At 37.8% G+C, this 72,089-nt stretch overlaps 1 protein-coding gene and 1 long non-coding RNA gene across 7 annotated transcripts in view; both read left to right on the top strand.

Moving 5' to 3' along the window:
* Nucleotides 1-19,543, top strand: part of klhl4 (kelch-like family member 4) — a 24,801-nt gene extending 5,258 nt beyond the window's left edge. For 4 of the 6 annotated variants that reach the window (XM_026330656.2, XM_026330655.2, XM_026330658.2 and 1 more), the window contains 10 exons: nucleotides 7,013-7,180; nucleotides 8,226-8,362; nucleotides 8,773-8,969; nucleotides 11,036-11,248; nucleotides 12,725-12,911; nucleotides 12,994-13,218; nucleotides 14,811-14,973; nucleotides 16,124-16,336; nucleotides 17,544-17,715; nucleotides 18,143-18,202. In XM_026330656.2, coding sequence (XP_026186441.1) covers nucleotides 7,013-7,180; nucleotides 8,226-8,362; nucleotides 8,773-8,969; nucleotides 11,036-11,248; nucleotides 12,725-12,911; nucleotides 12,994-13,218; nucleotides 14,811-14,973; nucleotides 16,124-16,336; nucleotides 17,544-17,715; nucleotides 18,143-18,202 — 1,735 coding nt within the window. Of the gene's footprint in view, nucleotides 1-7,012; nucleotides 7,181-8,225; nucleotides 8,363-8,772; nucleotides 8,970-11,035; nucleotides 11,249-12,724; nucleotides 12,912-12,993; nucleotides 13,219-14,810; nucleotides 14,974-16,123; nucleotides 16,337-17,543; nucleotides 17,716-18,142 lie in introns of those variants that run through there. The other 2 variants (XM_026330653.2, XR_003297163.2) reach the window with 2 other exon arrangements.
* A 6,180-nt stretch (nucleotides 19,544-25,723) lies between these two features.
* LOC113144666 (uncharacterized) lies at nucleotides 25,724-33,957 on the top strand. Its single transcript, XR_003297180.1, has 3 exons — nucleotides 25,724-25,812; nucleotides 31,417-31,503; nucleotides 33,132-33,957. It is a non-coding gene; the product is annotated as an uncharacterized LOC113144666 (long non-coding RNA).
* The last annotated feature ends 38,132 nt before the right edge of the window (nucleotides 33,958-72,089 follow it).

Genomic DNA, 72,089 nt, shown 5'->3' with positions numbered 1-72,089 from the left:
ATGTAGATCCTTTAATTAAGCAAAGATTAATTCATCTGCACAGCTATCATTTTCTAATTTACTCAGCCTAGGCAGCTGCCACCATGGCTCACCTGGGGACAGCTCACTGTCATTGTCCACAGGATGTTTGGCAGGATAAACCAATAAAGAGTCTTTTTAATTATTCAGTGGACCAAAAGCCGAAGCTTTTTTTTTCCTATTCCCTTGCGTGTGTTGTGGTCCAGGTTACATGCACAGTATGCCTTTGCCTGATTCTTAAGAGCATTTAGGCATTTAGTCTTTTACACATCACATTAGTGCATCCTTTCATAGTTAAATGTGGACAGGAGGAAAGAGCCATTACATCACCTACTGCATCAATGAAAAGAGGAAGTGCAATCACATGCATGATCTCTAGACTGACACTACAGCTACTTTTTAAGCTGAAAGCTATCATACCTAGTGTTTGGTTAATTTATTTTCCAGCAAAATTCTTTTAACAAACCCCCAATTCAAAACATTTGGCATCAGACATTATTTATTTATTTTATTTATTTATTTATTGGTTTCACCAGCTCTAATCCCACCCCCTTCTTTTTCAGGTTGAATTTTTTTTCCCCCCTGTCTTGTTTGAGGAAGTAAACAGGTTAGAGGTGTGTGTGTGTGTGTGTGTGTGTGTGTGTGTGTGTGTGCTGTCTGGCAGAATACTGAAAGCACCTCACATCAAGCATGAAAAGACCAAGTCTCCTTTCATCTTGTCTGTGACATTCTGAGGTGATTGGTCCTTAAGCTTGTCTGATTCCTGTGTGCTTTTGTTCCATGCACCTGGCGAAGAAATGAACAACCAAAATTAACGGGTCCTCTTATTTTGCAATGGGCTGACGATGATTAAACTCATGATAGCAAATACATAGTTTACCTTTACAGCCAAAATGTGCCAATATGGATTAAATAATTGCCAGGTGCAGTGGACGGTTAGGTTCCTTGAACAGGACATGAATTATTCTGAGTTAAGGTTCAGTTTTTGGAATCAGCTCGATGTTCTCCTCTTCCTGTTGGTGCAATTGGCAGTTGATCATGTTTTGGGGTCCCTGTGTGTGAAAAAGGCATGCATAAAAGATGTTCCTCACAGTAAAAATATCTAACTCTCTGGCACTCACAGGGACCTTGAGTTCATCCTGGCCAAGTAGAATACACCACAGTCGTCATATTCTGACAATGATATTGAATTATTAAAATGATTCTGCACTGCTGGATCATAAAATATAACCCCGGCTCAGCTGAGCTTGATTGTAGTGATACCTGTATATTACTTTTGTAATCAGCAATGGAATATGATCAAAAAGTCATTTGAATGGGTTTTTTCCCCCACATAGACTATAATGAGTGTATATAATAAATAAATCTTCTAATCTAAATATCAGTGTGTCATTAACAATATTGGCAGACAGTTCCATCACTTTCTAATTTCATATAAACAAATTAATCACCATGTCAGCAGCTGTTTTACATAATTGCTGCATTAAGGAATCTGTGTTTTCTGGATGATCATTCTCTGTCTTAAACAGCAAGAAAAGCAGAAAAATCTGTTTGGCACAAGCACTTATCAGGTAAATACATAGTGGAATGGATAGGCATAATGCAAGGGCACTCACTCTGCTACTATTACTATTTACTGGAAATGACAAGCAGCACATCTGTAGACGCACAAAGTTGCACAGTGAATTAGGCCACTGGCTGTGTGACACATCATGGCTTGCATGTTCATCGGCAGCTAAGCAGATGTGTGGATTTCACTGAGATATGCACATTCATTTACTCCACCAGCTGGGTGGCCCTATTATGTCTCACATCATAAATCCTTGACATATAATTTGTCACAATCTCTCAGGCTGAATCTAGAAATGAGTGCTCCTAGCTGTGAGAAATACAAAAACTTTCCTCTGTAGTTAGAAAATATGTGTCAGTTATTCTGTGGAACAAAGATTAAATACACCCCATCACCTTCATTCAATTATTTCAGTGATTTTGTTTCTCATTTCTATTACTAATACTTCAAACTGATCTAACTATAAAAGTCACTGAGAAGCTTATCATTTTTTTGTATACCTTATTAGAATAAATGGTAAAGCAATATATTTATAATTTTACTAGACTGGAACATTTTATTTTTGATATTAATGTTGATAAATCCGAAATTATCCAATTCCATTTTATTGACAAGGTCTTGAACTGACAAAACAGATCTTTGTCTCTAACGTAGTCAGTTCATGTGGATGTCATTAATGGCCTACTGAAGATAATTCAAACAGTGACTCACGTATATTATGATTTACCCTGGTGTAATTATTCTTGCTGTGCTACCTTTCTCTTTAAATGTGTTGTCATCGTACTTTATTGACTGATATGTGCCTACACCATTGTTAAGTTAAATATAGTGGAGTAAGAATGATATGTTATTTCCTACCCTTGTTTCTAATGCCCCTGCTTATAAATATACTTTATAATTGTTCTGTCCTCATGACTCTCATCCAAATAACCTCTCCCTATCATTGGCAGAGAATAGATGACAGAAGTTAACCTGAAGGGAATGGAAACCCTGACCTCTCCCACATAAACACTAACAAAGGCTTGAGTCAGCAGGCTGTTAGTTTGAATGATATCTCAATTCCCTCTCCACCGCCTTGGAAAAAAAAAAATAAAAAAAATACCAGCACCTCTCCCTCTGTCAACAGCAGTAATTCAGATATTTGTCGGATGCCTCATAACACCACAAGGCTTATAAAGTCTTGTCTGTGTGTGACATATCCAACAGAGGCATCCTTAAGATGCTGTGAATTGCAAAATATAGTACATCTGTAATCTCACAATGACATCCTCAGGGATTAGGAGATTGTGTGATTGCATATAATTGATTCTGAATGTTCCTTAACCTCGCCAAATCAACATTCTGTACAGAATGAGGCCATCTCAGCTGGAAGGCAAACACTCAGCCCCTCTCTTTAGTTTTCCAAAAGTTTTTAAACAGCAGTGAGATACAGCAGCATTATATGCTGGTCACATTCTTTCATTTCTGTTCAAATGTGAATCACTCATGTATTTTCTACCAAAATGGACTTAATTCAATGAAAATAATCCCTGACACAGCTTTCCATGAATTTTACATGGGTGCTATTAGTAGGGGCCATGACCTAGTTCAACAGTGTCCTGAAGCTCTTTCATCTATTAATTTGCATTGAAAAGAATGATGGAGGCATGATCACAGTTTGATCAAGCTGAAAACGTGATAATGTAGACAGAAAAAAAAAAAGCAAAATTAAATTCAACTGCAGTAAAGTATTAGGAAGTAAAAGCAGGTTTGCTATAATATCCATGCTTTGAACATACAGTGATATTTAATAATCTGCAGTATGACCTTATATAACCTGTAATATCATGTACATACAGTTCACCACATGCAAGTCAATACTGTAGTAATGTTATTAATTGAATTACCTACTAACATCAAACACTATGCAAGGTAGCCTGCCATCAGCAGCGCAGTGAAGAGTTTTCTGCTAAGATCTGCACATTTTTCACTTACAGGATGCACCCAACACACACACACACACACACACACACACACACACCAAATCCCTTTGCATTAGAATGCACAGCTCAGCATTGTAATCAAAATCAATCTATGAACAAAGACTTAAAATGTCAATGAGCCATTAAAATTTACCAGCCTTTTTTTAAGATGCTGTACTCTGTATTAATATGATGAATTTAAAAACATAAAAAGTGAACTTTCAATTTTAATATCTTTTATTTTTATATTTTTATATCTTCTGGCATGCTATTATTCAGTGGCTTCAATCAGATATCTAAGTTAAATGTACAAGTCAGTTATGCAGAATATCATTATTAAACAAAATGATTTTCCCTGGTAACTTTTCTTTTTCACTGCTATTTATCAACACGATGTAGTTTCTTAATATGCAAAACGGAAGTCATAGCTGGTGGTAATCCACCTGAGATGCTCATTTGCTGTTTGCAGACATTGTGCCGATATGAACTTCTCCTCCACACTTCTTCTTTACTGCACATGCGGTTTTAGTGAAAGCTGAGGAAGGAAACTATATGAAGACAATATTTCACTTTGGTTAATAGCTGTGGCAATTTTCCACTGCACGCTTTAACATAAAGAGCACGCTGGCCACATTCAGAGCAGATTTCAAAAGACATGGTTTCTGCATTCAGCTACATTTCCATCCATTGTTATCAATATTAAGCAGGTATGTCCGGCATAACAATGGCATCAGAGGAAGAATGTATGTTGTGGTTCTCGACAAGATAGGAAAAGCACAGAGAGAATAATCTATTTCTGCTCAGAGTTATCATCTCAGGCTCACTGCTGGGATCATGCTGTTACAGTCAGTGTGTATATCTCGACAGAAAACTGAATGGCAGTTTACCGACTGTCAAAGTACAGAGAAATATATAGACTTGGCACATGCTCAGTGAGGCTTTGTCTGAATTGTTGGAGTCTCAGCCCAACCCAAGTTTCTCAGCAGCCTTCAGGGGCAAATGGTTGTTATAATCCATTTTGAAAGAGACATTTCCCATTTGGCCCAGACAGACACGAATTTCCTTCTTGTAGAAGGATGGAGTTGACACTAGTTAGAATGAGACTGAGATACTCAGCGACATGTCTGATTCATAGCTTATACAACTAGCGGCTAATCTGGGCAGACAAAAGCACATCCTTAATGTCACTTTCTCTCTTTCATCTGCTATAATCAAGTTATATGATTAAAAATGACTATTTTACTTTTTTTTTTTTAATTGATTGGATTGTTTTTATATTACTAATAATGATACTCAAAAACAGAAAAATGAGTTTCCATTTTAGTCTGAAAACAGTCTCTTATTCTTGGTACTATAGGAGAAAAGTTCATATCCTGTCTTTCACCTACACTGTAGTGTTTTTTTTTAATATGCATTGTCTTTTGTCAGATCCAATTACTAGCAGTGTGATGTGATACCTTAGGTGTGAAGAGCAAATGACAAGACTTCAGGTGATATGTGCTCACTGAAGGAAATCTGATGTGTAGAATATGTGAGGTAGCAAAATAGAGCCAAGATTTCTCTTCTTCTTCTTTTCTTCTTTTTTTTTTCAGTCTATTTTGTTAGCTAATTTACCTTCTCAGTGTCCTCCCAGGCACACTGCAATAGTTTGTAGCCCACAAAAGAAATCCATAGGCCCTGTTAGGCTCTCTGACTGCCTTTGAATTGCTTAGTAATATGCGACGTACAGCATTGTCCCTACAGCATTTTCCCTGAAGTAAGGTGTTCTGGGCCTTTACTGCTTCAATAAAATTGTGCTATACCTCTGATGATCCAACCCAGTACCGAAAGCAAAATATACACCTCAGAGAAATTTACTGCTCCCTAGAATGTGATACCAAAGCAATTAGTGTCGGAGAGATTGGTAGGCATGAAAAATCCTTACAGCATGCCTTGGAGCCAATACAAAGGCAATGCATCTCGGTTTTACGGCCCCATTGCTTATTCAGTCTTGTTTGGTGTTCCTCTCCAAGACTTCAGACTCAGTGGGGAATTATTGTGGCACGACAATAAATTACTCTTACATTTAGCATAAAGTCTCCCAATAAAGATTAGATTAGACTATAGGGTACTGCAATAACCGGGGTGCAATATAAACAATTCCTAGATAAAAAAAAAAAAAAGTGCTGTTGCTTTTGGTAATCAAAGAGGAGAAAAAGTCATGCACTCGGTAAAAAACCTTCTAATAGTGTGTTAATCAGGACATCAATAAGTGCCCCCACCCCCTCAGTCTTTCCTGTGTTATCAATCTTGTATGTGCCAATACACTGTGCTGCAAAGCATTACACGGTTTTCAATTCATTTGTATTGACATATCTGTAATTTTACTAGTTTATGCAGCTCTCATATCACTGGATGAGTGGTAATAAGTGGCGGCAAAAAGTGTTGCTTTAAATAGCAGTGACATTTTTTCTCGAGCACTATCATTCTTTATGCAGCACAAGTACCATGAGATGACAGTAAATTCCCTCTGAGTGACAGCTTGGGTCTGTTTATGGAGCGTAACAAATAACCCTAAATGTCAATGAGTGGACTTGCTCTGTGAAGGACACCAAAGTCACTGGGCTGCATTATTTGCCATGAATCTGAGGGATTACTCGAATGTCTGTAAAACAGCATGTAATCTAGCAGCCCGTGGGGACGGAGACAGCCTCACCACAACACTGTGAGGAACAGACTTGTTCGCTTGTTAAGTCCCTGTCTTTTAGAAAACACGTGTGCACACACAGATATGCAGATGCATACAGGAACAGACACAAAGCATGCCCACAGAAATTCTTTCTGAAAAGCTATTGTATAGATAGATTATAGTGCTTCTTGTCTCACTGGACTGAAACGCTTAGTTATCCACTTATGTATGGGTTTTAGTCCATAACAGTTTTAATTTCAGCTCAGGGTGGAAAGAAAGATGCAGATGCACTGCAGGGAATAGTGGATTCAGGAGTGCCATGTGTCCTAATAAGCCCTTTGGTGCTCTCGATAATTTGTTGCTTATCTTGTCCTGTACAGCTTTTTAATTTCTTTTCTTTAATCATACATGGACATGGGGAATAAACAGTGAGTGACATTAATTAATTTCTTTAATTAATTTGTATTCTCAAATTAAAATTGCCTTATTCCTTTCACCTGTTGTGTTCCCTTTTGTCTGTGCCTCTTGACGTGAAGTTGTTGCTCACGGTTCGCTATTTCTTGCAGCGTTTGAGTCTTAAAGGAAAAGTAAAATGGAGGTCTAATGCAACAGACCTAACTGAATTGAAATGTCCAATAAAGTGGAACGTGCAACGGTTTCCATGAAGAAACATCACATTATGCAAAGACGCTGTGGTTATAGAAATAGTTTAATCATTTTAGACAGTCTTTTAACCACTTTTTTTTTTTTAACCATCTCTTTTTTTCTTTCTCCCTTCACAATTGCACTCCACAGGTTAATTCTGAGCACCTTCTCCAGAATGAACACCAACTCCTCAGATGAGTTTTTCCAGGCCACAAATCATGCAGAACAGACTTTTCGTAAGATGGAGACCTACCTCCAGCACAAGCAGCTGTGCGACGTGCTCTTGATAGCAGGGGATCACAAAATACCAGCTCACAGGTTGGTGTTCATCCTTCTGTCCACTTTGATTTTATTAAATCTGCATCTGCCTTAGTGAAGAGCTAAACATAAGCTCATCTGAATTCAGTTCATTAAGTTGTAGATGCAGATATTCAGGCTTTTGTCTGAACCATGCATGTTGAATCACATTATGTCATACTGAGAAATAAATTAATTATCATTTAAATGCAAATGAAGACTTGTTTGATTTTCAGGTGACAGTTGACAGGAAAAGATGCAAACTCCATGTTCATTGGTTTGTCTCTAAATAATGCACACTGATCTAATTATACGTCTGCCCTTCCTCATTTCCACATTACATTTGATACATGGAAGAAGACAGTGATCTGCTATGTAGAGCTGTCAATATTTGGGTATCCAGCTGGATCTTCACTGGAATTGGACTGGTTGAATAGAACAGATCACATGATAGCCTGTGAATACTGAGAAGTAGTGTGTGCTCACACCTGCACCTCAATCTACTGCCATGTTTTGAGAGTTCATGAAACAGAAAACAGAATGCTCCACAGAAAGAGAGAAATAATCAGTGATTGACCAAGCTGGGTGAAATGAGCACATCTCCATCTGCCTGTTTCAAGGTGGCTTTAATCTCAGTCTCTTTGCAATAATTTCCCCTTTCTTTCACGAATCAACCAGTGTGCAGTGTGAGATGGATTTATGAGTTAATATAATTAGAAATCTGACCAGTGTAGCTATTAGCAGTGTGAATTATGAAGGATAATCTTAATCATCATGCTTTGATGAAGTGGAATGATACAGTATGTGGATGGAACAGTAAGTTACTCAATAATTCACAGTGACCTAGCATAATGTAAAAGCACACAAGTGATATGAATCACCTTATAAGATTTTCTAAATGAAATTATTACACCAATAATATAATGATGTGTTGCCATGTACTGCACACGTGCGTCCTTTCTTATAAAGGACAGGATTGAATATGGACTTAAAATGATCGGGATGTACAGTACAAGATCATTAGTTCATGTTTCTTTGGTTTGTTTTTTGCTTTTTTGAATGGCAGATTGGTTTTGAGTGCCGTGTCGGACTACTTTGCTGCTATGTTCACCAGCGACGTTAGAGAGGCAAAGCAGGAGGAAATCAAGATGGAAGGCGTGGATCCAGAGGCGCTCAGATCCCTGGTTCATTTTGCCTACACTGGTGAGTGCTCGTAAAAACGTTCACTAGCCCTTGTAAGTAGTTATGAGATGTCTGAAATCCAGCACAATTAAAATGGATCAATAAGGCAGTTCATCAATGGGCTGAAAGGCTGGGCAGAACATAAAATTCTACCAGGCAAATTACCTTTAATAAACCTGCTATCATGTCTTTGAACCAGAGTACTACTTACAAAAGTGGAAAAAAGAGCAAAAAAATATGACTATTTTGCTGCAGAAAGTACAAAAGCAGCCAAAATATTTTTATTGTTAATACTTTATCTAATGTTACTGCTGATAATTGCTGCCATTTACTTGATTAAAATGTTGAATGCAACACCACTGAGTTGGAGGCTATTGCTGCTACATTTGATCATGATGTAAAGATGCATTTTGCTTGTTCCTACATTACAGGTGTCCTTGAGCTGAAAGAGGAGACCATTGAGAGTTTATTGGCAGCGGCTTGCCTCCTTCAGCTTTCACAAGTCATCCAGGTCTGCTGTAACTTCCTGATGAAACAGCTTCATCCCTCCAATTGCCTGGGAATAAGATCTTTTGCAGACGCCCAAGGCTGTGTGGACCTGCTCAATGTTGCTCATAACTACACCATGGTAGGAGAACCACGGATACTGTGTGGGACAACCACGAATACTTGGTGGGACAAATTACTTATATGATAATACGGGATTGCATATATATATGAAATTAGATGTATCCAATATATATATATATAGTAAATCACATCTAATTTCAGCAGAGAAATGACTTGCACATTTGAAAAGAAATGGAACAGTTTTGTGCATTCACTTGGTTATCTAATTCTAATTTGGTTATGTAGCTGTCAGTACGAGAACCCACATTGATTTGACTTGTGAAATTTAATTTCTTTATATTTCTGTGAGGAATATTTCCATTGGATTAAGATTTATACACATATTTGTCAGATAACGTCTTGCTGGTCATGCAGGAGTGACAGCACGAGGGAGACGTTATCTCCTAAACGACATCTGCTCAGCCTGTTTACATAGGCCCCATCCAGGACCAGGAGGTTAATCTAATCATCAAACTGCACAAGAGGGCTAACTTCCTGTTCAATCACTTCAGTAATGAGCAGGGTGAGCTGTGGGCTTCCTGGAAGTCCATCCTCTGGGTTCTGAGTGGAGCGAGTTGTGTTGTGATAAGCTTGTTTTTCCTGGTTGAGAATGGCAGCTGAGATCTGCCTCTGACATCCTTTTCCTTTATAAAAGTGTTACCCTTTCATGGTCCTGTAGATAAAAATTTAATATTTTACTGTTTGGCAAGACACTATTTCCTTCCAGCAACAACACTATATTTCAGTTACATATCTAAATAAATATTATGGAACTTTGATTTAGTAAATGAATCCAAAATAACAAGATATAGCAGTCTCTCTTTACCAGCCCTTGCAAATTACATGGTAATTGAAACACTCTCACTCCGATTAAACATCAGCGTTCCTCCTCTTCAGAAAACACTGTTATTACACAATTACTCTTTTGCAGTAGTTAAATCAATTAGTATCCTCTCCCACTGATCTTGTTTTCCAAGCAGTTTGCTCACCAACGGGTTTTCCAGCATTTGAAAAAAGACTGTTTTTAACGGTTATGAAACAAATTCTGTTGAACTTTCAATTTTGTTGTCAGCTTCTCCGGGACTGGTAATTACAAAGAATTGGTCTAAAGCATTGTCAAAGAGTTGGATGGAGCTTCTCCCTCAGCATTACCACAACAGATCAATAGATATCTCTCATTTCATTAAGGCTGTCTGTGTTAAGCTCTTAAACCCTGCTCTCATAATAGATTAGACCAACACACTATAATTTGTTGCAAGTTGATGATCAATACCGGTTTTTTTTTAAATTGTTGAGCATTCACTTCACAGTGATTGCTTGATTTTTTTTGTCAAAGTTATTTGGCAGATTAATAATTAATGCTGCCTTATGAAAAAAAGTAAAGGATGCATGATTATGGTAAAGATTGCTCTGTATGTCTTTCATGTGCTTTAATGATGTTCCTAGTGTAGAAGCATAGGGGAGGGAGGATGTTTTATATAGCATCATCTCTAATGGTACTGCTCAGAGACAATGTCCTTGAAGAGGTAGCCATGCAGTGCTGTAATATTGCCTAGGCTTCTGGCCAGTAAATGGAAGATCAATCTTTAGGAAGGCAATCGAGAACAGCTTCCACAAAACTTAGATCTGGACACTGCACTGGTGTGATGATAATGTTGGTTCGCAGTGCCTTTTTGTTTCTCATTAAGAGGCTTATAAAGGCTTAATGGTCCCATGTATGATCAGCAGCAAAAAATGCTTTATAAGCATATGAAGAGGCTTTTTTTGGGGGGGATATTTTATGCCAGATTGATTTGTAGCCTGCTGTTGTATGGATCATTGTATTTAATGAGCTAACTGAAACAGATGACAGTTTCATCTATTCATTCAGACTTTTGAGAAATTGTATTTCACTCCGGATAGTTGTTATTATGGCATTTTTTCTCTCCTGGCATTTGTTTTTCTTCACCTCTCTGTCCTTGTGCCATGTGGTCCTCATACGTATAGAAACACAACCACGGACACACACAGTATGCTACACCAAGCATAGTCCTCGGCTAATGACTGATTGTTATCTGCCTCCTCCACATCTCCTCTGTGTTCTAGGAACACTTCCTGGAGGTCATTCAGAACCAGGAGTTCCTGCTGCTCCCCACGGCTGAGATTGTTAAGCTGCTCTCCAGTGATGACATCAATGTTCCTGATGAGGAAACCATCTTCCAGGCTTTGATGATGTGGGTGCGGTATGATGTCCAGCATCGACAGCAGGACCTCGGGGTGCTTCTGGCTTACATCCGTCTCCCTCTTCTTCCTCCACAGGTGAGATAATATGTAAAGGGACTGAAATGGTGGTTGCAGAAGTAATGTCAGGATCATTATGCTCCTACTGTGTCCTTATACTCAACAAAAGCTGCAGTTTTTTTTCTCTTTTGCCTCTATCGGTCTTTCCACAATCGAACTTGTTGGATCTGTAATGCACAGTTACACAATAATGACTCTCTTATATAGGATTTCTATTGTTTGGTCTATAAAATCTCAGGAGATGATAAAAATGCCAATAGAAATTTCCCAGAGCCTATATTTGAATTCCTTGGTGTCTGTGCAAATTTTATTATCATATAAAACAAACAGAAGTAGAGAATTGTCACAGCTAAACCAGGAAATATTTAGGGTTTTATATCATTTATCAAGTACCAAAAAAATCAATGCCAATTCTGAGAACTGCCCAGTATATCTACAACTGCTGTCATTAATCACTTTCTTTATGAAAGAATTCCATCTTATCAGTGATAAATCAAAGCACATTAGTTTTATATGCATTGTCAGGCTATAAATACCTTGCTTGTTTTTTCTTTCAGTTTTGTCAGGAGAAGCATTGTTTTTCAACTGTGTCACCAAATTTACATAAACTGTAATAATAAGAATAAACAATAAGAAGATCATGTGCATTTTATTTTTCCCTTTATGGGGAATAGATGCAATAGAAATAACCCATAGCATTGTTGTTTGCAATAAATAAATACATAAATAAATAAATAATACCTGAAGTGAATGTTGTTATGAATGAAAAATACATGGAAAAATATGATATATGAGTTACCTTATCTACTAGCTTGGAAAATGTTTGCTGTGAGGCAAGTTAACAAAAATGAAGCATTGTTCTGTTTTTTTGTTTTTTTGTCAAAACTGGTAAAGCATTTAGTAAAAGCTGAAAAGATGTGCAGAGCAGTGCAGCTGAAATGATCTGAAATGAAAAGAAACATATGGTGACAGATTCAATAATGTTCTCCAAGAAAAACAGCTACGTCATTTTTTAAGACAGGATGAGACATAAGATAAGTTTTTTTTTTCCAAGAGACTTTCAAAAGAAAAATTGTTTCTAGTCCAGTGATAACTACAAAGGCTTTTATGAAAGTGTAGGTTTACTGTATTGTAATAGTACAGTGATATTCTAGTAATGCTTATTATTTTTATCCAATGGGATTATTAGAATTTGCAGCATGTACAAAATCTCTTCACGTAAGAGAAGTCCTGAAATCAGGTGTTAAAATCATAGAGAGCTTGTGTGTTGTTTCAGAATGAACTCAAGGACTTGACTCCCCTGAGGGTCTTTAAACTGCTCTTCCTTTTGCTGTGCATTCTGTTAAATTAATTAGAACATTTTATACATCAACAGCTCAGCAGTAATTGTTCTTAGAATACTGGACATTTTTTTTGCATCCTTTGAAGTCCTATGAAGTCCTTTAAATTTTTTTCATCCTTTCTCATGACATAATGTGATTTCTTAAAATGTAGCTCCTTGCAGATCTTGAAAACAACAAGATGTTCTCTGATGATTTGGAATGCCAAAAGCTGCTGATGGAGGCCATGAAGTACCATCTTCTCCCTGAGCGACGTCCCATGTTTCAAAGTCCAAGAACCAAACCTAGAAAGTCTACTGTGGGAGCCCTTTATGCTGTAGGAGGGATGGATGCTACCAAAGGTGTGACTACATACAACTGTGGATAAATACACAGCAATACAGGGTATTTGAATTTTAATGCTTGGTGTGTCGCCGATTTTAGGGTCCACCACTATAGAGAAGTACGACCTGCGGACGAACACCTGGGTCCAGGTTGGAGTCATGAACGGGCGTCGGCTCCAGTTTGGTGTGGCGGTAATAGACAACAAGCTGTATGTGGTTGGAGGAAGGGATGGACTTAAGACTTCTAACATGGTGGAGTGCTACAATCCTATCAGCAAAGTGTGGTCCACCATGCCCCCCATGTCAACACACAGACATGGACTTGGTGAGTGTGTCTTGTCAGGTAACTGTTCCTCCATTTACTTCATCAAGAAGCAAGTGGGGCCTTAATACTATGATGAATGACCTAAACAAACTGGCATCACAGCCTGTTTGTTTAGGTCTGTGAATCTCAGGACATGCATCACAGAGTGAAATACAATGTAGACATTCTCTGCTTTATCTGTCATCAAGAATAGAATTTGTTATTATTCTCAAAGCTCCAGATGTGATATTTTGTGTATTTCTATATGTCTTTCTAACCCCATTATATTTTCTAAAGGTGAAGACAACAAAATCCAATTCTTTTGAAGGTTTGAGGATTAGCTCAGTGAGGTTACTACCTAGTGTTATGAAACACCAAAAGCTGCAGGATGCATGCTCAGAAGGGTCACAGCTAAGCACAGCTGGCATGCTGTAAAAAACACACATTTCTTTTTTTAGATAGACTTTTGATATTTTCCAATTCCCCTATCAAAGTTCTGCAGGTTGTGCTGGCGCTGCTCTTCCTTACCCTTCCCTGCCCAATAAATCTCATTTCAGAAGCGTTTCGATTCACAGTTGAAACAGGTCTGGGTAACAGTACAGGGAGATCTTGTCAAAGCATTCATCTCACTCACCCGGTGTAGTTGAAGGTACCAGCAAGGCCAGGAGATCATACTGTACAGATTACTTGTACTGTATTTTATCTTTCCTGTAACAAAAAAATCTTGCTGCTTTGGTCATGGTGTGCATATTTTAAATCAGAATATATTTGAACTTAGTATCTGCTGACATCCCTGCACTGATCATTCTGGATAAAAAACAGCAGAAAGCAAAGTATTTCTTTTTTATTCCAAAATCACTAGTCAGTAATAAAAGGGAGCTTCAGTTCAACAGTAGTTTCTGTCTGTCCGTGTTTATGTCATTCAGTGTTCTCTGAATGTGGTCTTGCTCTCATGTTCCCTCAAAATAATTGAACTCTCACCAAAGGAAATAAGGGTGGTAATATAAAATTCCATTGTGTTAAAACATCCTCTGCGCTGTTGCTGGTGAAAACCGCTTTCCTGTGTGACTTGGGATTGAGGAATAACAATGCAGTTTTATAGTCTTCCTGTTTTCTGAATAGATCTGGTCAGCTGTGTGACTCACTCAGCCTTGTTCTAAAATGAAAAATGTTCCTCTGCCTCAGCACTCTCCAGGAATTGTTGAAAGACTTAGATCTATCTATCTATCTATCTATCTATCTATCTATCTATCTATCTATCTATCTATCTATCTATCTATCTATCTATCTATCTATCTATCTATCTATCTATACAGTTATACACATACAGAATGGAAATATATGGTATAAAAATTTAATGAAATTTAATAAAATTTAAGTTTAATAAAAATTATATATATATATAATATAAATTCCCTCACTCATTTTTTGCTTTGATATTGATGTTGATATCGATAATGCTTACATGTACTTGATTTTGCTCTTTCACATATTAATAGGTAGTATTAGTATTAAAAGTATTAGTATTTAGTATTATTTCTAATCATCTAATGGGACAATTTTCTTTTCTTTTTTTTTACTAAATCAGTCTTCCCTTGCATGCGTTTGTGTAGGTATTGCTGTGCTGGAGGGCCCCATGTACGCTGTTGGAGGCCACGATGGCTGGAGCTATCTTAACACAGTGGAGCGCTGGGACCCACAGGCCAGACAGTGGAACTACGTGGCCAGTATGTCAACACCACGGAGCACCATGGGAGTCACAGCACTAAATGGAAAGTAAGTTGGAATGTCTTTTATCAAACCCACATAAAATCAAAACATAAATTATGCAACCTTAAACTTCAGAGCTAAGAATATTGCAGCGGTTCTGCTATTTTGAAACATAATGTGATCTGAGAAGCCACAACAAACACTGGGGAGGCAGACAAATCAAGGCAATTTACACTAAAAAAGGAATATCACAGCTAGTCTATGATTTTGAAATGGCCCAGAATTGTTATTAAATGTAATGATCATATAGCAGCAGTGTTCATGCTCATTTCTGCACATTGTATCCAGTTTTATCTCATCTTTATAGACTTGCTTGAAATTTAACAATGACCAACATGTGATTTTGCTTGTGCCAGGGGTAAGTTATTTTCTCTCTGCTTGGAACAATAATGTGATATTGACTAAAATGAAGAAAAGCACTTATGTTTATCTTGGATAGTTAATCATTTGGAAGAATGCAGTAGCATGGGCATGCTTGCATGACTCACAGTGCACTGGTCCAGTAAAAAGCTGAGGTGTGATATTAGTTCAGTAATAGTTGAGCAACATTATACTTCTTAAATGTAGATAAACTACAATGTGGCCTATGCAGTACTCAGTAGCTTAGAGGAGAGGCTGTTCTGATTAGTGTGGTAATTTATACAGTGTATTCTAGACTCTATAAAAGCAAAACACTTTATGTATTTGTATGTATTAAATGCTTTACAGCCCAATTTGAAAGTAAATTAAGCAATGAACAGACCAGCTCTCAGCCTAATTTAAATATGTTTGTGTGCCGAAGGAGAAAAGAGGCTGCTGCTACATCCAGTATTCAGTGTTAAAATCGACGCTGAGTTATTTCTGCATCTAGGTCAAAAATAGACAACAAGGAAACTGTTTCCCTAGTCTCTACTTTCTTGCTGTCAGGCCTGTGAGCTACAAGCACATAAAACCCTGGTGTGATCTTTCTGGGAGAGAACACTCTCAAGGAAAGGGCTTTTGAAAAATGTTATCCACTGCTCAGTGCTGTGTGTTATAAAATCTGTCACATTATCACTGTTCTGTCACAGTTTTATTTATCTGACAATTGATATAAGCTTTTCCTGCCAGACTTAGTCGTACTGTTGGTACAGGTTAAATATTTGAGATTTTGAACCCGTTTTACTTTATTTCTCAGACTGTTTGCAGTAGGTGGTCGAGACGGCAGCTCATGTCTGAGGTCGATGGAGTGCTTCGATCCGCACACCAACAAGTGGAGCATGTGTGCTCCCATGGCCAAGAGACGAGGGGGAGTGGGTGTTGCGACATACAACAACTTCTTGTATGCTGTAGGAGGACACGACGCCCCTGCCTCCAACCACTGTTCTAGACTCTCCGATTGTGTTGAGAGGTCAGTAAACGTCTCCACTAGAGAAAATACACAAAACAAAAATCTTGCGCAAGCAGCTTTTAATCGCAGTTGGGTGGGGATGAGGCGGCAGAATTTCTCACAGGAACAAAAAGGGAGTCGAAGAGCTTCTGATCCTCACCCTGTTCCTACATTTTAAGACACGTCCATGTTATATGACAAGATACTCAACTGAAGAGATCATAGTTTCCATGCATTTTATTTCGTAGTATCTGGCACCATCTGGTGGTCATAGTATCTTCCTGAAACTGAATCTCTGAATATATCTGTTCTATAAGTCACTGCTTAGAAAACCTTTTCTCTTTTTCAAATATGCAACAGGGGTCAAATGTATATTTTCATTACCTTATTGTTATAAATTACAAAGATAGAGACAGTAAACTGCAAACAATAATTAATGCCATCATCTGATAAATCTGATTAATTTGGCACATATATTTTCGCCATATGCTGTTTTATTTAATATTCAATGAACCTTTTAATAACCAATAGTATCTTGTCAGTGTGTTAGAGTTTATGGTCTCATGGTCTTTCTAGTTGTCTCCAAAGCCTGTTCTTAAAATTTGTAACTAAAAATGTTTCAAGAAAATCACAGAAGTTTTAATCAGTATTAACCCGTGCCTACACAGTCCTGTATCTGAGTCATTATGGATGTTTCACTTATTGCGCATAATAATGTATGATGCTTCACTTCTTATTTGCTATCCAGATGTATCCCATCACATGCATTTGATTTATTTTGCTTAAAAATGACTTAAAGCTGAATTAGACAGCTTTAAGTAGTTCCGTTAGTAGTTCCGAGGGTCAGTGATAAATGACTACGTTTGAATATGAATGATTTCCTTTCTTCAAAACAGTACAAAGTAAATCAACTGAAATGTTGAGAAGAAATCTCTGTGCAGGGACTTCTGCCCTCGCTGATGAGTGCAGCTCTCTTTGGACACAGGATCTGCCAGCTGCTGTGCAAGAGACAGCTTTGCTTTTAAGTTTAAATTTGGTTTTCTGTCTGGGCTGAAAAGCATTCCCTCTAGTGACCATTCAGACATCTGTGATTAAAGAGGGTGAACATAAGGGTATCTCAATTACTGGGGATGGGATGCTGTTTTCCTCTCATGTACTTAGGCTGACTGGAAAAAATTTTGTTTCATCATACCAAAATAATCATTTTGGCCAAATGTTGCATTAACAGGTATGACCCAAAGACGGACACTTGGACCACTGTGTCCTCCCTCAGTGTTCCCCGGGACGCTGTGGGTGTTTGCCTGCTTGGTGACAGGCTGTATGCTGTTGGTGGATATGATGGCCAGTCATATCTGAACACCGTTGAGTCCTACGATGCACAGAACAATGAGTGGACCGAGGTAATCACAACGACTTAAATGTATTTTTAGTTACAAGCGTTTTTGTTACAAAAACAGACTTTAGATTTTGCATTCCTATTGTTCCAGATCCAAGTTATGCAAATGTTCTTTTAGAAAACTTCTGACTTTTTAAATGGTTAAAATTTAAATGGAATTGTAGCTTGTTTTTGCCAGAAGTAGTTACATGTAACTTGAGGATTCCAGTTAACACCCACCAGGAGCATAAATCTGCTGAAGTCACTGAATCCTATCAATATTTTATAGCTTGCTTTTCTGTTTTTGTACTGTGCTTTTTTTTTGTTTTTTTTTTTGTTTTTTTTTACAGTATTGCCTCTGTAACCCTCTTATCTGCATGAAATAAAACAAGATTTTTTGGAAGACGGCCTTAGATGAGAGGCTGTATGTTAACCTCTCTGTCTTCCTGTAGGAGGTTCCTCTCAACATTGGAAGGGCAGGCGCCTGCGTGGTGGTGGTGAAATTGCCTTGAGCGTTTTGTCTCATGACAGCATGGGATACAAATGAGCGAGCAGCAAAGAAGAGTGGACAAACAAAACAACAGATCAAGGACACATCCTCAGAGAGTCATGTTTTTTTATTTTTTTCCCTTAACTCGGCTCTCAAGATATTTCAGAGGGATACACAGACAGAGCCTTGCCCATAAACCATTGTTTCTATCATTAGTGGACATGTCTGCCCGGTGGGGAGGACTTCTTCAGAAACTGGAATGCACATTCTTCACATTCTTAAGCGATCAAGAATTTTCACAGACTTGGCTAAGCTGTAGCAAATCAGTGCCAAGCCTTTGTTGTGCTGGTTTGTTATACTAGTTTTATGAAAAGTTCACTGTATGTCTTTAAGATGAAATGTAAAAATTAAAGTTGAACTAAATAGCCTAACTGCAGGTTAGTTTACATATATGCACAAACATTTCTTATCAGTGCCATCACATACACACAATATATATTTTTGGGTTTCTATTTCCCTTTATAGCCACTCAAATGAAAATTGTTACAATACACACGTATATGTACCAGTGTCTTTCCTTACTGGGTGGTCTGAAAAGATTATTTATCTTTACTGAAGAAGACCACTGTGAACACTTGGGTGGTGAGCCTATAGGCTGCTTGAAGTACAGGAGTGAAATCAAACCCTGGACATTTTCTTGAGTGACTTTTGACTTTTTTATTGAGCCTGTAGCTGCAGAACACCAAAGTCATTTGCTTGTCTTAGATGTTTTGTTACGCATTAAACACAGGTTTACAAAATTGTGAATTACAGAAAATATATCATATTGATATTTCACATAGCTGTACAGATTTTGTGAACTTTCTGAAATTACATTTGTGTTGATAGAATCACGCCTACAGCAGTGCACTCTGGTGACTACAGTTATTATTACTCTTTTGGTTTTATTTCTGGGCATGCTGGCTGAGTGAATGTTTTTACCTGATTTATATTTATATCTCAAGATCATTTTCACCTTCACACTTCAACCACTGGATTAGCCATGAAGAGACAGCAACCTATGGCACCAGGTGCACCTAAACCACCAGTCTGAGTAGACAGTGTTTTACATCTTCACGTGCAGCAGGCAGAAACCTGATTTCCACAGCATTCCTGTAATATGACTTTGATTAGAAGTTTTAGATTTATAGTCAGTTGTTCAGCTGCTCATAAAAGTTAAAAATAACTAACCTCTTCGCAATTAACAATTTGTAACTTTAATTAGAACACATCTTGGGGGGGCCAAATGTTACTTTTTATGTTTTTATCATAATTTTGTACAGCATGCAAACCTATAAATAAAATGACTTTAGTCTTCTCTGCATGTTGAAATCCATGTTTACAGCTGAATGTGGCCCCTCAGCGGGCAGATTTTAGGTTCTCTTGTTGTCTTGCTTTAAGTAAACTCCAATGATTCTTTCACTAAACAGACTTGGAAGCTGCTTTGATGTCAGCATTAACCTCAGTTTTGTTCTCTTTCAGCATCCACAAGCATGTTTGTTAATATCACTCTGTTCTTTCACTCTTTTATCAACAGACTGAGGACCAACTGCCATTGCTTGCCTTTCTATTTTTTCATTATGTACCCTCCAAATAGTTTCATAGTCCCACCATCCCACCCTCCTCCTGGTTGTTTGGCTAGATTTTGATGGTTTTACATACAAAATATGGCCTTATATGTCCACATATACAGCTCTTACTCACAAACCTGCAGATGTTTTTAAAAAACACAAAATATTAGATACACCTTCCAACCCTCCACCACCTTTTGCACAATCAATATCTCAGTTGATGTAAAGATTAATCTCCTCTAACTTTTTATTTCTGCTGCATCTCCTCCTGTCAGATCTTATAAAGGAAATCAATAAAGGATAATAGCTTTTTACCCAAGTTTACCTCCTCAGAATATATTACAACATGAAGAATATTTATCTCAATATATCTCTGTCCAATTAATTTGAGAAACGTAGTGTAATGTCTGCAGAAACATGAGACCATAATGATGAAAACAGCTTTATTCAATTTGTCCTTGTAGTGGTTATGACTGAGAGAAAAACTTTCTGTTCTTTTCCCTTTTTTCTGATGTTTTTCTCCTGTGTGTTAGCTCAGTATTGCCTAATCTTAAATTCCACATCTGTTAAGACTAAACTGCTTTGCCAATTCAGTCTAGGTGCCACCCATAGGTTAGCAACTGCAGCTATAAACAGTGAAAAACACAGTCAGCATCACGTGATGAGAGAATGATGCAATACACTGCCTCAAAGTTGTCAATTCTGATTCTGGTTACAAATATTAGCTTGGCACTAAAGTACAACATTACTATGTTATCAAAACTTTAATATGGCAGTGATCAGGCTAAGAGGAGAAATTTGACTGCTACATTTTAATAAGTGGTAAGATTCACTGATAATTTACGAGTAAGATGGAACAGCGCTGACTTAAGCAGAGCTGCTTCATCTGAATTATGAGATATCTGATATCATATCAGGAATCATTTCATGATTAACCTTAAAATGTAACGCAATGTAATCCTTTTAGGTTTTTAACATGACATCAATCACTTTATTTATTATTTACAGTAATTAAAATCATAAGATGTCAACGCAGTGCATCACATAGTAGTTCAGTCTTTGCTCAAATTTGTAAATTTATACCACAAAACAGGCAAGTCATCTCCAAAGACTTTGAGAAATAACTAATAGGTGACATGTGGGGTGTTACCAAATACCTTGAGTTTAAAACATGCATTTAATGATTTCCATGCCAAATGAAATTGTTTTGTGTTACAGGTGCTGAAGATTTTTTTAAAAAACCAAACACTTAATGACTTCCATTTTTAGAATATAAAAAAAAAAAAAAAAAAAGATGAAGACAATGAAAAACCAACAAGTTTGTGTGAGCTCCAGGCTTTGAGACAAATTACATGTGGGTGTTGTGTACTTAGAATATACATCCTTCTATTTTTTTTTTCTTTTGCTTGAATCATTTTAGTAGTTTGAATTTTAGTCTGAAAAACCTACTGTATGCTCCTTCATGGTGATGTAATCATATCATAAATTATCAAGAGAGGGTGCTGTTGCACTGCAGAGGAAGCACCTCACCACACTTACCGCCGCAAACGGCAAATCAAAGATCTCCAATACCATTACTGTTCATAATAAATGTCAACCTGCATTAAGAATGCCAAGGACAAATACTTGAGCTATAATAACCCTGCATAATTATTGAGACATGATGATGAAATGTTGGGAAATTGGATGTTAAGGCGTCTCCCTCTCTTACTTTCAAACGAGCATCTTGTTGAGTTTTAAGGGGACCATGAAGCCTACGAACAAGATGGGCACTGACTTGAAAAATGATTTGTCAAATTTTAAAGACATTTTGCCATCCCAAAAGTTTTAACAATCTCTCATAAATGTGTGACAAATGTAGACAGATTGTTCTATTTTTTGAGCTCTGCTTCTAGCCTCTTTTTGATATATTTTTTAGGAGTGAGGGAGCAGCTCTTCCTCGTATTTTAGTTTTTTTTTTTTTGTGACATCAACAGAGATAGAAAGTGATGAGAGAAAAAAGCAACAGCACAGCATGAGTCACAAACATTGTACTATATTGACAGAGGGCTGTGACTACATATATGTGCACCAGGTTATTTTCTTATATAATATATGTTTCTATGTTTAGGAAGAATAAAAGCTTACCTAAATTACAAAATTACAAAGATAACTTGTTAGAGCCACAGAATTTTGGATTCACCAACTACATTTTTCGTCTGCCAGATAAATGATAACGCTGCATAATTGTTTGCTGTCAAAATACAGTCAGTGGTTTAATGCTTACTGAAGAATGGCTGAAAAATGAATTTGGATGTTTTATTTGTCAAAAAAAAAAAAAAACCCAGTGTTCTGAGAAAGACTGTGAATAATAATAAAAAAACAGCATTCAAGGGATCATTTTCACCATGGGGACAAAAGACAAGATGGATCTCTCTACAAGTGCAACAACAAACTGTCAACTTAGAATAAGATTGTCTTGTCAAACCTGTTTAAATAAGCCTGTTAACATGGCACTTTTGACATTTTGCAATGGAGTGCCATGTCAGGAAAAATGTTGTGTCTTTTCTTCCCAGGTGATGGCAAATTGATTTTACACAGCAACATTTTTTTTGTGCAAGTGACTGAATTCAGCGAGAGACAAAGATTTAATATATCACACAGCCAGTTGGACAGCATCTAACCGCAGAGATGTGTGTTCCTGCACAATTCAGGTGAACCTCAGAAATCACCTGCTTGAGGAAGTACACTACAAACTAAGGCCATTTAGTGACAGTGACGGTGATAAAGTAGTTAGCTGAGCTTGCATGACTCCAGCACTAATACAAAGAATGACAGTTGCTTTTCTCATCTGATCAAAGGCAGCAGACAAGTGCTGCAGTATGTTTCTCCCTCTGTCCTCCCCCCAAAACCCTGTCTCTATCTAATGATAGTTGAATACATTGTCATCTCATTATCTTTGAAGAGGGGAAAGATCCCTCCCGTGTGAGTGGGCACTGTGTCTCTTGCCATCAGACAGGGCCTAAGATTGGTGAAGCGCATTCTTGTCTCATTATGATGAGTGAGGGTTATCAGACACAACCCATCTGCCTAACGCCTTCCACACACATGCTGCCATGCTTCCGCCATAAAGAAATACTGTGAGGAGTTTATCTCTAATACTATGACACTGGAATTAAAGCAGGTTCAGCTATGAACTTATTCATTGCATAATTAGATATGATTGCCGGTATTAAGAGAATCTGAGACTTACTTCTAATCATGAATACAAGCAGGGCTAGTTTACAGTGGTTACCAGTGAGGAGCCCCGTGAGCTCTTAGACACACGTCTAGTCTGCATCTCTTATCATCATTAATATTTCAGCATATCATGTAGTTTATTTCTTAATGGTTTTAAACTAGTACACAAAACTCATTTACCCCGAGGCAACTGGCTGTAAGGCTTTTACTGGTTCCCGCTGACAAATGAAAAGAGAACAAAATCTACAGTCCCTCCCAATTTTCCAATTTACCGACTCTCTCCAGGGTAAAGGGAAGAAAAAGCAGTAAAGATAGAGGCAACAAAAAAAAAAAAAAAGAAAAAAAAAAAAATGCCAATATTACAAAATCCCACAGTCTAATGCAGTCACACCACAGATTGCAACCTCAAAAATCAACACAGTAAGCTTTGTATACAGGATTTATGCTTTACATTTTTTTTTTTTCAAAATTCAATTTAAAAACTATTTGTACATTCTTTACAATACAGCCGCATTAAAGGATCATTTTGGTTCTTGTGTGCCTATTCTAATATGAATGAATAGTGCTCACAGCCAAAAGCCACCAATAACTTGTGACAGAAATGCCAAATTGGTCCCAGTTTCTCTTGACTGGCTCTAACAGATGTCATGGGCCAATTGCCAAAACATCTTATCGTGGACACACTACAGTGAAACCACAACACTGATCTACATGATGGATGTCAGATCAAAATGAATCCAGCCATGGTTTTACCAGCTTTGAATTCATGCATGGGGAAGCCTGTCAGGGGCGAGAGATGATGTGGACACTGGCTCTCACTGTTTGTCAAGATTTTACATCTCTCCCCCTCGCTACTCGTTTGAAGCCAGTCATCTGCTGTCTGGCAGCTTGCTGCCAGTACGCCTGAGAATCTAGATTCAACATTTGTGGGCTTCTCACAGGAATGAATGCAATTAGAATGTTTTGTGGGTGTAAAGCATCCCTTTGCATACACCATGCAATCTATCATTTTAATGGGCCTCAACTTTCCTGGGGAACATGCTTTAATTTGGTAACTACACTCGTCTATTCCTTATTTTATGTGTCTAATTCAGACAGTAAACCAGTGACCCATCAGTGGCATCATTTTTTTTCACAGCAGTTTTGCCTCTTTGGAAGGATGGGCGGAATAAAGAAATACAGAACTAAAAACAGACTTTTGAAAGTTGAGCATCAAATGATGTTTTGACATCAAATGGAATAATGAGGAAACATCAAAACCTGAAAAAGATCACATACGGAAACAGCCCAATTCTTTAAATGAGATGTGTTGTTTGTTTTCTGACTGATACAACTGTGGTGACAAAGTTCCTCTTGTCCAACTCACTTTCTAAGCCTCTGCAACATCCATAATTCAGAGAACATCATGTCCACTCCAATAACACAAGCTCTAGCTTCTTGAAGGACATGCACAGTATATATTTTACTGCTTCCTTTTTTTCAAATAAATCTTTGCTATAAAAGTAAAAAAAAAAAAAAAAATCAGCATTGCTTATGTCCTACTAATGTGTGTGCTATGCATTTTACCCCATGTGATCTTTCGCTTGGCACATTACTGCAGTTCCTACACCCTGCAACACCCGCTTACGAATTGCCTCCAGAACTAAATCACTTCCTTTGTCAGACACGACTGCCTTTCTTTCCCAGACCCATTGCTTACTGCTATTGTTAGTGAAGATGAACAGCCCACGACAATTAAAGGTGTGGACCATTACTTCTGCTGTAAGGAAGGTTAGGCCTCATGCTTTACAGCCCGGGGGAGAGCACTACCATATCTACATCTGTCATCCAGAGCCATAATGGAGGGCCTTGGAATGGATGAAGAGTCAACAAATGTTCCCTGTCTGCACGCACTGGATCAGGTTTATGCAGCCATGTTGGAGGTCTGCTGGATGCAGGCTTACAATATTATGTAACTGTAGCCTTCTACAAATACAGAAAACACAAGAAATACTGCAAGTGGGAATAGTCAGTGTATGCTAAAATGGATAAATATGTCTAATAATCATCAAAAGATTAAACAATAGCAGTAAATAGCTTTTATTTTTTCATTCATTTACATACTAGCTCTATATTAAGACCTGCCTGCTTCTCTGCTGTGTTTAACTTTGCTGTTCTGTAACTGTGACTCCACACTGCTGTGTATGTGTGATGAACATTACAGTGTAGTGTGACAAACTGGTTATGTGACAGGCTAAATTCATAAAAACTCCCTATGATATGATGCTATCATTGCACAGTATAAACTCTTGTGAACAGTAGCCTATAAATGTGTTTTGTTCTCAAATGCTACTGTGAATGTGGGAAAGCTGGGGGTTGGGATGTGTACACTCAGTTGGCAGTTTATTAGGTACACCCAGTTAAAACTAATGCAGCCTAATGCAACTGTCCTGCAAGAAATCCTCCCTTCATAAAGGTGATAAGGTTCAGTTGTTGTTTAAAGTGAAAAGTGCTGATTACAGTCAATTTAAAGGCTGTGGGTGGTGCTGCTGGTGTATCATGATAGAAAGGAGGAATAATAAAACAATAACTTCTGTAGCTGCCGTTTTATTATTTTGTTCGCGAAAATGACGTCATCCCGCAAAGCGTCCAGGTGGCCAATCACGTAACGCAACATGAAGCGCGATAAAACTGTCGTCAGTCCGCCGGTATAGCTTCCCAATAAGTTTCTGCCGGTACGTATCGCAAACCGCTGTGGTGTATTTTGGCGTAAAACAAGCGACACCGACCTTCCCGGATCCTCGTCACCATCGCAGGCCTTAAGGTAACGCTAAATACCGGTGTGAATCCACCCAGCCAGCAGGTAGCTAGCTAGGCCACCAAGTCCACCCAGGAAATGCAGTTAATGGTGTTTGCTAAATTGTGTTCTGTCATTGTGAACAAATGAAGAGTAGAACTGCGAGGTACTCAACTAAGACAGCATGACTCCAGTTTTATGATAATAACGCTAAGGTTACATAATTTGGCTGATTATTTTAGCCCTCAGCCTTCTAGAGCCTTCTTAGCTAGCTAACATTAGCTGTTAGCCTCCTCGGTGTAGGCTATTTGCTTGCTAAACCATAATGCCTTGTTTTATATTTTTACATATGCTAAATAACAAAGGTGAAGTAGACTAGTGATTAATATAAGAAGTCATGTTTGCAGTTGAGCAATAAGTATATCAGGCTACTTCTAATTATTTTCATTGTTGTGATTTGCAGTGTTTATTTGCAGTGTGTCTGTCTTGGCATAATGTTTTGTAAAATTAGTGAATGTATTTCATAATTTGCTTTTACTTTTGAGAAAGAAATTGTAAGGGCTCTCTCTGATGTCAAAACAATAATGATATAGGGAAACAGTTTCAAATCGTATGCATTTACAACACTATATTCACAATGTGTTATTGTCAAAAATTGGTTCTTTTGGTTTTTGACTTCAACTTGTTTATTCTGTCATCTGGTGCCAGTTTTCTGTAAAATGTGCATGACTGCATTAAGGCATGCACGCACACGCTAGATCCTCAAAAGAGGAGGAAATCTGTTGTAGTACTTGCTACTGAAAGATTTTTCTCTTCTCAGGATGTCAACATAGGATTTTTGAACATTGTCACAAATCAAAAATCAAAATGGGAGCTGGTCTTGTTGAAACCAAAACTATCACAGATTGGTTTATTCAAGTTTCAAACTAATGGGACCAAAGGATTTTCCCAAGAAAGTTCTGTCAGACACAAGTGATTTGAGTAATAAAAATTCATGTAAAAATGTAACAGATTATTTTTAAATCACTTTAAATCCTCCATATTCTTCTTAATTTTACTTGTTTTATTCAAAAGCTCATAGTGAAAGACATGTTATCTGAAACCTACTTTAAATCAGTACAGTCAAACACTGCACACATGCAGGGATGAAATGCCAGTTTATGTAAATGTGACAAGAAAATGGAAGTTTTAAAGTAATAATAATGTACAAGTACAATGAAGTGATATTGTAAAACTGAACACTTCTGCTACAGTGTTTCAGCTGTAGGCAATAGTCTGTAACTACCTACAGATGGGATCTGAACAGAGACACACCAGGGTTGATTTAATCAATTTTAGAACATTTTGTTTCTTGCTTAACCCCAGGCAATCAGCATCACACAGGCAAAACCCACATGGCAGCCATGTTGCCAGGAGGATTGCCCACGGTGGACAAAAGCTGAACCTTTCTTATCGTCCTGTAGGCTTGTGTCTGAATCTGATAGCATTTGCATGCAGATAATAACTTCAAAAGATTAATTCTCATCTCACTACATGTTTTTTTCAGGAAAAACTCTTGTACTCAGCCTACTTAGAGTAGTCTTTTGTTACATAGCCTTTAGCTTGGTAAAGAACTTTCCCTTCAGTTTCATCCTGAGGCTCATGCCTGATATCCCTGTTTGACGTGCAGTGGTGTTAAATTATTTAGAGGGAATCTGTATTTTGTTATAGACTGGAGATGGAAGGAATACTAAAATGTTTCAAGTTTCCAGCTATAAAAGCTGCTTTGGGTGAAATAAACAGAATATACATACCTTATAAATAGTGGGTTTATACATCTTATCATTACATAACAGTGTTTTCCCTGACTCCCCTCTACATCACATTTTAGCAAGTTTCAGTGCTCCAAAGAAGCACTTCTCTAGAGCTGTCTGTGTGAGCTGGCCTTTAATAATCTCAATAGTTCATGCATATGCCAATTTCTTACTGAAACTGCAAACTAATGTCAGCATCACATACCAGCTGTCAAAAAATTGTAAAAACAGAAAGCAAACATTTAAATAACAAATAAAAAAAAAAAAATAATTTCCAGGGTAAAATAGTGAATGACATTATTATAATATATTTAGTCACCCCTTCTTTTCTCTTGCACTTAACTGTATGCCTTATGTCCTTGACAGCATAGGAAACCATGCATAAAGACCAGGCTTCCCAGCATGCCTGAGGCTTTCAAACATAGTTGCCAGCAGGATGCAACACTGTGAAAAGTGCTGCCTCTTTAAGTCTCCTGTGTGGCATGTTAAGCAATGGTAATCTGCCGCAGTGCAGACAATAAATTCCACTGCATAACTAAGCGTCGCCATGACATCGTACCTGGATGGAATATCATATGGGCAGATGGAGAGATAGATGGATGCAGGCCGTGCCCCTTGCAGAATAAATATATGCCACCGGTGTTGACACAAACGGGACAAAATCTGACAACTATTTGCGGTGTCACCCCTTGTCCATGTGCTTTATTAGAGGAAAAAAAAAAGAAAGAGAGAACTGTACATTAATTATTACCCCTAGCTTAGTGCTGGTTTGGTCAGCATGCAATTCATCTGTTCAGTGCAACAATGGAGCTCAATGCTATGACAAATCTGAAGGCCTGGGCTGTCTTCCCAGTTCCCAAAAGCTTAATAGTGTGCCATGTTGAATGATGTAATGCTAAAACACTGCAAAACTTGAGTGCTCACCAGCTTTAGTGAGGGCAGGGGAAAGAGTGAGAGACAGACTGGAGAGAGAGAAAGAAGTGGGAAGAGAGACAGAAGGAGACTCAAAGGGCCTGATTACTGCATATCATCTAGAATACAACTTGTACCACACAAATCTCCAGTGAGATCCCCATACTGTTGGAGTATGATAACAGAAATGAAAAGCTAGTTTGTGTTGGGGATCTCTTAAAGCAGCCGCCTCACAGTGTTGAGGAAAGTGATCTTCAAATGTTCACTACATGACTTAGACAGCAATTCTGCAGTTATTTTACAAACTGAAAGCCATTTCAGACTGTCATAAGCAAAAATATTTGGAACACCCTGTAGCAAGGACCTATAATCCCCAACAAGCAAATGTTATTATTCACAGCAGTGTGAAAAGAGACACACCAAAGCTGCCCTCCACTAAGTGTGGGTATTGCTATGTGTTTTCATTTTTTTTTTTTTTTTTTAACAAAAGATATTAGACTGGCTTTTTATTCTTTTCACTTCCTTTGAGTACGGAAGATTAAAGGGTACCACTCTATAGAAAGCACAGTAACACTTGATAAAACAGCTCTTTGCATAGATATTGCTTCTTACATAAAGGAAACCAGGGAATGTAATTTTTACACGTGACAGCATGCTGTCAAATGTAATGAGAAATGCTAAATCAGATGAAATGAAAGATAGCGATGATGACTCAATTGTTCTAATCCATTTGTGTGATCTCTTCCATAAATACCATTCAATATTCAAGATTCAAAGAACTTTATTAAACCCAGAGGGAAATTGCTTTGCAGTGTTACAGCTGCTCTCTGCTCAAAGGAGAGTAAGTAGTGAAAGAACCACACCAACACAATAAATACAAATAGCTTGACTTCAGTCAATAACTCTCTACTGAGAGTGTACAAAGAACAGAAGCAGTTATGCATTGCGATGAGCACTAATCATAGCACTGACAGTACTGCTAGTATAGTTACATATTGTGTGCAAAGATGGAGGATATGTAACATCCTGCCACTTCACAAAAGTAAAACCAAAGTATCACCAATATGCCAACCAATAGACTGACATATTTCTTCTGTTATGCATTTTGCAAGCAGATTCTGCACAGTAGCAAGAATGTGGAGCCATGTTATGAGGCCACCAGTAGAAGTGCCATAGAGTTTAAAGTCCAAGTAGGTATTTGTAGTCTGTTATAGTGGAGGCTCACATTAAAGATTCGCTGGAGTACTCCACATTGCTGTAGGGAACAAGCTTTGAACATTCTTAGGCTGATTCTGTCAGGGCCAGCAGTCTTTGTGTGGTGATGTCTATTCAGCCCTATCCTCACCTGGTCTGTTGAGGTGACCCTGGAGTCAGGAGTGGTGGCAGGGTCATGTTGGAGAGAGGCAGGAGAGTGGTGAATTTGGGCTCTACATCCAATGTATTAAAGAATACATTAAGTCAATTGGTCAGTTCTGTGGCTGTTCATCTCCGAGTCACCTGACTGCTGGTCTTGTGGCCTCTGATGCTCGTTATGCACCTTCACACCCCTCTGGTTTTTTATGCTGCAGCCTTTGTTACAGCTTCCTGCAGTAGGCCTTCTTTCTGTCCCTGATCCTGACAGACAGGAACCTTATCATCTGACCTAAAAGCCTTCAGGCGTGATAGCTGAACCTCAGCATGCAGTACTAATTATTCTGATTATGTAGAGGCAGCATGAAATTAATACAACATTGGGCAAACAGTAAACCTCACATATTTTTACCTAATCAGTAACTGATTAAAAAAAAAAGTTTGCCATTGCATGCAACTTCAAGAATGTAACTTTGGCTGTGTTGAAATGGAGGCCAAGCATCCCACATCAGGTTAATGAATGTCTTTAATTACTGGTGAAGAATTTATGCTTTTAGTACAAGAATAACATTTAGTTGTAAGACATTTGTGGAACCTTTGTCACAGTGGCATTTAAATATCTTCAAATGAAAGTCTGATATGATTATATATTTTTTAATCTTCTACTGTATTCTTTGTCTCATCTCACCCTAAGCAAAGTATGCACATGGAATATATACGAGATCTCAATCACAGAATTCCAGAAAATAATCATCCTACAGTTTTTATTATATTCCCAACCAAATTACATTTTCTCATTCAGCAATGTAATTTGTTTGTATTTTAAATTATGACTTAGCAAGAAAAACATTACATCCAAGGTGTAATGAGGTCTTATTCTTAAAAGGTCTCATAAGGGTAGTTTCTTTATGGTAAGTCTTTATTTTTGCATGGCACAAAAATCAATTACAGTTTTATAGAGATTCTTGATCCCTTATGGGGAATTCAGTAAGAAACACTTTGCATTTTTATAGGCCTTCTAGAATAAGATACCAGTGAAAAGTGTTCAGTGGTGACAAGTCCAGGGTGTTTTAAAACCAAATTCATGCTGGGTCAAGCCTCCTCCTCCTCATCCTAATACCATAATAATAATGTTTGTGATGAAGAACAAGAAGCCCACATACATATACTTTATATATGCAAACCATAACATTGTGGCCACCTGTTTAAAACTGTGTACATAGAAGTCAGTGCGGCAGTGGGTTGGCAGTTATGTCACTCTGCAGCTCAATGTGCATCTTTTCTGGTGGCTTCCATAGTTATACTGCCAGGAAGAGCAGACCTTTGTCTACTGTTCAGTGAAAAAAATAAGACATACAATAAATTCTATTCTTAATTCTAGTTGTAATATTACCACTGTAGCCACTGAATGTTTGTCCTTGAAAAGGGTAATTTAAAAGTTTTATCTACATTAGATAGCAGTATATACATATATATGTCGATTTTCTGTTGGTCTGACCAATTTGTTCTATCTTGTAGAAACATGCTTTTTAATATGCATATCATTCTAATACCCTTGGCCTTTTTTGGACAAAAGGCAGAGAAGAGAGCCAGGGGCATTTCATTTCATGCTCTGCCTCCTCAACCCCAGATGTTCACCTCGAAAACATCTCCAGTGATACAGGTAGGAGCTTAATGGCCTGCAAATTGCCCCAAGCTTAGGTAATGAAATGCAACCTCTGTATAATTTTAATTGAGAACTCTGGATGGAAATCAAATGATAATGTGCTCCATGCATGGAAAGTTTTGAAGTAACAGTGAAATTTGTGTCTGGTGTGTAAGTGCAGCTCGGACTAAGGTAAATGACTTTTTCCTTGTGAGCCTCTCTTCATTTTAATTGTGGTTTGCACGGTGCAATAAACGGGTTGGTCATGACTTAGCATCTGGTAAATGAAGCAGAGGATGTACACACCTCTGAATGCACAATGATGCTCCATATTTACAATTCAATCTGACAGGGTGCCTATTAGAAGCCATAAAGCTGCTCAACTGTTAGATAAGATACCCTCAATAACCCTCACCTCCCCACCCCTTCCCCTCTACACAGACACACACGCTCAATTCCTGTGCAAAACATTGTTCAGTCAATGTGTCTCCATTTAATTACATGTTTTCTCTATGTGGTCTTTTGCAGGTATTTGTTGTAGTTGATGAAGACTAATACAGAGCAGTGCCCTTTTGCATAACCACTCATCCTTGCGTCAACAGGGTTGCAGTTCATAGCATCTAACATGAAAGAGGAAGGCAGAGGCTTAAGTGTCTGTGTTGGCATTGTGGCTTGTCAGAAAGTTAGAAAACTTATATTAGTTTCTGTGATTATCTTTTGATAGATAAAATGTCCCTGACTACTTTTAATCCAATGAAACTGGTGGACGATGTTCTGTTACTTAAACCTACATTAACTGTTGTTTTATTTATAGTTGATTTTTACACATTTAGCAGACATGATGCAACCTCAGCATTTTTTGGGAATCGTATTTCAAACAACTTAACATATGTAACTCCAATATTAACCCTCCTTTTGCCTCTGTTTTGTTCTTCATTGAATCCTAGAAGAAATATTTGTTTTTATCAGCTGCCAAATGTTTACCTGCCAGTTTCTGTCTGTTATGCTGGGTAGTGCACTGTGGGCTCATCAGGGTTTTTTATTTTTTGCTGAGACAGGATTGATAAGTAAAAAAAACAAAAAACAAACAAACAACAAAAAAACAAAACACTAAAATGAGGAACTCCAAAATGAGATGCAGGTTTGTTTATTGGTCTGTCACTCTGTAGCTGAACTGAAATACCTTTACACCACAAGTTTGTTGACCAAAAGCAAGTTACAGTCTACAGGTGTCTGTGATGCAGAGACACCACTGGTGCACTATACAGTCAGATGGGTTTTAAGCACTCCAGGTGTTGCCAAGCTGTCATAGGATCCACAGTCACTGCAACAAATAGTCTTTTAAACAACTTATGAATGTCACCGACATTACCAAAAAAAAGTTGTGTATGTTGACATATACAGTAGCTGAAGTGTTTGAAATACTACCGACAGCCAGGCTTGTGAGCAGTTTAACAAAAAGCAGTATATATAAAGCAAATGATGCTTTTTTTGGCTGTCATTTGACATGAGGTGCAGAAGTGCAAGCAAACTGAAGTGCATGTATCATCACCAGACTCTACTGCTTATTTGTCACCTGTCTTGCCTCTTCCAGCTGTTCATGAGTCCTATTGATGTGCACTCTGTCTCCTTCTCGCTCTCTCCAGTTTTCTTCAGGAAGAGGATGAAATTTGCACCCTGCCTGGAGTTGACTCTCAAGTATGTTGCACATGTACACAAGCACACACGCATACGCACAGATACATACACTTAGAGCATGGATGGACCATATTTGAAAGCTTTCTGACAGGCAGCAGGTGATGGCGCCAAGGACAGCTGCTCCTGCCCCACCTCTGCTCAGCTGTCCGAGCCCAGAGCAGCCTTTGAACAGCCTATTACCCCGACACAGCATTGGGGGAAAGCAATCAGCTCCAGAGGTACACTCCTCTCACACCAGATGGTGTGGGAGATGAATCGAGCCATTATATTAGTGCTGGATAATTCCTCAGATGAAGCTAATTAAAAAGAAAAATAAGTGCTATCCTCCCTCTTAACTCCTTTGCAATCTGAATAGAGACTCCACTGACTCCTTTTCACTTTACGTAAAGAGAAAAATCTGCTTTTAGAGATTCATCTGATTAACTTTCCTGCTGACATCAAAAAATGAGAAGTTTTTTTTTTTTTTTTTTGATTAAATGAGATAGGCAGTGTTTGAAAAACACTTGCTCTTAGCATGAATGATTGACAGCAGAATTTGATGCAATAAAAAAAGCTGTCTGGAAAATAGATATGCTTTACAGGCTGAAACCAGAATCTTGTGATTAATCTGAAAAAGATCATAATCTGATGAAATCATCAGTTCATTAATGTTTTTATTTGAAAATATTTATATCGACCAGGTATATAACACTTCAGCTGCATGGGCAGTGGGATTATACAGACAGTTTTACAGAAGTAGTAAGGACATTAAGAAAACCGAAATTCGTTTGAAATAGGGAGTGTTTCTTCAGACTTTTTGAAAGTGACGATTTTACAATAAGTTTTTTTGATTCACACTGAAGTTCAAAAACACTCATTAAAGTACAAAACAGATTCGCAGTATTTTCTTCTTTATTTTAACAAGCCTGAATGTAGTTTAAGTTTGCATAGAAAACTGTGAAATTAACTACATCCCTGCTATATAACTGAAAAAGTATGTCAAAGTGCTTTGTAAATAAGGTACCTGCATTGGCTTAAACCCAAGCAGACAGAGACAGGTGACACCAGCATATGAATCTCAGTTAGCTTTGAAGGATTTAGGTAAACTCTGAAACAGTGCTTATTGCTCTCTTATCCACTTTCGTGTTAATGAAAAGCATGTCCTGAATCTGTCAAGAGAGATTAGGTGAATATCATTACTATTGTCCTTTTGCCAATGTAGATTCACTGTATCCACAGGGATTATAGTCCTGCCCATCCCAACATGTATTACCTCTTTCTGATAAGGAAACTCACGAAAGGTTGAGTTAATGATAAGGCCTGGAAATCATGTGTTACACAAAATTCATGCTGTATCAAAGTCTGAGAGGAGTGGCCTATTTTTGACTACACTAAGTTCCCTAAATTCTTCAGATGGAACATGGGAATCCTTGTCCATAATATCTGTGCAATGAATTTAATGACTGCCATCTCCAAAAACAATTTTTGTGTCATGTCAGTAGATTTTAATTTATTATTGATAATTGGAATTTTCATTGTGAAACTGAAAATTCTTTATCAAATTAACACATACAGAAAGAGTACCATACATATTTGAATTCAAATTAAGACAATAGTGCCTGCGATCAACTATTCAACATACAGTATACAATAATTTTTTCCATATAGAGACACCTTCCTTTTTAGCTGTCTGTCACCCAACACCAAAAAAGAGAATCACTGGGTTGTTTCCTTTATAGGTGACATATTATACCCCTTTTTAACAAGATTAATATAGATCTCTGAGGTCCCCAAAGATGTCTGTTCATTTTCAAGCAAAAGTGCTGCTCGGATCATGCATTCTGGGGTGATGTTCTTTCTGGGGTAGTGCAAAAGGTGTGGTTTAGGGTGAAGGAGCCTTAAATACTAACACTGAAGCCATCCTCATGGATTGAACTATCTGCTCTTATGTCATGGGGGTGATTTTGGTTTCAGTCAGTTTTGCTTTTTATTTAGTTGTAGTTGGTGTCCATAAAATCTACCTATCGTTTATTTTGGTTTGGCCAAACCACTATAGATGTTCCCTCATAGTGTTAGATCACTATTTTCAGTTCATGTCTGTAGTAGCTGTTTGTTTGAGTAGAGTTATGATGCGATTATTATAGGCCTAGTAATCAAATGTATTATTTATTGCATTGACCGTTGGTATTTTTAGAAAAAATAAAACCCTGACTTGTTACCTTGTTGCTTCACTGCTTGGGCACTGAAGAAAAGACACAAACCACTTGTTGCACAAGTAGCACAAAGATGGCAAGCATTGTTTTCTGAAGGGCAGGTAAATTGTTGTGTTTTCTATACTCTACATAATTTTCAATGCTACATTTGCATCATAATATTGATTTTAAACACTATTAAAAGCATTTTTTTGGACTGTTGCTCTTTCTCTTAGACTGAAGTAGAATTTGCTTGTCTTTGGTTGACAAAATTAAAAGATGTCAATGTAGGTGTTGAGCTGTTAGTTGTTCTTCCATGGCTTATACTGTTTTTGGAATTAGGCAGTTGCATGTATAAACATTTCAATTTTTGTAAATGTTATGATTTAAGGCACCCAATTAGTTTTGGACAGCGTGAACCCATTCATTTTGTCAGGCTTTGTAATTGGACATTTAGTATGGTTAAGTCAAAGTTGTGACAGGTTGGGTCAAATATGATATTCTGCGTGAAACATATGCTAATGAGTCTAAGTGAATGGTAATACAATCACATTAAAAGGAGGCATGACTGATTCTAACAGTTTCATTTGTTGATGTACACATTTTGATTTAATCCTGAAACAAACTCATTTTATATCTTTAGGTACTGTAAGTCTATAAGCAAGAGGTGCTTCATAAACAATAAATGTTACTGGCCATTTTGTTTATTTTTTGCTTTCACACAAAGGAAGATGACAGTTCTACTGTTGGGCCTATCACATTTTTGCAACGATCCCACGTTTTTTTTTTTTTTTTTGCAGCATTGCTTTTTTTGAAGCATTGCAGTCAGCATTGTCTGTTTAACTTCTTTTTCATGGCAGGAAAGAATTACTCAACTCAATGCTTTGCAGGTCCCACAACATTTTACTAATGTAAACATAATTTTTTTTTTTTTTTTTTTTTTTTTTGTGCAAGACGTTTGAGCTTCATCAGAAAGTGGAAGCAACTAAGTTTTCATTACATGAACTAAGTAGGGACTTTTTTCAGGTGATTACAGGTGGTAATACAATGGGGTTCAAACATCTCAAAATCTGTTATGTTCTTGTAAACCCAGAACTAATTACTATATTTTTATTTTACAAAAATGCAATTCGTTGACTAAAAGCAACAATGAATGTGGTGTACTCACTGTAATACCTGTAAGTGCAGAACCTGGTTTGGCTTATGGGTCTGTGCCTTAGAACTCCGCTATTATCTGAAACCTATAAAATCAACTAGCTGGGCCATACTGCACTGGGTGACATGTTTCAAAAATGTGACATGCTCACTAAGGGGATGAAAGATGGTATTGTGGTGGTGAAAGAAGGAAATCAGAATGAGGCTTTGAATCAGCTTCGAATCGACCCATCAGAATGTCTTCAAATCGACCAATCGGAATGATGCTTTGAATCTTCTAATCAGAATTCTGCTTTTAAATTGACCAATCAGAATCTGTTTTACAATTGACCAATCAGAATGAGACTGGTATTCAACTAATTAGAATCGTTCCTGAAATTGGACAGTCAGGATGAGGTGTTGCATCAGCCATCATTGAATCAGAATTTAGACTTCCAGTTGACCAGTCTTATGTGCAGCAGGTATATTCGTATTCAGAACTGTACAGTGCTGAAGCTCAACTCAAACCTGGCACAACATTAACATATTTCTCCTGCTCCATGTTTTTAAGAAATCAGGGGCAATAATCTCTTAGCCTTACTTCCAATGGACAGGTTCACCTGTTACCTGCTTCAATTGGCTGAACAAATAAATTGTAAATTGTATTAAATGAGTAACAAAATCAGAAGAAATATGGTCCATTTAAAGTGCAAAAAAAAAAAAATTATGGATTGAAATTCTGATACTACTGGGCACACTGAGGATCACCACTATGCATCTTGTCAAATAGGTTTGGTACTTCAAACATAGTCAAAAGTTTTGAGAAAGACTACAGGCTCAAATAAAATTGTCTGTGCCATAGGTCATAGGTTATCCCTATCCCTTAAGATGCACTTAAAAATTCATAGAGTATTGATCTTTATGGTGCAGCAAAATATCACATATATAGGGAGTATTGATGTAAATATTACCTGAAGTGTAATGTTTAAGATAAACGTTCAGGCAACTACATTTTGTAAATCCAGCAGGATGTTTGCTCAGGTCTTGTCTGTCACTCATATGATGTACTCTTCTATCCTTGTGCAGTACAGTTTTTTTTTTTTTTTTTTTTTGTTGATACAGGGTAAGTTAGTTGAGGTATTAGTGCTCTTTTTTAAATGCATTTATTTTTGTGTGTCTTGTTCACACAGTAGCCCATAGAACAAAGATTGAGGAATGGTGAAGTGACCCTAGAAACAGGCAAAACAAATAAGTTTTTTCAAAATAGTCAGAGATTAGCTGTTTACATAAATGCAAGTTTTGTTATTCACATTCCTTTTCCTTAGGTGTTAAAAGCAGTCAGTCAAGCTGGTCATTTGCTTCTCTGTACAACTATAATTCCAGGCCAGTGCTCAACACCATTTAGCAGTAACAACTAATCATGCAAATGGAAACAAGTGTCACTTTTGCCTCTTTCAGATGTGACACTCTGCCCACACAACACAAGCATGTGTATGCAAAGACAAAATACACTAAAATTTTTATATATATATATATATATACACTGTTGACAACCATCATGAAATTTTCTTACAGTTGTTGTTAATAGCAGCCCCATCATGCTGAAGCTGTTGGACTACATGAGTGATATACAATCAGTGGCAAAAGTGATCCATAAAATCGCCATGCACTTGTTCAAAGTGCAATTTCCATTTCAATTTGTGATTGCGTGTAGTTGCAGAGTGAAGTGAATTGGAATACTGTTTATATTTCTTTTCTCAATTGATTTTCTTATCACCAGCTGGATACTGAATGTTTTTGAATGTTTTCCTTGCATCTTACCGCACAAGTTATGGACTCTAGTATTTTAGGCTGTGTTTCGTTGTTCCATACGCTGAAAACTAACATTATTCCTTTTTAATGACCAAGTAATGATCATGTTTAAAATCTTTGGTCAGATACATAAGCAGCCTAATAGCTGTAAATTAAAAACATACAAAAATAGTATATGCAAAACAGATATGAACATAGTGTAAATGCAACCTTGAAATGCTAATATTTTTGCAAGTCTCAAGAGTTTCCCTGACAGATACTCAGAAGAATAGTTTGATGTTTATGTAAATCATGTCTTGCTGACAGATGTAATGCTGTCTTTGGAAGTGCAAACAAAGAAAAACGGGAAAGGGGAAAGTAAGCATTGAGAGCATGTCTATTGTTTCGACAGCTTGTGTCCCCAGCATCTGGCATCAAGCAAGAACAGCATGTCAAGATTAATGAAATGTTACTTTTCTTGATCTGCAGCATGCAATATATAAATATATACTTTTTTAGAACCGGCAGGCACTCATATAGTACCCAACAGTGTGTGCAGGCTCAGTTTATAAAGTTTCTGAAGTTTTGGGGCTGCAAACTCAAAAGACAAGGTTTCAGCCATAATGTAACACAATTTAAAAACAAATGTTCAGCGCATGGTTTAGGGAATAGATAATCTTAATGTCTTCCTTGCTATATCCCGGGGCTTTAAATTCCAATCAATGAAGTGAAATTAAAGACCATGTGAATGACTTTCAGTGCAAGTCGACTGAGCGGACTTGTTAGTAGGAGCAGGGGCACTGTGACAAGAGCGTGGCAGAGACTGCTCCCTCACTCTCCTCTCCCCATTTAATTTTCCAATCCACTTCCTCCACATAGTTAGGAGAAGTGAGTTTTGTTCTGGTTTGATACACCATCTAATGAGAGCTACTAAGAGCCTGTTGAAATCATTCCCTAATAACACATTCTGAAGGCTGCGAATGAGGAATATTTTTCCTCTATCTCTCCATTCATGGTTTAATATATTCTTTCACTCACCTCTGTTCCATTTCCTTTCTTCCACTGTGTTTCTCCACATTCATTAACTGTATTTCTAGGGGAAAAAGCTTTTGAACAATCATTACACTTTGATTTTATGTGATTTTAACAAGTGATGTATATTGGTTTTACAGTATGTGTTCACTGGCTACTGATGTACTGTCCAAGAAAGTAGACTGACAAAATGAGCAGCACAGGGTTTTTATATTTTCTATACTGCGATTCACAGGTATACGTGTTGATGTACTGTAAGCAACACTACACATAAACAGATGCCCTACTGAACTGAATGGTACATGACACAATAGCTTGTCCACCCTTATTCTGTTCTGCCTGCTTGACACACTCCAGCTGAAACAAGAGCAAGTGGCCTGACCTGTGCTGCTATATGCCATCTTCTTAAAACTCCTCTGTGGTTTAAATGTTATCTGTTCCAAAGATAAAGCGCACTCCCCTCCACGTCCCTGGGCTGTGGGTATTAGTTACAGCTGAAACACTGGTTGGTATTTCGCTTTGAATTCTGGAATTGTGCTGGTACCTTGACGTTTGATTGGATCTGTGCAAATACATGTATATGCAAATTTGCCAGATATCAGTTCTTGCTCGGGGTGAAATGGGAAACAGTGGCTGCATTCTGACGAGCCTCTTGCATGGACTACCCTCTCTTTCTCCTCAGAGAGCAGCATTTGGTGATCTATAAATTCCCAGTAAATCTCAGAGCCTGGGTGCCTTCCCTGACATTTCCACGCTCCCACATAGCATATTTTTAAGCAGGTAAAATCTATAATCTGTGTCAATGGTATCACACGGTGAATTCGCAGGGGGCCCTGTGCGCACTAAACTGGCCAAGGATGCAGTGCAGAGGCTCAGAGGAGGTAAAAATGTTTGTTCTTACCTCTGTTGTCATACCCATGCCTCAGGGCGTACACCAGAGTTACTCATACCCCAGCAGAGACAATCCAATATTCTGTTTGCTATTCTGCAAAGCTGTTCATGCAACAACACTAAATGTAACAAATATTTATAGAAATGATGCAATCGTTAGAGTGTGGATTAGAAATAGTTCAGTTATTGCCATAAAATAATAGCATAAATGTCGAAATACATTGGGCAGTTTACTTTTTATATATGATGTCAAGCATTGAATATACAAAATATTAGGTGCATATTATTTTATTTGCCCAATTCACATGCTGGATATCCACATCCACACCTTGTAAATAAAACATAATAAGGAGTAATGGCTTTGACGATGACATAAAACATAAATTCACAGACATATCTTCATCTACATTTGTGATGTATTGGTACTAGTTCCTGCAGAAACACTGTATCAAAATATGACCACATCTTACTTATGTACCATAGTATATGCTCCAAATAGAGGGTCTAGTAGCGTAAATCATAAATCTTTTCATGGATAATTAAATTTATTATAAAAAGCTCAGAAATACTTCCCCACCAGTGTCTTATTATTCTCGAATCATGGCTCGCAGTCGACACGTTCAAATCATTTTTGTTTTTTTGGATTTCAGTGTGTTTCCACTTTGACATTTATTCTTGCAGAGAACAACAGATAATTGTATATGATACCCATTGAAATGTGGTTGTGCTTCTGTGTCTGCGAATCTATGCATTTTGACAGTGGTAACCATTAGTCTTTCAGTGATCGTTGCAATTAATATATCTTGACGTGATAATTTGCGTCTGATCTGTTCGAGGTGTTTTTGTGAACCTTTGCTCAGCAGGGTGGCACGGTGGTGGGCCTCTGTAGAAGAAACAAGAGGCAGATGCATTCAGTGTGCCAATCTGTCAACACCACACAGCCGACATCAGAACAGAATAGGCTTTCCGTGTTTTGTTCATTGTCACCAAATTACACTTGACAAGTGGAGAGAAAAATGCATGGTTGTTGAACAAAGTACTTTTTATATGTAATACACTACTAATGGCTATCCATTTGTCTTCCACACTACTTAGTAAAATCCAAAGGAAGTTGGGGCAACATATCTTGATTAAGGCTCCAAACTGACCAGCCTGTGACATGAAAGATTGTGTTTCCTTTGCAAGATTTTGTTACCTAATGGCTTGTCGGGAAGCCATAGGGACAATGTAATGGACCATGTAATGGATAAAGGATTGTATTGATAGGCATGTGTTGACTTCACTATATTGATCTGGTGAATTTATATTGCTAAAAACAAAAACATTTTGGAATAAAGCACTAATGCACTTATTATGTTTTATAGAATAAATAGCTCATTTTATGTATCAACCAAAAGTAATACTATTTTCGTCAGTTTTAATTTGCGTTTTGATACTCGTTATCAGTGCGTAATATTAAATGATATGAAAGCTTTTACGTGTTTTGCTCCATGAGGTTGAGCAGACAAAGAAAAGTTACATACAGGCACATACGCTTTTTAAATGGAAATTCAAAGTGAAAAGTGCACCAGAACTTAAACCACTGTTGGACTGGGAAGATATCTCCAGGGAGGTTAGTTCTGCAATGATCACTTTATTACCTTATGCACACTTAAGTAAAAACAACAAACACAGACTTTGGCAAAGTCTTCAAACTTTAAAAAGCAGGATTACTCCATCAATTAAAAGCAGATGGATGAGACGGACAGGCAGATAAATAGATAACAAAGGACCTAATCAAACATTGTGCAAATGGTATGATGCTATACAGAGGGTGAGAGGAGAGAGATTGTGATGGATGACACAACATCCAGCATAGTATCATATCTCTGTGGATTAAATGCTCTGGGAAGCTGGCCCCGGAGTGTGCTTGTGCATATCATTAAGCTCTGTGAAGAGGAGGAGGAGGGCACATTGGAGCCGCTGCTCGGCCAAGTGCACAGATAGGCCACGTCTCACAGCTGGCGCTCACCAGACTCCAAAGGCAACCATTTCTAAGAAGGATTGGGTTTTATAACTTGTATATTTTTTGCAGAGTATTTGAGATGATAAACATTTCATCTGGACAGAGGGAGAAAAATCAAAGTAGCCCTGCAGGACCCGATGGTTGTTTGTGCATGCCCGACAGTGTGCATGTGCATGTGAGATGGTATATCGGTGTTGTTTGTGAGTGTGCAAGGTTTTGGACTTTTATGCACATCCTTGTATACTGTTCAGCTCGCGCACTGTCCAATGTGTCTTTGCTGGTGTGCTGCTGTGTGTGTCATTCTTCCAGAAGGCAGTTTTAAAAACACACTATGTCAGATATTGGATGTCTACTGTATAATTTGACGGGTCTGTGCACAGAGGCCGGCTGTGGTATGAGTCATTGATTACACATCAGCTTAGTATGCTGCAGTGCAGACCCCTACATTGGTGGAAAGGTAACCTGAAGCCCCTAATCAATAGCTGCAGTCCTGTGAAGCTTTCCTTCTGGTTCGGAATGAATGACTCCCTACCTCTTCTCTGGACCCAGGCCTAACCTTTTCCAAAGAGAGGTTATGAAGAAGCTCATCATTTCTAATGAGGAATTAGTGATTGGGTCATAAGAAATGACTGTCAGCACCAAACTGAGAAGTCCAAAAGGTCTCGGAGACTGGGAAGTGCCAAACAGTATTCATTAGGGAGCTAGATATTCTCTTGATTTGCTTCAGCAGACAGCAGGGTTTAACGGCTGGGCTGGGAAGCCCAATGATTAAATATATCTGTGTTCCTGTCATTAAATTTTTTATGTCGTGAATAGGGAGAGAATGAATATTGCTTTAAGATAATCCAGTTTTCTCCTTTTGCAGCAGAGAGAACAAAGCAATATCTAGAATTATGAAAGGTTTTTTTTTTTTTTTTTTTTTTTCCCCAGCAAGACCTATGTTGTAATGACAGAACTTTTTACCCAGAAAACATACACTTGTACCAAAATCACAACCAATACAGCCTTGCTGAAATCACATGATACATTTAATTTTTAAGAGATGAATCACTGCAATTGACAGAAACATATTCACAGCTAATTAAGAACGTAATTGCGTGCACTTTAGCCATTTAGAGGAAGATGAATGTGAAATCATTAGGCATCCTCTGAAAACCAGATGTTCATTAAATTATGTCTATACAAATGCCATTGTTCAATAGATTCCCAGAATATATGCTTACAGTAAAATGCTGGGTAATCCATCCCTTAAAATGCTTTAATTGATTTAAGCCTGCAAAAATAACCCATCACTGCAGCACATCATTAAAAACCAGAACCAGCATGGCACTTAACTGTTATTTTCTCCCTCTTTTCTGTTGTTCTATAGTTCATCTATTATTAAGATCCATTTCAGAATCTGAAATGATGTGAATGAATAAGAAGTCTGATTAATCTTAAGAGAGTAATCCAGTTGCCAGGCAGTGTTGCTTTTAATAAATAATATCTGTAACCTAGTAATACTTACGAGTGTAATCTGCATTTGAAGCATGGTAATCAGAGTAGAGATAAGGCGACGTTCCCCCTTAGTCTGGCCTCAGACAAAAACCATCTCTGGAGAATGCAACAATCATGCCTCAGTCTCTTTCTCAATTAGCCCCTGCTGTGCAATTCATTGGGTCTTCTGTAACAGTCCCTTAACAATACTTACCCAGGCTAGTCATTACTCAGTTCTACGAGATAGGGACTTCCATCTGCATATTTGGGAGACAAAATGTACGGTCTGTTAAAAATGATCCAAATCTGATGGCTCCTGATGATGAATAAGAGATATAAAATTATCGGAATTCCTGAAAACTGTCTGAAAATTGTTTGGTTCCGTACATACATATTATTTCTTTCTTTTACTTCTTTTCAAGTTAAGCTCAAATGTTGGCTACAAAACACAAAATCTCTGTTTGGACTGCCAAGTGGCAGTGCCGGGCTGGAAACAAAAATCCTCACAATGTCTTGCTCATGTTTCTTTCGCTTTTTCATTTTCTGGCTCTTACGGATACAAAAAAGTTGGACTAACTATCCCCGTTTGTACAAACTGAATATGCACTGTAGTTTCTGTTCTAAGACAACATCAAAAAGCTCTGCTTCAGTGGAGGGGTAACGGTTCTTTTACTGGTAGACAATGTGTCTCTGACCTTTTTGATATTATTCGGCTGTCGTGCTCCTGAACGTTTCCTTCTTTTATACACCCAGTGATCCTTTCTTTTTTGTTATGACAATTATTATGAGTCTCTGTCAGACACACCAGGAAGCCAACTCACTGTGGTTTATGTACCTAATAAAAGCTATGCTGAGTAATTTCAGTTTCTCTGAAGGCTTAACAACAGCTACTGCCTCTGCTTTTTACATTAGACAGCTATTGCACTGGCTGTGGATTGGACTAATGGAAAGTGCACTTTTGCTTTTTCCTTGGAAGAATGCAGAGAGGAAGAAAAGTTAAAAAAAATCTGAGGGTGACATATGGGTAGACTGCAGTCGTAATCGGAGCTGATACAGCATCCTGTTTATTAAATGCCTATTTTCGCTCCTTTAGCTTATATTTTCCTGTATTATGATTAGTCTAAGGTGACGAATCTTAATCTCTGAACAGTTTCCCGTACTGAAAAACCTCTCTTCTTCAGCTGTTTTCATGCGATCTAAAACGCAGCCAAATGAAACTGTTTGGATTCCACAGTGGATTTTACAAGCCTACGAGTCCATCCATCCATCCATCCATCCATCCATTTTCTATACCTGCTTATTCCTTAACCAGGGTCATGGGAATCTGCTGGAGCCTATCCCAGCTCTCTCTCAGGTGAAAGGCAGGGGTACACCCTGGACAGGTCACCAGCCCATCACAGGGCTACATAGAGACAAACAACCACACACACTCACACTCACTCCTATGGGCAGCCTACAAGTCATTCTCTCTATTACTGCTGGCAAGTGCCTAAATGTGTTTCTATCAAAAGAGTCTGCACAAGACAAGCTGAGACACCTTGCTCACTCGCTTTTCATGTGGAAAACAGATGGGGACCTTTCAAGAGCATTCACTAGGTGGCAGTCTAGTAACATAAAACCTAATGGGTGACATAAGCCTGCATACATACGTCAAGGTTCAGAGAGATGAGCCGATAATATGGATTAACAAGATTTGGCTGTTTTACAGCTGTATCAGAATGCATAATTTGATGTTGGTTTAAAAAAAAAAATACAAACTTAAAGAAGTTTTCTGCATTCTGGATGCCACTGACTATGGATATCACTTTTCTTCCCTTCCAGTAGATCACTGTTTGTCAATGGAACTGTAATGGATGGAGTCTGGGCTACTCTAGATGGGGGGGGGGGGGGTCTTTTTACTTTAAGGATCCGTAAATTGTCCAAGCTCTGCTCTTTCTTCTGATATCTACTCACCTGAAACTGCTGTTCCTACACTTCACTGAAGCAATTATAGAGAAGGACTTTGGCAGATCAGTGAAATTCCCTTTAGATGAGAGAGCCATACGGGTGTTTTGATCAGTTCTGCATCAATTCCACTGTTTTGCCCAAACCTTGGCCAAATAAAAGTGGGACTTCTGGCTGAGGAGTAGCACTCGCCAATAATGATAAAAACATCTCTGTCAATGGCTGCCTGTATCTGTTTTCTGGCTTCTGTCTGGCTACAGTAAATTTTCTACACTGCTAGGCTTAGCACACACCTGCTGGTCTCTCTCTATGTCTCCCCATCTTCCCTCTTTCGAATGTGGAAAAGTGACAGGTGCTTGAATGCAATCTAAGGTGGCAACTCACATCAAAGCTCTCAGTAAATTCTAAAGAGGAGCTGAAAGTCATCATTAAAGAGACTCTGCATGGCTAAATCTGACAAGACTAAGTACTGAGTGTAATTGAGATGGCAGGTGATTGAGTGATAGAAAAGCTGTAATTTCTCATGAAATTCACCGTCAATGTACAGGATGTTCATTGTCAAAAATACTGTCTATAATTTTTATGGATTGCCACAATACATCCCATTGGTCTTGATTTATAGTCACACACACATTTCCAGTTTAAGAGTAAAAGCTACACTAACTTTTTCTAGGCCCCTAATTGCAGCTGGACATAAATAACTTTTTTTATAAAATCTGTACGATGACATCAGATGTTTACCATTTCTATATTATTCTTATAAAAAATGAAAAGAAGCAGAACCATTTACTGTTGTTTGTCTGTCTTTGGACAGAGGTCTGGTTGCTAAGAAATATTAATAACAGCACAAGCATTTCATCTGGGCACAAATAGGCCAAATCAATGTTTTTTCAATTAGTGAGGATAGGACTGTCTACTCTAATGCAGCCTCACTTTGTGATAAGCCTGATAAATTAGTCTTTTTTTTTTTTTTTTTTTTTTACATCAACAAATACCTTATACAACTTAAAGAATATCGACAACTACTGAAGGGCTATTTTTCTGAAAAATGCTTTGATAGCAGGCAAAATGTATTTATTGAAACCTCATTTTTATAGATCCATTAGATGCATATTTTTCCCTTTCCCTTTATATTATACCCATCTGGTCATGTGAAGCTCTGTACTCTTAACAGAGTTAACATAGCAAGTGTGAACAATGATTTCATATACTTGAAATATAAACTCTGTTCTGATCACCACACAGACACAAAAGCTTCGCCTCCTCTCCTGTATACACAGGGAGCACAGGCAATATTTGTAGAGTCAAGCATACTCATCCTGTACTTTGCACCAGAGCAAGTCAGGAGCTGTTAATACATTTCTGTGCTGCTACAGCTCTCCACAGCTTCATAATAATATATTTCCATCAGCTGAAAACAAGAAAAACACATCTGAGGGCTTTAATAATGTAGACAAGAGAGCCACTTTGCCCCACCCGTACAATGCATCCAAAAATTAGTGTCAAATGCATGCATCTTCTGAAATAGCTTGGCCGCCAATGCACACTGAAAAATAAATACGTCAAATGTTTTGGAGTTTGCTATGAATAATGGATATTCTAATACATCATCGTGTTGTATTGCAAAAGAGCAATATGAAATATACATCATCTAATTAGACAGTGTTCTCAGATGTGGTGCAGCCTGTTTTTGATCAATATGTAATAAGATCTAGTATCAATTAGTGATGGCTGGGGGGAGAGATTTAGCAGTAGAAAATGGCCACTCTAAAGGTAAGTAAAATGGCAGTAAAATCATTGCGGCACCCAGAATAAACAAATCACGCAATAAAGATACCATTTTGAAAGAGGAATATTGAATACTGTAGATTTACTGTATCATTATTCTGTGGCTCAGCTATAGCAATTGTATTGATCAAAAGAATTATTTCTGCCTGGGTTTCTGTTTAGATCTGCTACACATAAAGACTTCTATCTGTAAGAAGATAACTGCTGAATAGGTGACACAGAACTGACAAATTAATTGTTAACAAAGCAAAATATCCACTAATTAAAACTGCTAGGTTTAATCACAGAAAGAGGGCCGTGGCATTAATAATGGTTGTAGTAATGGTTTTTCTATATTCTACATCGTAAGAGGTGTCCATATAGTAAAATTACAGACTTTCTTTCTGTGACAAAAATAGCAATAGGATTTTTCAGGAAAACAACACAATGTCAGGGAATTAGAAATCTTGTCACATAGAATTGGAATGACACAAAATGGAACTGTTTTATTTTATGAGTTAGGCTTATAATGGATATCCATATACTGAAATCAACATTGCCTTGTTACTCAAACCAGGAGATTAATCCCGAGTTATATGCACATCTATCAATTCACTCATAACTAAAAGTCAACCCAGCACAAGGATCTCAAACAGGCAGGGCTAGTAATGGAAGATTGTGATCTGACCTGTTCTGCTGCTGGTGCTGGTGGCGGTGGCATGCAGCCTATCTGTAACACAGGGGCAATGTGTATGTCTGCATGTGCCTACGAGTGTGTGTTGAAGTAAGTCACTGAAGCAAAGACAGAGCATGCACTTGAATGATTGAGGTTACCCAGGTGACCTCATAAACCAAAACCCGTGGCAGTCTCCCAAGGTGAACGCTGAATTATGCTGTCATTAAAGGACAGGCCCAGTTGCCAAGGTTAGTATGTAAAGTATAATCATCTTCCTCCCCCTTCTCCCAGTCACTTATTAGTCCCCCTCATGGGCCAACAGAGATTATACCTTGAACTTGCTCGACTATCGCTATCTGCCCATTGGGAATAGTTCCGCTATGGACCATTTATATCCCCTCCCACTATCGCCAGCTAGCTGGGCCTACATTTCTGCAGGTGTAGTGTCTGTATGTGCTTCTGAGAGTCAGAGTGTCCACGTGTGTGTGTTTTCTAGCCCACACTCACATATCATCGAGTTTGTCCCATAAAAGATGAGGGATTCTTTGGCTTACTGCTGCATTATGTCCCATTTTATAAAAGAAGCACTGGGAAGAAGCCCAGTGGTGTTGCAACAATTTGTTAGAATTAGGACCCCCCCCCCCAAGCCCCCCTGGGCACTCTGTGCTGATTCAAATCCTTTGCTTCCAAAATGGTCTCAGTCCAGTTTTTAATGCAACAATACAACCAACAACCAAACATCACATAAATATATTTCAGATTTCACGCTTCAAATTTTAAATAATATTACTAAGTAATGGCAATCAAAAGACATATTTCAGTCAAGCATGGACCCTGTTTTCAGTGCACCTGCACATTAGTGCACACATTAGTAAATATGCTGGATAGCCAAATTCAACCAGGTTTTCAAGAGCAACCAGATTACTCATATTTTTTTTTTTTTTAACCTGGCAGTGACCACCCAGAAACAAGTGTCACTCAAAGTCATAGCAAAAGCTTGATTTAAATTATTGTTTTATCTGTTGCCTTAAATCTTAAATATTTAAGGTATTTGTGTAGGATGAGTTTTAATTTTTGTAGCAGTGATGTAAACGGATTGTTTATGTTTGCAGTAATCAATAATGTTGATCCACTTTCCCATTTAGTCTAAAATTGGCAGTGGCATTAAGCACAATTCAAGCTACAATTGCCACTGGTCGGATGTACGGCTCCTAAAAAATAACATTCTGACTCTATTCATGTGTCTCCTTTGAGTTAGCCGCACATTGCCGTTCCATTTAATGGGTGTCATTTTTGCTGCTTTGCGCGAATGGTTTTATAACAATAGAGAGCTTGTGCATCAGGTAACCATTATATTGTAGGTTTATAGCATCAGAGTCTCTGACAGCACATCTCAATCCCCTTATGTGAATAATGAACTGCTTTGTTCCTGTAAAGTTGGGGAAAAAGAGATCATGATCAACATAGCTGAGTTTTTTTTTTTTTTTTTTTTTCTGGACAAGGATAGAGAACCAAAGGGTGGAGGAAAAAAAAAAGATGTGCCACACACCAGAATACCAGAATATCATAAAGTAGACTTTGAATTGACAACTAAAGCTTTTTTAGTATCTGTTTGAAAATGCTGTGTTGTGATGTACTATTCTTTCAAATGGATTAAAGCCAACTGACTTTCTGTAAAGCAAAAACAGCCTTTTCATTCTAACAGGCTTTGATGTACTGTAATAGACAATATATACAGAACTACAGTATGTTACTGAACAATGACCCTTGAAATGCAAGAGTTGTTCTTTATGAGGTTTCCCACTTTTATGTATGTGTGATAGAAGTATAGATCAGCAGTTCATGCATTTGAATTTTGGTTATCACTGGCACACGTAAGGCCAGCACCTCTCACATGCCTGAGTGTAGAGGACAAGACGGTTCTGCCTGAAATCTAAAGCTATGTTCCAGCAAATTTAACTGCAATTATCTGTAGCTACCTAGCAACCTACACAGTGACCGTGTCCTGAGTATTTCTGTATATCTGTGTTTCTGTGACAGTTCAGCCTCACACTGAGATCAAACCTTACCACTGACGCTGTTTTTTTTTCTTTAATCTATTTTTTTTTAGATTTTTATCTACCTAGCATTATGATTTTGAGTCATAAAGCCTTGTGTGTGTCTTGTCCAGTCCATTCAGAGCAAATATGTGTCTCTTTGTATTCACCTGTGGATTTGTCTCAAACTGTGCTCATAAATTCACTTTCAGTTTTGTCTGAATACAGAAACACTTTATTCGTCTTGCATTTTTGCACAGACGTTGGCTTCTAAAGGTACCATACTTGATTTAAAGCACTGAGACCAGGCTAGGTACCCTTCTACATAGGTAATGTGCAGAGGCAGCTGATATCTCTCAGCGAGCAGAAGAAAAGCTGGGGGGCTGTCCAATGCCACACGGTGCGTCAAATCTCCAAACCTGTCCTATTCTTAGAAGCTGAACCCAAGAACAAGGTGGCCCTTATGTTGAACATACAAGCCCTACTGCAGCGAATGGCACTTAAGCTCTAAATAGTGCACTCGTACTTGCAAGACTCAACAAGTTTCTCACTCATGGTTTAATAATAAGCACAAGTCTGAAGAAAAACTTAGATACACGGTGCAGGTAAAGCTGATTAATGGACAGTACAATCTACTGTGAATCACAGGCAGACTGTACTAAACACGGCTTGATGCCTGAACACTTCTTGATCAATGTGCACAAATAGCTGTAGGAGGATCCCATTTTGATATGCCATCTTCCTGGGACAAATTATGCAATGTCTCTGTCACTGTCCCTGTCATCCTTATGGGTAGGAGGATTGAGTGCATTCTGCTGATGTGTTAGAGCCAAATGTTGTTAGGGAAGAGGGATAGATTCTCTTTCACTATTCAGATCTGCTCTTTTAAGCATGCAGCACAGGTTCACCAAAAAATACACAAATTACTCACTGTCATTGTTGAGGTCAATGCAAGTAGTTACACCATCGTAATTGGCAGTGACTTGAGAAATGTGCCAAATGTGCTCTTTTAAAACGACCACAACCAAAGCCAATTCTCACCGAGAAACAGAGGAACTGATCAGTGGACAATTCCTTAATATTCAGCAAGAAGTGCTTTAAAGCAGACTCTTCTCCAAACGCATCATGCTATCAAAAGCTTGTTGATGCATCTAAACTGACTTGAACTGAAATTCACGAATTTGAATAGAAGGCTAAGTGATTATAATGGGTCTTTGTCATCATATAATCTTATAATAGTAATAGTATTATAGTCATCTTATAATGGTAATAGTAGTAATACATATTTGAAAATATATAATTATATACCTCTGTAGCGGATCACAAAATTTGCATTTTAAGGGTTTTTTTTAATGTCAGGTCTCACTGTGGCACTTTTTAAATGCCCCCACTTATGCACAAATAGAAAAACTGACCTTATCGATAAGTTCAGTGTTGGCAGAGGTCTCTGCCCTTCTGCAATTTTCTTCGGGATCCTAACCCCCTATTGGCAGTCTTACCAAGGATGCTTGTGTGATTGGATTTGACTGTGGGTGGTAATTGTATGCCAAGTTGGATGTATTCACCTGACTTTCTGTCTGGTCCATTTTTGATATTGTATTAATAAATCAAATGTGGAGGTTTCCTCAAATTAGAGGCTGCAGAGTAAATGCAGATAACTGTGCTGCTGCTTTCATATGATTGTTGGGAGTCCGTCAGCCAAAAAGGAGAGGATTCATACAGCCCACAAGCAGTTTGGTATGTCAGTTGTTGAAGAATTCATTTTTCTGTCTTCTTACTAATATTGCTGCCATAACTATATAAAAAGTTGTATTTTCTTTGTGTAATGTATCTAGATGTGTCTGTTGTCTGATTTAACCATGGCATGAAGTTCATAAATAAGCAATACAAGGTAAATAATGGGTAATACCATGCATACTACTGAACTCCTGTGCCCCTTGTACCAGCCCTGACATTCATTGATAACCTTGGAAAGCAAAAACTTTTTCTTTTAAGTTATTCTAAAAATTATATTATTATAAAAAAACTGTACTGGTTCAGTACAGTTTGGTGTGGATTTTCTTGAGAATAAGCACTGCTAGCCTGGCCAAGCCAAGTAGCCTGGGCTTTTCTGCTCAGCAGCTTAACTATAAGAGCAAAGGGAGTAGGTTTATCATAAAAGGTCACTGCACCATAGGCCAGTTGAGCAAAAGCTCAAAGGGCCATTAACCCACTGCTCATGTTTGGACACAAGAAACAGAGGAAGATATGTTACATTCTGAGGGTTGCTTCTAAACAGCGGCCTTGAAAGTGTTTGTTTTCAGCAATGACAGTGTCTCATCAGCAGGGCCAAACTGTAGCCACAGTTCAGCTTATGCCATGTTTGTTTTTACAGGCACTGAATGCTTGACTGCTGAGGTTTGAAGTTAAAGTTGTAGGATGTGCCAAATCCAAGCGAAGTGGGTACAGAGCAATGTCACCACTGCCCATTTATTAGGACTTGTCCTTATAAATCCGTACTGATTGGCTGAGCACACATCAAAGTTTATGCATGCAAAGATGACTGGATAGGTCTACCGAAGACTTGTTAGAAGACAAGGGCAAGGGCACAGTTTACATTAATTACTCTTAGGCCCCCAACAAGATCCCAAATGTTAAATAAAAGGATTAGACCTTTTGCAGTGCTGTTGACACGAAAGCTAAACACATTTATGTGAAGACAGACATGGAAAAAAAAAGGAGAAAAGCAAAAAATGATAACTGCTAAACAAATTTTATTCTCTGCATTTGTTTTTGTTAGAAAATCTGCTTCCAAAGAACTATGTGCTTGTCGCATAAACATTGGAGGTTTATGTAAAAATGTATTGTTTATTTTAAATGTGTTTTATATTATGCAATTCTATTATCATTTCTTATTCTTCCTTCTTATTTACAGTATTACTGAATCTAGAAACATGAATCCCCTGACAAGTGTGGATTTGGTCACATTTTCTTTATAGAGTTTTGAGGATATTTTCACATTTCTTTGTGGTTGGCATGCAGTTGAAAATATATTGAACGCTACATTGTCCAATTAAGCATAATACCAGCACTGTGAAAGGCTTTCACTGATACAACACATGCATTACTCAATATGTTGTCCTAGCAGGGTCAGGGATGAAGATAGGAAGCCTAATTTGCTGTCACATCTGTCAGATCTTTACTCATACAAAGATCTAATTTCAGTGTTTTTAAGACAATAATTCTTTAACATCCTCCACTGAGCTGTTTTTATAGCTTCACTCAAGGTTGCAAATGATTATTAAAGTACAATACATTAGAGATAAATATACTTTATTTGCAAATTGTTATGTGTTTATAAAGCTTGTTTTTATTTGTGAATCATGACACATGCATTTGTCAACTTCACTGACTGTTCTCTCTCTAAACTGCTTGCGTCCCAGAGTTCAAGTATTGACCACAAAGGGTATTAGAATTCAACATTTTTGCGTTGACTATGGGCTGAGTGATGGCATTATTTTATTAATGATTTAGCGCTGAACTTTGCATTGTGCTGACACCAGAGATGGGGTAGCTAAGCTGTGAATTAAACCCCAAATCCTTTCGATTCCCTCTGGCTGGCAGTCTGCTCATCACCATTACGTATTCACTGGAAATAAAAAAAGGGACTTCCAGTGTGGCAGCGGTCCTCTACATACACTATATCCTCAGAGTCCTACCTACCTGTTATAATCCTGCATAATGGAAAAGTGGAATGTCACCTTGTGTGAGAGGCAGCTGATATCTCTCAGCGAGCAGAAGAAAAAGTAATTTAGCACAAGTGCAGATCACATTTAATTAGACGAGAGGATTTAAATTGCCATGCATCAAACACTGCGGATGACCAAAATGGAAAGAACTTGGGCCACGGGCCAGATTCCATGAGCTCTTCTCTAACCCATCAAAATCCCTTGAGCTACGGGGGTCAATAAGTCAGAACACAGCCGCCTTAATTAACGATGACCATAGCTGGGAGGTGCCCAGAATTTCAATGCTGGCCACCTGCATTCCAGTGAAAATATAGAGCAAATTTACAAATTAGAAATTTTTGCTGCAAAATGACCACTATTGTTTTATTTGGTGTAAGATTTAATTAGGAATGTCTGCCCAAGAATGTGCCATTAAAAATCCTCCTGCATTGGCAAGATCATCAGGATCATAGTGCAGTAACTCATTACATATACAACATAGTTATTTCCATAAGGTGACTTATATAAAATGACTTTGATGTTTCTAGTTCACTAATAACTGCAGTCTAGGTATGGTGGGGTAATTTTTTTGTTATATGTTAACCTGTCAGAGTGGGCAAATATTTTCACTATTTAGCTGCCAACTATTGTTGAAAAGTGATTTTTCTTTCATTATGCTTTGCAGACATCAATAATAGCCACACAGCTGTCAGAGTCCATTAAGACACATCTACATAAGGATGGGAGCAAATATTCATAGGCATATCAGTTTTCTGGGGACTGCTCGGTGAGATGGATTGGAATGACACAAAGATGAACTCCCTTTTGAATCCATTGTGAGACGGGAACTGCCACATTGGCTCAAGGTAAAATATCACCCACACAAGTACACACATATTAAACAGCACACCACACACACAGAAACATATTTATATATTTCTCAGTTTTGAAGCAGCTTTACTTCTGCACGTGCTATTGTCTGCATCATCTTAGAAATATGCCATTCCACAAGAAACTGTAGAGGCTGGACATGTTCTCTGATTATTTATTTGCTATTTTAACTTGATTTAATTTGAGTAGTATTTGAATAAAACACTTGGAATTTCTTAAGTGTATACCAAGCTGGTTCTTACAGCATGGTATCAACAAGTAGCTGGCCTTAGGTATTATGTGGTAGCTATATCACAGAGTTTGAAAGGAAAAAGAAGCAAAATAACATGCTGTAAAAATTCATTAAAAAATATAAAACATATAGGAAAAAGTAAACACTCATACTATAGCACAGGTGTCAAATGCAACTATCCCTGCCTTTGTAGCTTCTGAGCGGCTGGACACCGCCTGACCCAGGTGATCAGCAGTGGGTAGGGCAGGGATAGTTGGAAAACAAGCAGGACCGTGGCCCTTAATGACTGGAATTTGACAGCTGTGCAATAGCATCTCAAGCTCAAAGCAATACTTGTTCATTTCTTATGTTTCCGTGCTCTGTACAATTAACAAGAACGTGCCTCATTGTTCTTGATTCACATCTGTAACATACAGAGTGAAATGGCTAGCATAAATGGTTAGCATGCACTGATGTTATTGCCTTGATAGCTCCATAGCCCTCAGCAGTCTCTGCATAATGAGAACAATATGTGTTTGATGGTCTCATGATTACTGCATATTGCTTTCAGACACAAGGCCTCTAATGCACGTTAAGTCTGCATGTAAGTTTACATGCAATGTACTCACATTAATATTCAAAGGCCTGTTGCCTTTATTGTCTGAGCTCAGCAGAAAAAAATAATGTCCTGCTGCAGTATTAAACTGGATTAAATCCCAGATGGCAAAGTATTGTTACAGTGACTGAATATCTTAAGGCACATCCAGGTGTCCCTGGAAGCACTGGTATTGACCATCACCACAGTGCTAGAGCAGGAACAAGCTTCCCTGTGGGGCCCATATGAGTAAGGAGCTGTCAAGCATGGCTCCCCCTAAGTGTTAATAGACCCCCTGCCTGCAACTATCTCCAGCTCTGCATCTAGCCTCCAGCTGAGTTCTCCAAAGCTCTGCCTGTAGAACCCTATTTCTAAATTCACCTTCATCTCATTGTATCTCATAGATAGTTACGGTTTTAATTTTTACAGAAATTTATAGTGAAATTTCTGCAAAAGCAACAGAAGCACTTAACAACATATTAAAATATTACATTACTACATTCAGTTTTATGCAGTGTCTGGTTATATTGTTAATGCATGTACCATCAATAATTTTGCCCTTCTATATTTATTAAATCATCTTGTCCACTTTTGTGGCTCTAAGTTGGTTATTACACTGAATCGTGTTTCACAAAGTGTTATATATTCAAGGAGTGTTAACTCTATTTAATTTCCAAACCCACTTTGAAAGAGATAAAGATTATTTTGGCCTTCAACATCACATAATAAAGAACTTGTTAAAGTACATTTGTGGTGAAGCTACTGAAAGAAAAGTTTCAATAGATGAATACAAAGTGTCCGCCATTGGCCACAGACCCATGATTACTCAGGTACAAATCGATAATGTTCAAAACTCATTTTCTGTGTAGACATTACAACAGGACAAGGTCAAAAATTCTCAAAAGGCTTTGCATTTAAATTTTTAATTTCAATGTGTTAAATTAATAAATGATTCAGTTTGATTTCAAAAGATAGCTATATATGGTGTATAGAGTAATTACATGAAGCTTAGTGTTCGGACATTTTATGTTGTAATTACTTTTAGTGTTTGTTCACCTGCACAATATTTGATTATAAATGTATTTACTTGCTTAAATTTGCATTTTACATCTACACACTTACCCGAAGTGGAATGACCCTTTGCATTATGCAGTGTTAATGTTTTCACTTCTTTCACTATGCTTACTATTCATACTCAATAAATAATACTGTCTGAGAGGTGAATTAAGTTATTGCTCTTCCAAAATCTAACCCATGAAAGACAGAAAGGTAGTTCTGAAAAATGTATAGTTTGTTCCTTTTTTCATCTGCGGTCAAATTACCGTTTTTTCTGGACTATACGTCACACTTTTTTTTTTTTATTACTACTACTACTACTTTTTTGCAACTTATATAGCAAAGCAACTTATATGTGTATATTTACAGTAGTTTTGTGAAGTAATCTCTAGCGTTAGATGGCACTCTTGACTCAATAGAGGTAAAGTTTGCAGTAATTAAGTTAGTCCTGTGAGTTTGGTTTCTTATCTAGAGACCAAGAGACCAAGATTTCTTGCCCTTAAACATCCTTTTTTTAATTCTTGGCCTTAAATTTAGCCAAATTCCCTATCTGCCCTACCTTATTTAAAACTATCTTAGTTTCTCTTTCTCTCACCTAAATCCAGATACTGATTTAAACAAGGGATTGTATGTCTAATTGGGAGGACACTGATTGTGGGGTGTTCACAATTCTAGAAATCTTGCAATTTGTTCCATATATTTCAGCAACTCATAAGGGCACAGAGAAATATCTGTCTATGCTGATCAAGAGATGGCATAAGAATTCATTGTTGAAAGAGTTAAAGCTTTGCATTGAGTACAATAAAGCTTTAGCTTTTTACGTTCTTGCAGTGATCTTGTTAGAGTCCTCTTTCTGGCTACCTGTCAGGGCGTTCACTGTTACACTCATTGGTCTTCCAACTAATGAGGAGAATTTTTTAAGTTGCTGTTTTTATTTCTAAATCATATTTGGTTCATGCTCATCTTTCAACAACTGTATTTATTTATAGTGTGTTTCACAGCAAAGTCTCAATACACTTAAACGAACAACAATCAGAGTTACAGCAGTATAAAATTAGGGAAAAACTGATAACAGAAACATAGTAATATGTCACAGACATTGAACTATAAGACCTAACAGTCAAATGACAATAGTAGATATTGTGAGCAGCATTAGTCAAAGGCAATTGACACAGAGCAGGACATGTGTGCCAACTATTTTATGTTAAATGGTAAGCAATGAGTTGAAAGCTGCCACTTCCATTTGGGGTGTTGCTTCTCAGTAGAATAAGCAGCAATAACAGGCCCTTCACATTACTGTCAGTCACTTGATTCAGTGCTCAATGACACTTTTATAGACGTTTAAGGCAAAATGGCATGACACATGATCAGTGGAACCATTTGGCAAAGAATCTACCAATTATAAAGTTTCTGTAGGTCAATATTTGATTTCTCTGTTAAACCACATTCTACAAAGTTGACGATGACAGTGTGTATTTTTTTTAAATCTATGATTTCTATAAGTAGTAAACAGACACAATTCAAACAGTGTGAGGCATTCCCTTAAAACAGGTTATTAATCATGGTATTAGGTTAATACTACAGGCATAAAACTTTCACTCATTATATTTATCACTCAGTTTAAATAAATGTTAGTCATGTTGCAGTGTTTATCCAGAGTTGGATATTTGGATACAAGATTTAATAATAGTCAAATGAAGATGGTGCTAGCAAAATGTAAAACTTTTGTAAAATTTTACCTTTTATTCAGATACCTCCAAAACATAGTTAGTGTTTTTCATATAAAATGATGAATTACTCAGTGATCAACCAGAAAAGCTCTACTGAAGGAGATCAAATAATACCCTTCCTTGGTAGAAGCCTTTGTGATTATGTCCCTGTGATGTAATATCAACAAAGGCTGTGATTTAACAGCTGTCACATTATTCATGACATTTGACCTAATATACTTTACTTTACTAATATCTTATATATCTAATATCTAAAGATTTTTTTTCTTTTACCACTTTGCCATTAAATTCTTTGTATCAAGCTAAACCAAAGTTGATGATTCACTTGATCTACGTCTAGAGTTCATCAAGTCTTAAAACCCTGCTTTATGTATCTTGTGGTGAATACCCTCAGAATTCTGCCTCATTGAGATGGACAAGCACAAAAAACACAAGTGACAATAGGAAACATAAAGGGTAAAAAAGTTTCCATGGCAACAAAGAGAAAGGCTTTGATACCTCTGGGCATGGAATGATGAAGATAAAGAAAGACTTCATGGATTTGTGTCTTAACCCTGCACCATGTGAAGAGGGCTGCAATTACAATACTTGTCGTCCACGATGAAACCTTCAAACCTACTCAATTAAAACTTCTTACTTCTTTCATCTATTCAGTTATGTCTAGGTTTATGCCAGAGAATGGAATGAGACTTTTTTTATAATCTCATTTTACAAATAGTTGTGTATGTATTGCAAACATACTGCCCTGTGAGGCCTTCACCACTGGCTTTATCTGTAGTGTCTGAAATCCATTATTGGACCCACAGAGCCATTGTAGTATTGCAAATAATCATGAATAATTCACATACTCCTATATGAGTAGACGTTAATGTGTGTGGCAACATTTCATTACCCTTCTGTAGCCTAAACCAAACAGTTGATATGGTTTTTGTCAAATCTCTGTTACCAGACAATTAAAAGGTATGTTTTCTCTGACATGTCATGTCAACTGCTGATTTGTTTTTTTCCCCCAGTTAACATGATATGTCTTGCTGAGATGTAAGAGTGTCTGCCCTCTTTTATAGCCACCCTGTCAGAGTACATTATTACAAGCCTTATTGGTTCCCTGATTTTCATTTAATCTGCCTCCGAGATGCATTATTGCTCACCCTTTATGATCTCATATTGTTTTATTGAACATGCATTGTGCTTCTCTGGTAGTGCTTGCTTTTATGGCAATGCAGTAAATTCCACTCTTTTAAGATGAAATCTTGAATTACTTAAAAAAGTTGGTGCTGAGCAGAACAGAGGACACAGGCTAAATTTGGAAGATACGGTGTGGTGAGGTGTGGTTTAATGTCGGGTTCGCAGGATGTAACAACTCTGCCAACTCTGGTGGAGTGGGATTTATTTAACTGATATCTGCTGCACAGCAAACCAGTTGAGCTTCACAGCAAGTACCAGGTGCTTCCACCATGGCAGCTCCATAATGATGCTGATAAAATTTTAGCAGTCACTGGCTGTCATGCTCTTCCTTGAAACACCCTATAGCATGCACATATAAAACGTAAAGGTGACTGTAATATATAATATATTTATAAATGACTGCTGGACTGATGACATTTTGTCTGATGTCATAAATGAATCCATGGAAAATTCTGATGATGCCATTTTTATAAAGGACAGCCATTAATATGTGAGAGCATTTTTAACAATGATTATAGGTTTGTATTTGCGGTGCCTCATGCTTACAGGAAGTGCCTTTAATTATGAGTTTTCTATTAGAATATTTTTAATGAGCTCAAAAAAGATTACTGTTGACAAAAGAGGTAAGCTGACTTCATGTGAATTTTTATATGATTTGCTCGGTTTTTTGGCTGAAGTCTAATTAAATGTATTGGCTAAGTGTTTCCAACAGCTGGTTCTATCTCATACCCCGGCCATTTCGGATTGTTGCAATTCTAAAGTTCCGGTAGAACACCAACAGAGCTTTCAGTGAGTAAATTTAGTCATTTGAAAAGCACACAAGGCAAAATGACTTGTATTTTAATTTGTAGCTACCCTTTAATTTGTTTTCTGTTATATTCTAGCATCCTCTTCCATAGTGGTTGCATTTAATTGTCCCTGTAAGTGTCAGCTATACACGGTGCATTCAAAATTGTTGATATTGCTGTATGTGTTAAGCTAAAAACTAACAATTGCTTGCTAGCGCTAGAGATCATATTTAACAAGATAGCTGTTTAATCACATAGGCTAATTAATTTCCCAACTTCCCCACAACAACCATGACAATTTGTACTAGAGCCTGCTGTCTTATAGTCATTATTGCTTTACTGTACTTTTACTTTCTTAGTTTGCTCCTTGTCTTTTCTGTGCCTGTAGCCATAGGCAAGACCAGGAAAGTTTTAAGTACAGTATAGCAAAGAATGCCCTTCACTGATACTGTAAGCACAATGGTTATATGTGCATCTATATGTAGTGATTAGCTATTAACTGTCAACTATTAACTAACTTACTAACTAACAGTAACACGCTATTTGACTTTGTTACATTGATTCCAAATAGGTTTGTTTATAGGAGCATGCACTGCATATTATGAAAAAGGGGAGCACAAAAAATATTATTGAGCTCCCAGGTTTCCACAAGAATTGGCTTGGTCTCCATTAAAGCATGGCCAGTTGTGTTTTATGGGAATTATCGGATCACTTGGAACACATCTTTGACCAAATTGCTTGACTGAAATGACACATTATATAACAGTGTATTAACCACAAATTGTGAGTCAGCAGAATTTGGCACATATTAATACCTCCTTTATTAAATCAGTGATGAATAGCATTGCTTTATTTAACTGAGTGTGCAGTCAAGTGAGTAAAGATACCTTGGTGCATTTAAGGATACTCACTTGATTTTAAGGAGAAAAACTTTGGTGGGAACTGGTAGTTATTGGTAGTATTGTGTACTATTGTGGTGCTGTACTGGAAACCTCTGTCATTTTGAAATACCTTCTGTGTATGCAAACCTAAGGAATATCCAGATGTTTCCATTTCATGGCAGTTAAAGCACCATAAAATGATGAAATGATAAAATGATGTCTTAATCAGCTGTACCAAAGCCTAGAAGAACCACTGAGGTGATGCTATTTGCATCTTCTTTTTTCTTTTTTTGGCAGCAACGTGTTGATATTTACCCTTATCAGTGAGACATGCTCATTGGAACAATTTCTCATGCTTAGTAGCTCTAGCCTCAGTGCTGCATGTAGGGGAATTCTTCACAGTGAGGAGAATCATATGGACGTATAAATCAAAAAGTGCATTCTCAACTGATAAAGAGGAAGATAAATAGGCTCAATCCAGTGGTGCCTCTGGAAGGAACTGTGTGCTTGAGGCATTCAAAAGCAGGCCACCCTCTTCAATAAGCCATGAGTAGATGAATGGACTGTTCTCCCATTCCAGGCTGATTGGTGCTGACAAACTATAGATCACCTGTGAGGGAGCAGCACCCTATTTCACCAGGACTTGTCTCACTCTATTCCTCAGCCACTGGAATCACTCTACCCAAGACAAAACGACAACTTGCGCCTTATGTGTGACTGTGATTTTTTTTTTCTTTTTCACTCTCACTGCCAGTTTAGCTCAAATAAAAGCCACTTGTGGCTGCAGTACATGTATCATGACTATCAGTTGGAAATTCCTTCCCCTTTATAGTTAATATATAGCAGTTAGTATATGCAGTTATATTTTTCTTTGAAGAGACAATTGCAGTTATTGTTTGTGTTTGCTCTTTCCTTACATTTAGATTGGTTCTTTGTTGATTCTTCTGGGTTGATGTGAGGGTGTACTAATTGGATGACTCCAATAAGTGAGAAATTCGCCACTGATCTCAGCTGGTTTATGTCTGACATTGCTTCTGTGGGGGTGATGAAAGCCCTCAGATTAAAGAATCACCACATGCAGAGATTGTGGGCAAATTATGCTCACATACAGTATATATGAGAACATGTGACAAATGATGTAATAAGCCCACGCCTACAGTGATTTTTACTTTGAAAAACAGCTCATTAATGTTGCTAGCAATAACAAAGAATGCTTGGTTTAGTAGTTATCAGAGCAGGTTTGTGAATGATGAAAATAGCCTGTGAACTACAGGCAATGCCAAACTTATCAATTGAATAAATGGCATGATTTTTATCCTGTTAATATATCCTTCAAACTCATTTTTAATACATCTTTTATTGCCTGGGGCAAAACTCTGTTTCTTTGATCCTCTGCAAGTCTGTGCATAAAGGATCATAAGGAATTGTGCCATTAGGATTAGGGGAACAGCTTCTTTTATCAATTACATCAAAGTTTCAGCTGGTGCCCATTAAATACATGCTCACCCAGACACACAAACATACAAATACACATGCACATCATTTAATTCTCTGGACATCCAAAAGATTGTTGGTAAAAATAAGGAGCACATTTTTGTACTCGACTGAGTGCCTGCATAGTAATCAGCTTGTAAATTTGGGTTGAATCACAAGTCAATCCTCAAAGCATCATGCTTGTTAGACCCATAGGCTTGAGGCTAGGAACTTGGAAGAAAGCCAGGGGCATTTAAAAACAGTCTTCTATCCAAAGAAGGGATGAAAGCTTACTTTTAACTCCTGCTATGCTGCCAGCGTTGAAAGTGCACCGCTGACACTGTGTTCTGTGCAAACATGCTGTAATGTACACCAACCACAGATGACAGTAATGACAATAAGCAGCTGGGAATATTTTGTTATTACCAAACGGGGCTCGGATTCTCTTATTAACAACTGAAACTCCCGCTAGTTGTTATAACAAGAAAAGCACGACATGTTTCTGATCAAGGCAGAAAATTTACTTATTGTTATTTATAGTAATTACTGGAAATAAACCAGTTGAATTGTGGGAAGCAAAAAGCACAACCTCTGCAATGCCCTTGTGAGATGATAAATTTTATGATAGAGCCCTCTGTGTTGGGCATTCATTGAATAAAATCCCTCGTGACTTGTTATATGGCAACTAAGAGGAGATGGATCACCCGCTCAAAGCACATGTTGCTACCACACACAGAGTCCTCTGAAAACAATGTGATCCTCCAGGACTAACTAAAGCACAGAAGCAGACACAAACAAAACACCGACCAGCACACACTGATCTTAATATATTACATGTACGTGCCCCCTGCTTGTAGGCTAAGCAGACACACATACACATGAATATGCTCCTTTTATGTGATTCTTCAGTACACAGACACACAATGCAGCCACAGATACACAATGGGATTTTGCTGGTTCGCAAAACACACATCACCCGAGCTTTATTTGTTTGTGTTTTATTCTCAAAACCGCAAAAGCAGAGACGATATCACACAGCAAAGAGCTGTTGATAAAACCCGCTCAGCATGGCCTGTAGTGTTTATCTTAGTGTGAAAGGTAAGGTCACACCATGTTACAGACAGCAGGTTCCTATAGAGCAAATACATCCCAAACACTGATATCACATGTAATCTTACAAGACATATTTAGGAGTCTTAATGTTCAGTAGATGTATTAAACTCTTCTTTTGTTTGTTGTTGTTTAATTAAAAATGCCAGCTAGTAAAGCAATTTCAAAATCAGACATGCTCTATAAACTCAGTAATCTAGGAAATTCTTCCTAAAGAACAGGCAGCTCATCTGGGGCCATTTTTTAGTTCGTTTTTTTTTCATATCCCTTTCACTTTAGAAATTCAGATGCTTGCATGTTTTGTAAAGTCACCATTGTCATGGGGATGGAATTGGAGCACATGCACACACAGAGCTAAATGTCAACCTGTCTCCCTTGGGTGCGTGACTCATATCGTGTTTGGAGACTGGAGTAGAAAGGTGTGTAATAGACCTAAGGTGGACCTAAGTTAGACCCAAGTTAAAGTTAAAAGCTGGTGGAAGTTGGCCTGTTGAAGATAGTCTTATCTACAGCTTGTCTATGCATTGGTTAATATTTCATACATTATAAAGTGCTATTGTAACCTTGGTGCCTCATATGGGATGAAGACTAAGATAAAACAAAGTTAAAAAAAGATGCAGCATAAACACTCATGATGTAAGACTACAGACAACTTTAATCTTGCAATCGTAGGTGAAAGTATGTCTCTCCTCAGCAGGAAGGACAATGGTACGAGCTTTGTGTGCAAACTTCCTTCACTGTCTCTTTTGTGTGATCTGTAAATGAGAGACAATTTGTATTATGCAGCATTGGTAAAGGGATTAGGAGACATGATTTATGCTCGAAAGACATTTATCGTTCAAAGCAAATGAGTTTCTTTTCTCAGAGGAACAATGGAGGACTGCCTGACTCCTCCCTTAATCTTTGTGAACAAAAAGGGCTCACTAAACTGGAACTGAGGGTCCGTGTAATTCAGACCATGATTAAGCCATGTCTTCTAATTTTACATTAGCCTGGCTTTCTAGTCTCACAGTTATGAGCATTAATCACAGTTACACAAAGGAATCAAAGGTCAAAACTATTTGTTAGGTTGCTTTTTTTTATTGGTTATTGATGACACACAGAACCAAAGTGTTAAATTCAGGTAAAAAGAAAAAGTAGACGAAATTGTTTTGTTCTTTTGTTCTTTCTTTTTCTTTGTCCAAAGTTTTGTCCACCATGAGCTGAAGGTGCCTTTTGTTTCTCTGGAAAAGAAATAATAATGATAGAATAACTGACTGTTTACTACTGTCCCTTTTGAAAATGATTTGTTGGAATTGGTCTCTGACAGAGCTCCAGGATATTTTGTCGTGAACATCCCCAATCCGAAAATGTTTTTTGACCTCCTCCTCCTCTTGCACGGCACACCTGCACCTCAGATCTGGAAACGCTCCTTTGAACCTCAGTCCAGAAATACCAGGCTAAAAGTGTTGACAGAGTGCTTTCTGTATACTGTATATTATGTACTTTCACTCTCATCAGAGGTGATCACGATGTGCCCAAGGGGACACTGGAGTTAAAGGAGTCAGTATGATTGGCATGACTTTCAACCTCGGTGGTGGGGTCTGGCTGTGAAGTGTGGGAGGGAATGTAGGGGGAGAGTTAGGTGTTAACACACATGGCGTAGTACTCAGCCAGGGAGATTAATGGTTCTGACTGCATCAGCCCAGTGACTGGGGATCAGAGGATGTAATTGGGTTGAGACCAAATATGGGCATTCTAGACAGCTGCTCATAGCAGGAGCCAATCATACACCCTCATCCCTGCCACGCTTCCAGTTGTTTGCCACCTTAGGTAAAGATACTTGAATCTCTTATGCGCTGGAGAGACTGCTTTGAGATTTTGTTCTTGATTACGTCTGAAGAAGTTATTTCCAAAATCAAAGATCCATTATTGCACAGACTTTACAACTCGAAGATGAATCACAACATGATACGATTATTACTCTGAGGAACTACTTGCAACATTTTAGAGATTAACCTGTTTTTTTTTTTTTACGTTTGTAAGATTTTTTTTTAAGAATGTGTAAAACCTAAATCCAATGACACATATTTTAGAGTAACATGGGCATTTGATGTTAACTAAACGGACAGTATCAAATGATTAAGTGTAGAATATTATTGTGTGGTTATTAAGTGGTTTAGCACACATATTTGATTTTGGTCAGTCTATAAAATTATATGAATGATATGTATGCAAAGTATATGGTATTTTTATCCCAGCACATCAGTGATCAGAGGGCATTTTAAGTGTACAAATTCTACCTAACTGTACCTAAATGAAGTAATTATCTTTACCTCAAAACTAGCCAACTTGAAATGAGCTGGTCTTGCTCTTTTGACATCGTCACACTCTCCTAATTCCAGCAAAGTCCCTGCTCTGATCCTAGCTGTAGCAGAAAAGAAATCATGTAAATTTATTGGTGACATTGAGACGGTTCTTTGCTATTCAAATGAGGCCTGCCTCGTCAGACGCTAAACGGTACTGCGTATTGGCTGGTAGTGGTAACCTCCCTGCAAACAGCTGTGACCCCATGCAGGAAGTCAGACATCCCACTTCCTGTGGCAAGCTGTGCCGCTGGCTCACTTGGCCGAGGATGGCTTTCTAATTGGTGTCCTCTCACCCCTTTACTCTGAGATGCTCCTGCCTGACAGGTCTTGGCAGCAGGAGGAGATGTCCTTGGGGGGGAAAAAGTCTGATCTGAGAAAATGCCAGAGTACAACATTTTAAAAAATGTCCCTCAAAGTCTTTTTAGAAAGTAAACTGAGGATGAGTTTTATTAGATATAAAGAACAAAGAAAAGAATCCATGTGAGTCTGTCATGGACTATCTAATAAAGATGCAAGTGAGATGCTTTGAGAGCAAACAGAATTCTTCATTGTATCAGCCTGCTAGTTTAAGCAATGGTTTTCAGCCGTACAATTTTATTCTATTTTTTTTTTTTATGAAACAGGCTGAATAGCTGGCGGTGCGATGTGAATTGTTGATTGAGAAAACTCATCCAAGGTTTTAGCAAGGTATGGTATATTAAAAAAAAAAACATGACCATGACATAGGTGGAGAATTTTTTTTTTCTTTTATTCTGGTGCTGTTTCAATGTGCAGTATTCAGTAGTGTCTAAGTATCATGTTTTTCCAATCAAATTCAGTTACATGCTGAACAAATGTTGCAAAAAAGAAGTAAAGGTGTATTACAATACAAATATTTCAAAAAAAACAAATAGTAAAAAAAAAAGTACATTCAATAAACAGTTGGATCTATGTTCTTTGTATCTTAGTATCAATAATAATATTATCTCAGAAGGCTAAAGAAAACTACAGTATGGAGCTTGGAAATAATAATAATCTAATCATAAGGACCCCTCAATATTTCGCACTCAATATATGCTTTGGCTGTTTTTAAATGCATTTATCAATATATATCATCAAAGAATCAAATACTGCCCACTTAAATACACGAGGGTCACTTTCCTTCACTTTCTGCACTTTTGACATAAGGTTCAGGTCTGGATCATGCACCCTCCAGCAGTCCTTTGATGATTTTGTGATAGTGGGTGTCTGGTGGAGTAAGGAGAACCATCTGCAGCTAAATGTCAGAGAGATCAAGGGGCTGGTTGTGGATTTCCGACGGAGCGAGAAGCTACTGACACCTGTCATCATTCAGGGTGAAGAGGTGGTGATGGTGCGAACCTACAAGTACTTGTGTCTGTACACAAACTGGCCCAGTCGGACAAAAGAGAGACACTGTACAAGAGAGGGCAGTGCAGACTACTTACCTAAAAGAGACTTAGGTCTATGCAACAGACTACACTTCATGTTTAAGCCAGTAGCTGAGCTCAGGGTGCTGCAGTTTGTTCCTATAAATTTATAAGTGGAGTCAAAGGTTTAAATAAAGGCTATAAAAAAATCAGCACCTCCTTCCCCTACTTAGTCCTGTTGCAACTACTACTGTATTTTATAAATTGTGGTACACTAACAGTACTTCATAGGTATCAAACTGGGGTTTAACCTCCTCTAGAGCTAAAATTGTCTCTTGAATCTTTTGTATATGTGTATATGACTTTTCTTTTGCTCTGTTTGTATTCTTGCTAATATTCTTCTCGGTATCCTGTTGCTTTTTACTTCTGTAAGGGTGGCCCCATGGTGATTGTTAAGTTTCCATCTTATCTTCTTATTGACACAGCACAATATTTTTTCAACTGACATGTCTGAAACCTATATAAAATCCATTTGTGTGGGTAGAGTTAATAGAATAGAGGAATTCAGTGTGTAGAACATACAACATCCCTGATAGCTATGGGTTTGATATTGAGTGCACGGGCTGTGCTTTCAAACTTTATCTGATGATGCACAGAGTAAAGGAGTACTATCTATATTGTTAAAGCTAAAGCCTGTGGGCATCAAACATCGAAATGTCAGGGTTAGGCTAAATTCAAAGAATAAATTATTCATATGGTCCCAGTAAAGGCTGTGCTTCAGGTCACCAGCAGGCCTCACATGCAAAGGAGAACTTGACAGGGAGCAGCACACAAGTAGTCTTCCAACCCCTGTTAGGAAGCGGGAGGTGGGGGGGAGGTCATCACAGAAGCAGCTGTTCAAGCAAGCAGGGGAAGTGACCTGCTCAGTAAACCATAAACAAGCACGAAGAATATGCAAAAAAGACTTCTGCGCTGTACACTGAGTTGGATTTGGCAAGATAGCGTGATCACCTTGGGGAGGTGATGAATTGAGATGAGAGAGGCATGCCAAGTCAAACACACTGATGTCACTGCAGATTTAAGAAAGCGTTTGATCCAGTTGATGCACCTAACATCATGACAGGAATCTTTGCCACCACCTATGAGATAACACAAAAAAAACTATCTTGGGTCAAATGAGACACTATGTTGTTGATTAGGTTGCACTGTGGGTATGAGCAAGTAAAAGAAAATGTCAAATTTTATTTTTTTTTTCCTCTCAACTTAATTTAGATAGCAACAAAGCATTACAGGTAAAAGACTTAGACAGGTAGCAACCATTTGATCTTACAGTATGACTGCTGGGGAGTAACTCCAGATGGATATGAAAGATTATTTAAATATAGAGGCTCATCCTAAGGGAAAAGACAGAGTTTCAAGTGTTATCCTTTTTTGCTGGGACTTTTCAGTATTAAAAAACATTTAGGGCCCTCACATAGCTAGAGAGAGGACATAAGAACTCCTAATCTATGATTTAGCAGAGCATGATTTGACAGTTTGAAACTAATAGTACTGCACTTACTTAGATTTAATACCTTGTGCAGAAATGGCAGCTGATAAAATCAGTGGTTGCTTTAATTGCTATAGGCAGAGGGCACAACCCTGCATTTCCTTGATTTCATACATTTCATATTGATTCTGTCCAGTTTAAGAAACGAATGCTGCATTAAGCGTAAATCAAACCTAAATTCTCTTCTTGAATGCTGTTTGTATATGCATTTAATTGTATGTGTGCATATATTGCTCATTTATTCATTCTGAAAATTGTGTTGCTCTCAAGAGAAAACTTATATTGAACCAATTAATCCCTAAAGACAAAAGTGAGATCTTTCTGTATGACAAGACCTTTTTTTCCCCTCAAAAACATAGATATTTATACTGTGCATCTCTGTGGCAGTGACAAGGAAACCAGTGGTGACCTTCATTTAGACTATGGCATGATAATACTGGAGAGGAATAAGAAAGTAAGGAGGGGAGAAAAAACGGAAAATCAATAGCTCATTTTCTGCTTTTTTGTATAGGGATTCTGATGTTTGCTGAGATAAAGGTCGACAAGCTTGGGAGATCTTCTGCTCTGTCTCAACTTGAACAACCCTGAAATTGCTATTGTGTCCACAGCAATTTAAAACTGAGAGATCATATTTTGCTCTATAGCCTTTTTGGGGCTTATGGAAATAAGACTCCAATTTGTTTGCATTTACGTGCATTGTGTAAATTCCCTGATAAAAATAAGAGTGCTTTCCTCAGTTTTGTGTGTGCAAACTAAGCATTACTCCAGAATGCAACCGAGATATTAAAGTCTAGGTTCTGCAGTGTATACTGTACAGTGTATGACATAAAGTCATCAAAAATTACTTTACGATAACTGGAAAATGTTCTTCCACTTCCAGTATAAGAGCAAGACACACTGCTGGTAAGGAGTGTCTAGGCTTTGCATTAGGCATTAGAAATATGATGCAAGTTACTGTAAAATAAAAATGTATGTAAACATTTAGGATGTAAGGGCCAGCCAGATGTTTAATTCTGATATCCTGAATTGATGAGGAGATTCCCATCACTAAATTGACCTTCACTCACAAAGTAGTGAGTGGTTCTAAACACAGAACCAGGGCCTGTGATCAGGATGAAACAGGTTAAAATGGGATAAGTGTGTCAGATTTCTTACTCATCGACATGAGTTGAAAACAGATGATACCACAACAAAACCACTTCGTAGTCTCATGTTTAAAAAAAAAAAAAGTATAAATTGCAATAGTTTCAGAAATTACATCCTGTTGATGTGGGAAAATGGCTTCAAATCATCACCTAATGATCAGCCACCAAATGTCAAAATGGATTCCTGCCTCCCATTTCAGCAGAGCTATCTGTCCCTTACCAGATGCTCCCCGTTGTGTGTTCTCACAATAATTTGTAGGTTCTGAGGATGGTGTGATTATGTCCACAGGAGACTTCCACATCCACCCTCACTTCCTTCATTTCCCCCATTCAAAGAGGACAAGTGTCAAGTTCACAGCCTCTGGTAATTATGATGTCTTTTCTCAGCAGGAGGCATGTGTCGAGATGGGTCAGAAACTACCAACTCAATCCGTGTCAGGGCTATTTTAGAAGAAAGTGGACAACATCAGTCACAGGATAACTGAAGAACAAAAAACTTTACTGTGTGTAGCTTTTGACAAAAGCCAGATAGAGCAACAGCAGATATCCTCAGTGCTACTGAACAATGAACTGGAGGGTTTGTGATGAAGAATGTAAATCACAGTTTTGATGAAAGAGATGATATGATCAGCTAGTCCATCCTGTGTCAATAAACCTTAAAGAAATAATATTATAAAATGCTCTACTAGCTAGGGTGGGTATTCCAACAGAAAGAAAAGTTTTTCTTTTCTCCAGAAAGTTGGACTATAACCCACACTTCAATACAATCAAGACATTGTGAGGTTTTATATTCCATATTCCGCTTTTGTTGAGACTGTGTTTGGAAGGTATTGATTCAGTTTTTGAGGACATTTTTGTGGTGTTGTTGTGTGTTGTTGAGTGTCCAAACCTTGTGCTATGTGGTAAGACGTTTACAAAGATTTCAGGCGCTCTTAAATACGCATTCATTACCCTTGAATACGTGACCTATCGAATGCTGCCATTTATGGCATGTATTCTGAATAAGGCATTCAGTATTCTTGTTTTGGCTGTCGTTCAATACTTTACCTTTCTCTACCATGTCTCTCCTCTCCATAGTTCCTATCTGAGATGTAAATGTTTAATACAGATAAACATATATAGTTACATTTTTACTAAAGGGATGAGTAATTTACTGAAACAGCTGTGTGCTATAGATTTCAGCATGTTATTTAGACAGCAATAAAATTTGTATATTTGTAAGGAACTATTTTCAGCTGTGGATTAATACACATTTTTGCTTTCAGTCAGCAGTATTATATGATTACATAAGCAAATATTGTCCTATGAGTCTCTAAAGTACTATATTATGCAATTTTAAACTCCATTTTTTATGTTTGAGCATTGAAGTTACTAGCGGCTGCCAAATGATGGGATGTCATTGTCTCCCATAATATTACATCAGGTACTTGTTTGTAGACCTGCTGATCCAAACTTTGTCTGTCAACAGCAGCTCTGGTTGCATGCTGTGGGCATGCCTGCATGTTGTGCTATTACAAGATAAATTCAACTCCAAACTGTAAATCTAAACACTAAACAAAATGGGACATACATAAAAAAGTGTTCTGTTTGGCTGTAATCTCAAAAATGACACCAGCTTTGTGTAAAATAGTTTAAAGTAATGGAAGATAATGCAGCAGTGGCAGAGTACCTGTAGCTGTAAAACCACCTGTTGTATGTGATTATTTGTGACATTGATGGTATAAAGACTGAACTAGAAAACAGATGCTTCCATCTAACCAGTCTGCTGGGCTGCTAATGAATCACAAAGCCCTTGAATGCTAAGTGGCATTTGAGAAGTCCGAGGGTGTGCTTGTTTTTGTTTTTTTTTTTTTTTTAAAGTCAGAATGGTTTTCCCTCTGCACCTGCACTATGACAGCTATCTGTGTCACTTCCAGTGCCTCATATAGGCAGCCTGTCAAATGTGGT

Source organism: Mastacembelus armatus, chromosome 10 (genome assembly GCF_900324485.2).
Source record: "Mastacembelus armatus chromosome 10, fMasArm1.2, whole genome shotgun sequence".
NCBI classification, from domain to species: Eukaryota; Metazoa; Chordata; class Actinopteri; order Synbranchiformes; family Mastacembelidae; genus Mastacembelus; species Mastacembelus armatus.
This window is presented reverse-complemented; position numbering and strand designations above follow the sequence as displayed.